This window comes from Adiantum capillus-veneris, chromosome 8 (assembly GCF_014529385.1).
Source record: "Adiantum capillus-veneris isolate H3 chromosome 8, ASM1452938v2, whole genome shotgun sequence".
NCBI classification, from domain to species: domain Eukaryota; kingdom Viridiplantae; phylum Streptophyta; class Polypodiopsida; order Polypodiales; family Pteridaceae; genus Adiantum; species Adiantum capillus-veneris.
In genome coordinates, this window is record NC_140938.1 from 124916247 (window position 1) to 124988335 (window position 72089).

Here is a 72089-nt window from a genome sequence, read left to right on the forward strand (position 1 = left end):
GGAAGGCAATTATGAGGGAGTAATAGAGGGGAGAAGGCATTGAGGCATCTACAAAAGTTTTAGAGGCATCAATTTCTTGTTATTTGTCTGCATTTGGCGATCCCTGTTTGGGCTGCAAGGCAAGGGTAAGTAAGGCGATTCTGCTTTCTTTGTACTAGCGAGAGAGGGTGCAAGAACACTCCACGTCATGGGTTTTCCTCTATCAATTAAACACACAATGTATTAAACACACCAATGTAGACATGCAATCAAAAAATCGGGTGAGCGCTCTTACACATCCGATATCAAAGTTGCATGCCTTTGAAATGATTCTTGATGATATGGAAATCCAACATAATCTTGTAACAACAAGGTCGGATTTCAGCAATTCAAAGAATCGGGGAACTGTCCCTGAATTGTAGCATTCACTATAATGGAAGATTAAGAGTGAGTCTAGGGATGTGTGCATTCTGAAATTTAGGGCCATGAATAGCATGAGAGATTGCGATTGTAGAGCAGATGGTATACGCTGTGGTTGCTTGGAAGCAAAGATAAAATCAGAACCTACAGTTTGCTGAAACTGAAGCTGCAGTATGCTAAATCTGAATATTCAGTTTGTTGAATATGAACTATGTAGTTTGACTTTGTGATAAAGGATATGTGGATTTGAGTCGGATTTCAACAAAATCCACCACCGAGACGTGCCATGTGTTCACTGCGATATTTGTTGAGTAAGATTATTTGCTGAGTAAGAACATTGCTGGGTCGGAATATTTGCTGAGTTGAATTATTTGCTAAGTTAGAACATTGCTGGGTCTGAATATTTTTTGAGTCGGATTTTGTTGAGTCAGAGTTTGGTGAGTCTGATATTTTAAAACCTTGTAAAAGGTCAAGTTAGGTCTATTTGGACAAGGCATATTTTCTTGGAAATAGAAGACGTTACAACTCTCTCTCTCTCTCTCTCTCTCTCTCTCTCTCTCTCTCTCTCTCTCTCTCTCTCTCTCTCTCTCTCTCTCTCTCTCTCTCTCTCTCTATGTCTGTGTGTGTGAGTGTGTGTTTCCCATAACAGCAAGGACTATCAATAATAGAGCTGCTTAGCAAATTTGAGCGTCGCTATGCTCAACTCACTAGGATAGAAAAGGCACACTAGATGCAGATAAGACAAATCCTTTCGTACAAGCTACAGGTAAAGAGTTTCAAGAAAATTTGGAGCTTCTTCTTGAAGATAAAGATGTTGAGCAAGGACTAAAGACCAAGTGTAATGAAGTTGAAGGTGATGTCTCACTGCTTGCCAAACAATAAAGAAGAAGGGACAAGACGGTAGTAAACACTACAAGTCCTTCCACCTCAACTTCTGACAAAATGGTAAGCCTACTTTTATAGCTCCTAAGTTTGATGAGTCCATGCTAGATGAGCTTGTGAAGGGAATGTGTGAATTGAAGGTGAATCTTGCAAAGCTTGAAGGAAAAATCCAACCATCAGGGTTACGTAATTCCTAGGCAAAGACAACAGCCCAAAGAAGGTTTTGTTAATAGATGTATTTGGTGTGATAGTACAGACCATATAAGAAGGGATTGTGATAGTCTTATAGATTCTTTGACAAAATATGTTTTCTTTTTTAAGGATGGAAAAATCCACTTAAGAGAGACAGGTCTACCCTTGAGAACTAACTTTGGAAAGGGGGGAATACAAACCTTATTGAAGATATGGCAACTAACCATGCCACCTCTTCAGTTGAGGCAGCTACTTACGGAGTAAAATTTGAGCATCTTAGTGATGACGAGGTGAGTGATCATCATGGTTGAATTTGGCCAAATGTCATGGAATTAGTTAAAAAGGGAAAGCTTACAAAAGAAATTCTACATGAAGTAGGTGATTGTATATGTCTAGAAACAGGGTGGAGTGATCCAGTGGAATCAATGTCTCTGCATGCCTACATTACAAATTGCCAAAGCCATGAAGCCATTGTAGAAGAAAAGCATAGGTGTAAAAATGGTAATGAAGGGCTTCAAAAAGAGCTACAAGAAGTGGAGGGAGGAATGATATAGAACCTTTGCAACAAGCACCACCAACACAGGAGGCACCTTCACCAGAAGTGACCATGGAGGAATCTACAACAAGGAAGAAAAAGGAGCCAACAAAAGGTAAGCAAAAAGGACCATCTTACGAACTACCATCTGAAATTAAGCTTGCTACAAAATTGAAGAAACTTCTAGAGAGGAGGATTTTAAACAGCAACATGGAAGAAAAAGGACCTAACAAAAGGTAAGCAAAAAGGACTAGCGTACAAACTACAATCTGACATTGAGCTTGCTACAGACTTGAAGAAAGTTCTAGAGGAGAGGATTTTGAATAGCAAGGTTGAGTTTACTTTGGGGAAGGTGCTTGGCATAGCCAAGCGTGAATTCCATTAAGAAATTATCGACATCATCAAGAGAAAAAATCAAGCACTTAGAGAGTCTATTCGCCCACAAGTTGAAGGCGATACTATGAAGACACAAGGAGTATAGATGCATGTTAAAGAAAATGATGAATTTATGGTGGAATGCTACCTGCCTTCTTGGAATATAAGGCAAGTGAAATTTGTTGATGATGGGGAAGAATCTCAAAGTATTCTTGGGAGCCTCTATTCTAGAAGCCATTGGGTACGGGCTACTACAGAGACAATATTGGTCAAGGTAGGTGATCTTGAAGAACCATTTTTTGCCTTAATTGACCCTCGTTCTAAAATAAATATAATGTCAAAAATTATTTACAACAAATGTAAATGGCCAATGGACATAGAACATGGTTGTATGGTCAGAGTGGCAAACAATTCAGCAATGCAACATGTCCAAGTGTAAAGGTGACAATAGGTGATGTAAACGTTTTACAAAACTTCTTTATACAGGACACATTTTCATATCATCTTATCCTTGGACAGTCCTACATTGTGGGAGTTCGAATGGAAACAAAGGTAATGGATGATGGTTTAGCCTATGCTAGGATACAAAGAAAAGATGGTAAAGATGTTGTTCAATTTCTCATAGTTTGTGTAAACCATGAAGGAGATCATGACAACCTCAGCGATCATCATCTACCAAAGGTGAGCAAAGAGTTTCATGATCATAGGGAAATGATGGGTTTTGGCCAAGTACAATTGTAAAGCGGGATTGAAGTGGTATAGAAAGAAAAAGGGTCTTGCCTGATCCCAAAATAGGTGAAACTTTCTTGATGGGATCCTTGGTAAGAAGGAATCAATATATTTTAAAAAACTTGAAGATTTGAAGACGTATGAGAGGCAAGATGTACATAATGTACAAATAGGCATGAAAGAGAGTGGGTTGCTAGAGCCTACTAAAATGTTTTGGGTTTGTGTGAGCAAGTTTCTTTTGTAGATACTATGGGTGAGCTTGATGCTATAATGGAATCTAGTCTGCATCTCAAAAATGAAGTTGTGGAAGTATGATCTATGGAAATGTATCAAGTCATAGAGGCCTTTAAAGAAAACCAATGTTTTAAGCAAATAGTTAGCCCAGAAGTCCATGTTGAAATTAAGTACAAGAGTGTAGCAAAGAAGGTGCAACCAGTAGCTTCACCCTTACCACCCAACAACAGGGAAAAGATTCAGTAGGCTTCTTTGCAACCAAGTTTGAGGAATCCTAAAAAGATTAGACACACCTTCACAAAGGAATCTTTTCAAGAGTTGCAGATTGGTTGGAAGGAGTTTCTAACATAGGAGGAGACAAAGTGCTTTATGTAAATGCTTTCAAAGCATTGTAAGGCTTTTGCACTTGAGCCACATGAGATAAGATGTGTTGATCCTTCTATTGTAGCTCCTATGATAATTTTTACAATACCTCATGTGCCTTGGAATCTGTGGCCTCTTCCGGTTCCAAAGGCTCATTTACCAAAGTTAGTAGAGCTTAAGAATGAAAAGATCAAAATGGGGTTTTTGAAGCCTTCTTGTTCTCCATACTCAAACAGGTGGTTCACACTTCCAAAGAAGAATTTTGCTCTATGCTTCATCCAAGATATGCAACTAGTGAACATGGTGACAATTAGAAATGTAGGTACATGTCCAATTGTGGATGAGTTTGCAGAGGCGTTTGCAGGGAGGGAAATCTACTCAATGGGGGATCTCTACTTAGGATATGATTAATTTCAGCTTGCAATAGAAAGCAGAGACTTGACAACCATGAGGACACCTTTAGGTTTGGTAAGAATTTGTACCTTGCCGTAGGGAACAACCAACTCTTTGCAAAATATGATGAATGGGATGAATAAGGTCTTACGTGACTTTATTCCTCAAATCACAATGCCTTTCATTGATGATTTGACTATCAAAGGATGTGAAGAAAGTGATAAATTAAAGAGGAAACTTTGGATCTCAGGGGATGTTGCAGGTTTGTGACAAATCACATAAATGATTGTGATAAAAATTTTCCTATGTTGGAAGAAGTGAATCTTACTTTGCTAGGGAAAAAGTCTATGTTTGGTGTTAATGAAATGCTCATTGTGGGGCACATGTGCAGGCCATATTGTAGGAAACCTTGTCCAACAAAGGTAGATGTCATCCAAAGAATGAAAGAAGCATGCAGTAGCATCACTAAGATTATAAGATTTTTGGGAGCATGTCTCTTTTATGTTAATTGAATTCCACATTATGCACATGTAGCTGATCCTCTTTATCAATTGTTTAGAAAGAATCAAAAGTTTAAATGGAAAGAAACATATGTAAAAGCCATGAAACGGCTAAAGGAGTTGCTCCAATCAGCACCAACTCTAAGAAAGGTAGACTATGAGTGTAAAATGCCAGTAATTGTGACAATAGACACCAGTCCTATAGGAATTGGATGGGCAATAGGGCAAGATAATGAAGAAGGAAACAGGTATGTGGTGAGATTTGGAGCAAAGGTACTGAGTGCTTGCTAAAGAAACTATCCACAAATAAAGAGATAATTATGGGGTATGGTTAGAGCCTTGAAAAATGGGAAAGAGTACCTAACTGATGCATATGTGATTGTAGAAATAGATTGTCTACCACTTCTTGGGATGATTACAAGATGCTCAATGTCAGACATTGCTATGTTGCGGTGAATTGCCTACATTAAGTCCTTAAATCCTGAGTTTAAGCACATTGCAAGTAAAGACAACACAATGGCGGATATGCGATCAAGGACAAGGTATGAAGATGAGTCACATATGATTGATGAGGGAGATGATGTGGGCACAAAATTCTATTCTATCTCTCATGTCAAAGGTAACAATGTTTGCATAAATAATCCACTTGAATTGTTCTTGAAAGATCTTTATGAAGGTGACTGATTTCTTAGTGGAAGCTACTTGAGTACGCTAACAAAATAGGATGATGGGTTTGAACAAGAATTCAAGAGGATACACAGGAAAGTATATGGGTATTTTTTGAGGGATAGCTACTTGTGGAAGCATCCTAACAGAAGGGTCTTACACCACAAAGGGTTATATGTAAAAAAAAAATTCAAGTAAAGCTCATGCAAGAGTTTCATGAGAGTCTATGGGCTTGACATAGGGGTGAGTGGGCAAGAAAAATACTGGTGGAAAAAGACATATCTAAGTTTGTAGAGTCATGTGTAACTTGTCAAATGTATTCAAATGTCTGACATCGTGATGGGTTGCAACCTACATATCCACTAGCCATGCACTATAAATGGGTTGTTGATCTAGTCAAAATGCCTTTAGTACTTTGGCAAATGAGATACTTAGTTTTTGCATGAGAGGACCTAACTAACCAGGTTCAAGGGTGAGCATTCAGAACAAAAACCACGGAAGCTGTATGAAAACTCCTTCTTGATGAGGTAATTTGCCATTATGGCTGTGTGGGAAAGATCATTGCAGATAGAGGTGAACTGGATGTCAAGGAAGCAAGCAATTTCTTTTCCAGATTAGGAATCAAGATTTATCTTACTATAGCTTACAATCCTGAAGGCAATGGAAAGAGTGAAAGAGGGCATCCTCCTATCAAAAAAACTTGCGAAGGGAGAGTTGGTGAGTGGTCAAAATTGTTGCCATATGCTTTATGGACTGACCGTACAACACATAGCTCAGCAACTGCTTACATGCATGTGGAACTGATGTATGGTAAAATAAACCAGTGGTTCCAATTGAAGATACAATTCCCACATGTAATGTAGTACCTTGGCAAGACGGGCTTAACATGTAATATCTCCTTGCATTGTGTATAAGGCAACTAGAGAGAAGACCTGGAGACATTGAGGCTGCAAAAGAGCGATTAAAAAATGCAAGGTTGAAAAACAAGGACTACTTTGATAAGTGACATCAGCTCAGGAGAAAATAAATTGACAAAGGTGACTGGATTTTAGTGTATGATAGTAGCCTTGATAACCATCACACAATCATGCGTAAGTTCTTAAAAAGATGGTTTAAACCGTATGTTGTAAAGCATGTGCATGAAAATGCTACTTACAACTTGTGTGAACTAGATGGTATAGAAGTAAATGTTCCCATTGCAGGGAAAAGGATTCAAAGTGTTTAAGAGAAGAGGAGACAGTGATCCAGAAGATGTTGAGGAGGAGAAAGAGCAAAACACAGATGAAGATCAAAGTGAAGATGAAGTGTTGAAAGCTATCAATGAAGATGAAATCATGGAGTATCTACAAGGAAATGGAAACTGCAAAACATCATATGTGGCACATATCAGAGGATATGCAGGTTTAGAGGGAATGGATGTCGTGTTGTGACACGTATATAGTGGGAACGAATGCTACAAGATCTATCTTGCAACTTTTTAGATACATAAGTATATTTCCTATAATGTGCATATGCATACCTAAGTACAATAATAAGAATTCTATCTCATCCTATTATTTATCTCAAGGGTAACATATTCTTACTTTTCCATTAGAAAGTACTATGGAAAAAAGCGTCAATAGCTTTGCCTCTTTAACTCGGGGAAAAAACTATTGATTCTTTCTTTCTACTATCTCATTATCATTCCACACCCTAGCTAGATCATATATCTAGGGTAACTTTCAATCTATATATATTCTATGTATTTTTCTTATATTTCTTTTTTATAGCTACCAGGAAGGAACCAAATCCTAGTGGGACACTAGCTTGCATGATTTTCAAAGATGCACCTATTTTGATGTATTATTGTAGGGATTCTTACAAAACTTTGTCAAAGAGAAATGTCATGCTTTAATATTGCATGAGGTGTCCATTGTAATCAAATGAAAGTTTAGGCTAAGGGGACCACAATAAGACTTTTGCTGCCAGAAATATACCCTATTTTGATGATTTTTTCACACAAGGTTCCAATCTGGATTGGAAAACATACATAAAATAGGGTATGTTGGTTTATTGGTGTTTTTCTTTTCATCTCTAGCCCAACCCTTACCTCTATCTCTATTTCCAAATCTATTCTCTAACCTAGCTAGTATCCACTTCTAATTATACACCTATCCTTATCTCTATCTCTATCTCCATCTCTCTTGTGTCCTAATTACTAAAGGCATTCAAGCTACAACATTCCGCCAAAGCTATGAACAACCTTCTTAGGTAGTTATGCTAATACACAAGGTGAATAACCATACCACTACACTCTCACAAATCTCTCTCACTCTTAGATTCTCGTTCTCTCTACAAACTCTAGGCTCTCCTTGCTATAGGTACATCTCTCCCCGCAATATCCTTATTGCCTACGAGCAAGAATAGGGTTGGGAAGGAAAACTTCTCTTCTCTTCACTTCTCTCATATCTACATTTTGCATATACTAGAGTTATCATAGATGAATAATATTCCACATGATGTTAATTTCTATCGCTTCCACTTTGTGCAATCTATTGCAATTAACGTATGGATTAGTCATAAAATACACTTCCAACAATGTATGGTGTTTCTCTTTGGCACAAAAAGGCTCAATGAAATACTTCTTTCACCGGATCCCATCATACTACCCCTTCTAGACTATAGCTTTTCTTTTGATATAAGTATAGACATCTTGCTATGAACCAATTAGATATGTACACACAATTAATCCCAATCACTGGAAAAAATATTTATATCATAGTAAGTACTAAACTAGAATAATTGGTATCTTGTTTGGTCGGCAAAGATTGAATACCATTAACTCATCTATTAACCCTTTCTTCTTACCCATGATAAGATATGACCAAAGCCTTGACGTTTTCATCTTTGTGTTGTTTTGATTTTCTCTTTTGTGGTATTTATTTGTGTGTATGAGTAAGAGAGAGAGAGAGAGAGAGAGAGAGAGAGAGAGAGAGAGAGAGAGAGAGAGAGAGAGAGAGAGAATGGTTCTTCTTTGATTGCACTCCCTACCAGAATCTAGACTTCATGGCATCTATGGTATAACTCCTTCAAATAGTTTTGGAGTTAGGTCACAAATTCTCACAGCAAGAAGCTTGGTGCTTTCCTGGCAACATTGCAAACTTCTTGGTCACATCGTACCGATGAAAATAAACTAGTTATGAAAAACCCGCCCGTCGATGTGTCCATTTATATGAGCGTTGGTACCATCAAGTTAGTATGCCTATCAATATAACACGCGTTGGTATACCAAAGGAGAGGGTAAAAGGGGAACACACCCAAAAAACAACAAAATGCCTTCCTATAGCCGAGGGTATACACATCGCCTCAATCCACTAGAGTTCACGTTCAAAACTCAAACAACTCACAAGCAATCTATTGTTTGCACATGACCACACGCATACATGCATTGCAACACACCAAAAAAGTCCAACCATCCGGCTCTGGTCAATCCACAGCCCACACACACATACACACATCCTCTCTCTATCTCTCTTTCCAGAACAGACCTTGGGGGAAGCCCCAGAAAACACACGCACACGAGACAGAAGAGAGGAGGGAAGGGGGAATCGACACAAGAGAAAGGGAATCAGCACTATATTGGAATACACAACCTACTTAAAACCAAATCATCACCAAAAACGATGAGCTATCACAAAACCAATAGCTCCTCAGCAACATACACTAGCCCCAAACCCAACCGGCCAAAAGCCCTTCTGAAGATCGCTTGGCCTAGATAACTGCATCAGCCATACACAACCATTTTCACTTATCTTCCCAGGACATTCCCACTTGATTTAGCCGTTCAGTCTACCCTTGCTAGCATACATACCTCCTGGTCAACAAACTTTGGTTGCATCATCATTGCCCAACTCCCTTGTTGATCATTCATGCTCAACCACAGAAGATCTTTACTCATCTACAAACTTCACACACCTGGCAAACACTGTGAGAAAACCAAAATATATATACAAGGTCTTATTCCTACCTACCACCAAACCTCAAGTGAGTTTCCCCACCCCCTTGTATAAGTTCACCACCTGGATCAAACACTTTGGCACTGACTTCTTCCATCCACATGTACCAACCTCCAATAGTGCTTTACCCAAGTACGTAGCCATCTATGCACACAATAGGCCCATATCACCTTTGCGTCTCTTCGAACCTTAGCTTGCCTACTCAACATACTTGGCGCTACCAGCACCATCTGGCAGATAACAAACTGCACTGCCACACCCACAAGTATACTTTTCAACCATGAATTGCATACCTCTTTTGAAATCTTGGACCCAACATGGGAATATCCTTTGTCTGCCATAGAGGGCACTTGTAGCATTGAAGTTACTTTCTCCTTCTTCTCTGAGCTTTCCTTGTCACCCGCAATGCACTCAATTCCAAAATCATCGAGTCCTTCTTCTTTAGTCAGCCCTTTAAGGTGGAACAAATCCACTTGCTTGTCAGCTCCAATTACCTACTCTTCAACCACCTCTTCTACCCGTGCATCATGTTCTGCCAACCTAGAGAGAAACTCTCCCCAAACCACATCCCCTTGGTCTTCATCCATAGGATTGGACTCCTCCGCTTGGTCTCCATCAAGCGTACCATCTTGCACTGCTCCCTACTCTTCAAACATGTCTACTACATCTCCATGCACAAGCAAAATATCAAACTCTTCATACCTTGAATGTGACGCGTAAATTCCTAACTTGTATCTACATCCGTAGAACTGCTATCATCTAATTCAACCTCATCCTCTGTCTCGAGCTCTGGAACCTCCTCAAGCATTATCGTTTCCACTTCATCTGCAAGCCATACCATCTGCCCTTTACCACACTTCATCTGCAAGCCATACCATCTGCCCTTTACCACACTTCAATGGAGCTTGAATAGCCATACCTTGACTTGGAACATCCTCTACCCAATCTGGAACCACCGGCATCTCTTCTACAGTTGGAGCCACTCTAATTGGCATTTTCAACATGGGAACTACCTCATCTCTTTGCAGCCACAAAACCCTCGGTTCTTCTCTCATAGGCACATTTTTTTGTGCCATCTTTGGCTCGACTTTCACCATTCAAACACGGCGTGCTATCTATTAGCGACCAAACCAAAAGCCGCTAACCCTAAGAACCTAGCCCTAAACGGCTAGCCCTAAGAAGACTAAAATGGCCAAACGATTCCCTAATCCAAACCTAAGTGGTTTACATGGCCTTGGGGGGCCACTTATTATGTGACTTATTTAGAGCGGCTAAACCTAAGCGGTTTTACATGGCCTCCGAGGGATCACTTATTAATAATTATGTGACTATCACATGAGTGCAACAGAAGGGGTTATTAAATTTGATTTTTTCTCACATTTTCACATACAAAAGGGTACTATAAAATGGACTTAGAAAAAAAAAACAGATTGAATAGGAAAAGGGTGTATTTTATTCAGCAAAAACTCATAGATAAGGAGTTTTAAAAACATTCCTTGAACGCATGTGATATACAAAATTTATACATAGTGACCCCCCCCCCCCCCCCCCCCCCCCCCGAGTACATTGCCTATCTTAACGCTCCAAATACAACGATCTATTAGCAGCCAAACCAAAAGTCACTAATCCTAGGCTGCTAAATCTAAGCCTCTAACCCTTAACGGCTAGCCCTAAGCAGGCTGGAATGGCCAAATGTTGCCCTAATCCGATTTAGAGAGGCTCAACCTAAGCGGATTTACACAGCGTATCCTAACCGTCTGAACACAATGCAACATCTATTAGTGGCAAAACCAAAAGCTACTAACCTAACCCTAAGCGGCTAGCCCTAATCAGACTAAAATGACCAAACGCTACACTAATTTGAGTTGGAGAGGCCAAACCTAAGCAGCTTTACACGGCGTATAATAGCGCTCCAAATACGGCCATCTATTAGCGGCCAATACCAAAAGTCGTTAACCCCAAGTCTCTAACTCTAAGCCGCTAATCCTTAGCGGCTAGCCCTAAGTAGATTGAAATGGCCAAACACTCCCATAATTCGATTTAGAGCGGCTTTGCACAATGTACCCTAATCGTTCAAATACGGCGTCCGCTAACCCTAAGTGGCTAGCCCTAAGCAGATCGAAATGGCCAAATGTTACACTAATCCAATTTTGAGTGGCCAAACCTAAGTGGATTTACACGAGGTACCCTTATGCTCCAAATATTTCCATCTATTAGCAGCCAAACCAAAAGTTGCTAACCCTAAGCCGCTAAACCTAAGAAGATTGAAATTGCCAAATGCTCCCTTGATCTGATTTAGAGCGGCTTTACAAAGCGTACCCTAGCTATCCGACCATGATGCCCATCTATTAGCGGCCAAACCAAAAGCCCTAACTCTAAGAGGCTGGTCCTAAGAAAACTTAAATGGCCAAACGCTACACTAATACAATTTTTAACACCCAAACCTAAGTGAATTTACACGGCCTACCTTAACACTCCAAATACAGTCATCTATGAGCGGTGAAACCAAGAGTCAATAACTATAAGCTGCTAATACTTATTGGCTAGCCCTAAGCAGATTGAAATCACCAAACACTTCACTAATTCGATTTAGAGTGGCTTAACCTAAGCATCTTTACACAGCGTACCCTAATTGTCTGAACACGACACAAATATATTATTGGCCAAACCAAAATCCGCTAACCCTAAGCGGCTAGCCCTAAGAAAATTGAAATGGCCAAACGCTACACTAATCCAATTTGGAGCGACCAAACCTAAGCGGCTTTACACGACCTACCCTAACGCTCCAAATATAACCATCTATTAGTGGCCAAACCAAAAGTCGCTAACCCTAAGTGGCTAGCCCTAAGTAGATTGAAATGGCTAAACACTCCCCTAATCCTATTTGGAGAGGCCTAACCTAAGCGACTTTACACAACCTACCTTAATTGTCTATACGATGCAATCTATTAGCGGCCGAACACTAAGTTGCTAACCCTAAACAGCTAGCCCGGACTGAAATGGCCAAACACTACGCTAGCCCAATTTAGAGCGGCCAAATGTACGCGACTTTACATGGCCTACCCTAATTGTCCAAACACGCCCATCTATTAGAGGCCAAATTAAAAGCCGCTGACCTCAAGCCACTAACTCTAAGCGGCTAGCCCTAAGCGGATTGAAATGACTAAACACTGCCCTAATCCTATTTAGAGCGGCGTAACCTAAGCGTCTTTACGCAGCCTACCCTAATCGTCCAAACACGGTCATCTATTAGCGGTTAAACCCTAAGCCGCTAAACCTAAGCAACTTTACGTGACCTACCCTAACCATCCAAACACTACCATATTACCAAAAGCTGCTGATCCTAAACGGCTAGCTCTAAGCGGAGTGAAACACCCCTAAACGGATTGAAACGGCCAAACGCTAAGTTTAAGCCGATTGAAACATGCAGCCAGCCAATCTTAAGCAGCAAGTTCTAAACTAATTAAAATGATAAAATCCTAACACTTTAACCTAAACATTTAGGTCTAAACTGATTAAAATGGTAAACAAACTAAGTTTTAATTTAAACATGAACAAAGTAGAAATTTTTTTTTGTTCAAGTATAAATTGATTTAAATCAAATCAAGATAACTCATAAACAATTCTCTCAATCTTATTCTTATTACCAAATTTTATTCCTTTTTATTTTGTACGATAATATTTAATAAAAATTTAATAGTCTTTTAAATGATCACTTTATCAAGTAGTGTCATAAATTGAAGGCAAAAGAGGCTAAGAAGAAAGAGGCTAGTTCCACCACTACAAGTGCAACTATTATAGAGTCTTCTGTGAAAGGAGATTGTGATGCTGATGTAGATGCAGAATGGGATTTTAGTGCAGATTTCACTTATGATCCTTTTGTCCATGATGCATGTATGTCCGTTGCTACAGATGCTCATGTCTGGTAATTTGACAGTGGCGCTATAAAGCATATTACCTCTCATCGTGACTTGTTTACCTCTCTTGAGGATGTCCCTCATGGGAATACAATCACTTGTGCTAACAATGCCTCTTATCCGATCAAGGGAGCTAGAAATATTGTGCTGATTGCCGTGAATGACATTTCTTTCACATTTGTTGATGCACTTTATGAGCCTAGGATAAAAAACAACCTTTTGTCTATATCTGCACTTGCTAGACTTGGTATTGTTGTGAAATTTGTGGATGACAAATGTACATTCCATAATCGCAGTTTTGGTGATAAATTTATTGCATTTGGAATTTTATGTCGTGGGCTGTATAAGCTCACATTGTATGATAAGTGTAGGTAGAATTTTGCAAATGCAGTTGTAGATTCAAAGGCTATTTCAGATGCAAAAACTTTGGGATTCACATTTTGGGCATCTGAATTTTGCGAGTTTGGCATCTAAATTTTACCAATTTACTATGTTTGCAAAAATCTGATATGGTTGTTTCTTTGTAGCCTCTTGAAGCACCTGTGAAGCACGTTTGTGAAGGCTGTATTTTGGGTAAGATGCAGCATTCAATGTTTCCAAAGGATGGTTCGGTAAGGGCTACATGCAGGTTGCAACTTGTGCTTAGTGATGTTTGTGGGTCCATGTGAACTTTTTCCTCGGGCAATTACGTTTACTTTGAGACTTTAATTGATGATTACTCCAGGCATGCATGGATGTATCTGCTTAAAATTAAGTCTAGACTATTTATATGCTTCAAGAAATTTCTGGCTATGGCTAAAAATGTCTCAAAATGTACTATGGACACCCTCTGTTCCGATCGAGGGGAGAGTATATATCTTATGAATTTAATGCATTCCTGCCTAGTCATGGGATAAAACACCAGAGTACATTGCCATATACACCTCAAAAAAATGGTGTTGCTTAAAGGAAAAACAGGTTGCTTAGGAAAATGGCACAATGTATGGTCAAAAGTCAAGCTTTTACACGTTCATTTTGGCTTGAGGCTATCATGTGTGCCACTTATTTAATAGGTGTCCTACAAGAGCTTTTCATTCTATGATTCCATATAAAGCATGGCATGATAGAAAGCCTTCTATTAATCACATGCACTTTTTTGGTTGTTTGGCTTATGCTTTAGTGTCACAAACATAGCACAAAAAACTGGATGAAAATGCAGTCAAATGCATTTTTATTGGTTATAGTGTTAAAAAGAAAAGGTTAGAGGTTGTACCATCAACAAACAAAGCGTATCTTGGTTTCACGAGATGTTATGTTTGTGGAATATCATGTTCACCCCTTGCTATCATGTACTAGAGACAATAATGTGAGCTCACATGAAATTTATGACAGTTTGTTACTTCTTTTTAGTGGCGGAAATTTGAATGTAATTTGAATGAGGCAAATGTACAGCCTATGGGGTTTTTTAAAAATGTTACAGATCATCCTATTACTGATACAAATGTACATGATCTACTTAATGTGGAAAGGGCTGAGAATGAGCAGGCTAGAGGTATGCCAAAATGGCTAGTGCATAGTTTGTGTGATAGTAAAATGGATGCACCTTTGACTAGTCGTACTCGTTTAGGTTCTCGCCATGCATCTTATGCATCAAATTTTTATGCTTTTTCTATTTTCTAGCTAATGTAATGTTGAGGATGCTCTGCCTTTTGATGAAGCACAAAATTCAAAAAATTGGATGACTACCATGCAATCAGAATATGATGCAATTTTAGAAAATAACACATGGACTTTACGTGATTTGCGTTCTTGCAAAAAGACCATTGGTACAAAGTGGGTTTACAAGTTAAAAAGCAAGTTGGATGGTGAGATTGATCACTATAAGACTCGACTTGTTGCAAAAGGTTATGCACAACAAAAAGGCATAAATTATGAAGAGACTTTTGCTCCAACTTTTTGTATGACTACTGTGTGTTTTCTATGTACATTGGCAGCTCATTTTGAATGGCATGTATATCAATCAGACATTGTTACTTCTTTCTTGACTGGTGACATAATTTGAGGAAGTTTATGTAACACAGCCTCGCGGTTTTGTCAAGAAAGGACAAGAGGATAAAGTGTGCAAATGTAAGAAAGCTTTGTATGGGTTGAAGCAGTCTCCTCGTGCTTGGTATGAGAAAGCTGACACTCATTCGGCCTTTTCTAAAAATACAACAGAAAGTACTTTGTATGTAAAGCATAATGGTGATATTCTCATGATGTACATCTCATTGTTGTTCTATATGTGGACAATTTTCTTATCACTGGTCCGAATGAGGCACGTATTGTTGAATTTAAGATTTGATTGCTACTTTCAAGATGAAAGATTAGGGATTATTGCATCATTACTTGGGCATATGATTTAAGAAGTGTGATGGTGGTATTCCCTCGTGTCAGACAAGTTACATAGAGACATTGCTATGTAAGTTTGGACTTCAGGATTGCAAACCTATTGCCACTCCCATGAAAACAAGTTTGAAATTGAGTATTCATGATGCTAGTGATCCTACCGATGTCACTCTTTACCAAACTATTTTTGGATGCCTTATTTATGTATGCAACAGAAGACCGTATATTCATTTTGCAGTCTCACAGGTCAGCAGATTTATGCCTTGGGGGATTCACTACGTGTAAAACTACCATATTACGTGCATTCAAGACATGTTTGTAAAACCTCTTATCTATGAGTGTTTTAAAGAATACGTAATGTACTCTTTTCGTTTAAAATATGTACCTTTTCTTAAAATTTGAAAAAATAGTATCCTTCTGTATATATATTTCTGTTCTCAAGAACTTTAAATGCCCTTCTATTGAAATCACTTGATAGGTTACATTTTTCTTAGGTGACCTCCCAAAACTTATGCATAGCCTAGGGTCTAAGCATTGGCAAGCTATCAAGCAAATCTTTTGCTACTTGAGTGGCACTTGACATCTTGGTTTGTTTTATCCCAAGGGGGGATCATTATCGCCAGATTTACATGCTTTTTTGGATTCATATTGGGTTAGTTGTTATGACACGCGAGTGTCCATGAGTGGTCTTTATTTGAGCAAGAATCAAGCTACTATGGCCACTTCCAATTGTGAGACTGAGTACAAGGTAGTCTTTATAGCTATAGTTGAGTGTGTATGGCTCAGACGCCTTATGGTTGATTTGGTTGTTGGACAGGGCATTGCCAACATCATCTACACTGACAGGTAGAGCGCATTGGTAGTTGCAAGAAACCCATTTTTTAAAGCTTACATAAAGAACATTGAGGTGCATTACCACTATGTCAGGGAGAGACTCTCAGTAAGAGAGATTATCTTGGCTCATGTGCCAATACATGACAACCTTGTAGATCTTTTCACAAAGGCATTGTCTCATGAGAAATTCGAAGCTTTTTGCAAAGCTTTGGGCTTACTCCCCTTTGTGGACTAATCATGTCCTCAGGGCATGGCACTTCTGTATACTCTATGTGCCAACTCTCGTTCACCAGATCACTCCTAGGGGGGATTTGCTACCATATACATGTGGTAGTGATGTGTGTGAACACACTTAGGACAACCGATGCATTTTTTTCCCGTGAATTGTATATATGCCCATTAGTCTAGGGCTATCTTTTCTTTCCATTGGACACTAAGTAATACTACTCTCTGATGCGTGCCTTGAGATTCCTTCGTCTTCTCCAAGCTATGTGTGTTTTCTTGCAACCCTATTTCCAACATATATGATGATTGATTGCCTTTATAGTTGTCTGTAAAATGGTGTATTTATTTCTCTTATTTCTCGTAGAACTTGAGAGAGAGAGAGAGAGAGAGAGAGAGAGAGAGAGAGAGAGAGATACATGTTGTCATAGTTGGAGGGTCTTGGCTATCAATAACAGAACTTGGTGCAAAACATATCTAAGGAGGAAACCACTGGGATAAAGGGTTGTGTTCATGCTACAGAACGGTTATGCAAAGGAAAACATTGGCCTACAATATATAAGATGCATTGTCAAACAAGGACATATGTAGATCGACATTAACCACCTAGGAATAAAGTAAATATGCACAGATTGCATCGAGTATTGTAGTACATAAGTCGAATTGTCCAACTACGAGAAAAGAAGTCGAGATTGAGCTTGTACTACTGAGGAAAACATGTAGCTAAACTAAACTTAAGGAAGCATTGACAAACTCAAAAAAAACAAAAAGCATCAACAAACTATAAAAGTTAAACTGCAATACTGACATGATAATCGTGTGCGGCTGTCGTTCAATTGTGCAAGTCGGAGTACAATGTTTGAGTCAAGCTAGTTCAACATTTTGTCTTGGAATGAAGCGTCATAGAGTGAAAATGTTAAAACTACAGTGCACGTCATGCAGAAGTGCCATACAAAAGTATGGTGGAGAGTTGGCACAACTGTGGTCTCTCCAAAAATTATAAGAAGCGGAAGCCGTGCCCTACCCCGTAGCATTTATGTGTTGCGTCAAGAAAACTCATAGGCATGGGAAATTGGATGCAGATAACAGATGTTGCATTGTTGTAGAGCTGGAGTCGTGCTTGTGCAGTCAAAACATCCTCTATGTAAGACATAAAACATGCGTCAAGACAAATACAAAAGATGCAAGAGATAGATTTAACTTAAAAAGAAGTAGAGGTAACATTATGTTCTACATCATAGACGGTGTAGGTTTATTGTAGTGATGAGTTCTCACTTCATAAGCTCCAGTGCTATCTCTATATTAGAATGGCTCAATCAATATTAACTTTGTATTAACTCTAAGGGAACCATCGAAGTCTCTCTCTGATGCATCCATGAAGTTCTCATCTGGGGGGACATGTGCCCAGGTACACACTTTTGTGCTTTTCTAAGGGCACCATTAAAGTTGATATGCATATGAAACAAAGAATTTCCAAGCACAACTTGTTATTCCAAGGGGCACCATCAAAGTCTCTCTCTCATGCATCTATGAAGTTCTCATCTAGGGGGACATTTGCCAAGGTACACACTTTTGTGCTTTTCTAAGGGCACCATTAAAGCTACATATCAAACAAAGAATTTCCAAGCACAACATGCTATTCCAAGGGCCCTAACGTATTGTTTCATTATCTTTGTTACAATATTAGCTTTTCATCGTGTCGATTTTTGCATTTACTTATGCTATCATATCTAACATCACCATTGCTTCTATGTTGTTCCTCGGAAAGCCCAAGGAAGAGTGAGTCTAAATGCTTACTTTTGTTAGCCTCATGCTCAAGCTCGTTTTGCAAATCTTTGGTTCTCCTTCAACTACTTTCCCAAAAGCTACAGGGGTTTGCTGCTGCCTCGTCTGTCTTTCACTCGATTGTGGACTAGGGATGAGGGAGTGATGGACCAGTTGCGAATTAGGGGGAGAGCTTGGGGAGAAACGAGTTGAAGAGGAGGGTGTGTGCTCGGGGGGTGCACTATGTAATCATGTTAATGTATAACGTGAGTTCAAAAGGAGGGGTTTTAAAATGCAAACATTTTAGGCAATTTAACAGAGATACATTAAAATAAGGGGTTTTCATATTCAATTTTGAAAACAAATCCTAAAATAAGGGGTCATTTTATTCATTCAGATAGGTGAAAAGAGGGGTTTTTTCAATACCCCATGAACGCAGGTTATATAGGGGGGTACTGAACGGTGAACCCCCCGAGGGTGTGTGGCAGATGGGAGTTGCCTTGCATGTGTGCACTATGTCTCTCCACTACCTTGCACCATATTGCATAGGGATTCATCGTCCACCATACCCGTTGGCGTCATCGCTATACGCAGGCTGTGAAAAGCGACCAACCATAAAAAGCATAGTTGGTTTTTATTATTATTATTAGTCTAAGGTGGTGATTGGTCCACATGGCTCATTGCATGGGCCTCGTTTGGGAAAACCTCATTAGGCTTACCAAGTAAAATAAAAAAGAAATGTTTCCCTCATGTTGACCTCAACTACAGATCATGTCTCTCCCCCCTCCGAGCTCCTATGCCCAGCGCTCTCATTGCTCGACCCTTCAAGCTGTAGTCTCCTCTTTTCTGTTCCTCTTTTTCCCGCCTCTGCAGCGTAATTACACCCTCAGATGCCGTCCTCCTTGCACCATCTTGGCTTCCAGGCTCCTCTACTGCTGCACGTAGTCCTTTCTCTACCAAATTCGCCAGCACCTAGCTACCTGATGATAGTGGCTTCGTGCAGGCTGTTGAACAAACTAGCGTTTCCCTGCTCGCCCCTCCCTCTCTGCATGTCGCTTCCCTTCTACGGCTTTTCCACCCACTACACCGATCCTCTTTCCCTCGCTCGCTTTTATCTCCCCCCTGCTCACCTTTTTTTTTTAAACCCCCTTGCTGCTCGCCAACTCTTGCATTTAGCGCTTCTGTCAACTGCTCTCTCTTCCAAATTCTCCCCATATGTCGCCAGTGTAGTCTTTTGCTTTCTTTGCAAGCCTTGAAGTATCTCCTACAGACACACGTCGCTTTTTCCTTTGCTTGCAGATGGCTTTGAGCTCTCCACGCTGCTCTCTATCCTCTGTTCTCGTCTGTCGGCCCTTGACAACGCTCTTGCTAATTGCTTGTCCATTTTGCTTGCTTTACCACCTCCACTTGCTCTAACAACCAACTCTTCCCTCTCGGCCTCAAAGTGCTGCTTGTTGGCCTTATCCCGCCCCCCCTCTCTATATGCAACACGTCCCTTTACTTTTGATAATGTAGCTTGCTAAGGTGGTGATTGGTCCACGTGACTCATTTTATGGTTCTCGTTGGGAAAACCTCCTTAGGCTGACCAAGTTAAGATGGACAACTTGCAAAGGGGAGGTCCCAAGTTCGAATCCGAGAGAGACAAGGCGACAGGGAGGGGGGATACGTCTGTTGTGCGCCTGTATCTACCAATTTTTCAAAATTTACAAAAAACGGATCGGATGATGCAAATCGTACCCCATCTCGAAAATTTGGAAATATACATGGACTGTTGATGCCCTCCTACCCATGTCCGTGTGAGATAGTATGTTGTGTGTGACTCTTGAGGACTGCAGCCGCACATCCGTCATCTAAAGAAGTAGGTGCCTCCAGGGCGAGCCTCCTCACTAACTCACACGGGCATGGACAGGAAGGGATCAATGGCCCACGCCCATTTCGGGGATTGGGTGCGATCTAAGCTGTCCAATGCGTGCTGTGTAAATTTGGGAAAATAGGTAAACACGGATGCAAAAAACTTGTAAATTTGGGTCGTCCTCCTCAACCCTCCTCCCTTGGATTCGAATTCAGGGCGTCGACGACCTTTGCAAGCCTATCACCTTAACCATCTCACATGCGCGTGCACGCAGGAAGAAGGGTCTCTTCTTCTACTGATGAACCTGTCGCTGTGTAAATTCAGGTCAATTTAGTAAACTCGAAAAAATTGGTAAATTCCGACGCAAGATGAACGGCCCCAATGACCGCGCTCCGCTCGAGAAATAGGAGTGAGCCATTGATCCCTTCCTACCCATGCCGTGTGAGATAGTGCTGAGGCACAGCGACGCGTTACTGATTTCTGTGTTAGGCCTAGAGGGTCTTCTTTTAATGAGGCAGCCGCAGCACTGTAAGCGGGGCAAAGAAGGCGTCGATCATAGTCAGGATCTACTCGGGGGAGTGCATGTAAGATCTCAAGCCGGAAGCCTAAGAGCATTTAGGAGCCAAGAAACGGTGCAACACACACACACACACACGCGCGCGCGCAGCGCACACACACAGAGTGTGAAGAGATGGCTAAGAACGGGAGACAGAATCAGTTACGTTTGCAGTATAGACTTATGTGAATATACATACCTTTATGTGTGTTTTTGTGCAGTTTCCTTTGCCCATTTGTGATGACATGGTTTATTTGTCACCCAACATCATCCACCTCCACCTGGAATGGTGCATGGGGGGGTTGAGCCCAATCTTTTGAGAAAGTGTTGTGATCTCTGCAAAAGAAAAGCAACCGTGGAAGCTCTCTTACTCTAGACCGCACACATGCATTGGCATTGTTCAGGTATCAATGTAATGTGTAATTTGAAAATCCGAATTTTGCAGAGGCAGCATTGACTCTATCATCAAGAGAGCCAAGATGTAGAGGACATAGGGGGATTCGAGGACGCTTGCACTCTTAATGAAGGCGCCCTGTTGATTTTTTCGGCATGTGTGCCATTCAGTGAACAAGATTCCGGCAGTACATTTTATGTCCCATTTTGTCCTTTCTTCTTCCTTGATGCTACAAGGCTTGAAACCTCCACTTACATACAGCATGTGTTGTAGAGGGATTATCGTCAAAAAGATTAATTGGTAAGGGGGCAGCCCAGCTATTTGAGAATAGATACAACTTCTGTCATTTGGCATAAGGGTTTTTCCTTTGCTTAGTTGGTGATGATGAACGGAGCGCAGTGCAAGGTTTTTTTGTTTGCCATACAACTGTGCGTGGAGAAGAATACACAATCAACCTCAAGCACTACCTGTGACTTGAGGGGGCAAAGGTTCAAAAAGGAGGAGTTGATCACAAACACAACAGAACTCTGACAAAAAGCTGTTAAGTAACACCTCCCGAGTAGCTAATGCAAGTTTTTGCTTATCTTATGTGAGTGATGAAACCCCGATGCTTTTATTCAAGGACTCAAAAGACAGGTATGCTGCTTAGAATATGATACAAGGTGCAATATACACTAGAAATGCTTCCAATTTGTACAGTTTTCCACAAGGCTGGATGCCCTCTTTGCATCAAAAAGACCCTTGCAAAAATAGACTCCAAACAACACCCTGGATTGTAAGAAATGATGTGTCTTTTGGATCACCAAATCAGCTGCAGAAAGAAAGCTGGCCCCCATGCCATAACGATCAGTTAGAAGAGTCGTTCCAATGGCCACTCATTGGAGTAATGTGAAGGTCTCGCTGATTGCTCTGACATGATTGTTGGCGACCAAGACTGAGCAGGATGGAGGCAATTGCTGGGCAGGGAGGATTTTCATCGATTGCAACTTTGCCCTCGAGGTACAGCACGACCTCACTCATATGAGGCCTGTTCGTGGGATGGTCTTGAATGCACCAGAGGGCCACAAATAAAGCTCTTCGAACATCCTGCCAGTCCTCCATGGTTTTGGAAACAGCAAGCTTCTCGTCGAGCGGCATGGTGATATCCAGTTTAACGTCAATAATAGACTGTATATCACCTTTGATTGCTGCATCAAAAGCCTCTCCAGGAAAACCGGAGCCATTCTCAAAATTACGGTGCCCACTTATCAGCTCCAATAACACCATGCCATAGCTATACACATCAAACTTCGTACTCATCTGGCCCTTGCCTGCCAGCCAAAATTCCGGTGCCATGTAGCCTGGCGTGCCTCTTGCCAAGGTTGCAACTGAAGACTCGTCTCTGGCCATTAGCTTTGCGAGCCCAAAGTCTGCAATCTTGGGACATAAATGCTCATCCAAAAGTATGTTTTGCGGTTTAATGTCACAATGTATGATCCGATACCTACACTCCTCATGTAAGTAGCCTAATCCCTTTGCAATGCCCAATGCAATATTGTACCGCTGGCGCCAGTGCAGAAACATTGCTGGATCATCTCTGTGATTGCAGAATAGCCATTTATCAAGAGAGCCATTCTTCACATATTCATAGACCAGTACCCTGTGCTGTTTTTTCACGCAAAAGCCGAGCAACCTTACAAGGTGTACATGATGAATTCTTCCTATAGTAGCCACCTCATTCAGAAAATGAGTCTTTGTGTGTTCTGAGGCCACCTCCATAACTTTGACAGCAATCTGCACACCAGCTATCAGCGATCCCCTGTATACGATGCCAAAGCCCCCTTGACCCAAAGTATTCATGAAGTTGCTTGTTGCAGATACGAGGGAGGAGTATGACATCTCAATTGGACGCTCTGTGAGGTTCTCAAGATCCGGCTCGGGCTTGGATGTGATAGCTTCTGGCTTCTTAAATAACTTTGCCTTGGCAATCCAGCAAAGGGTAAAAATGATCAACACAGCACTCCCTACTCCTATTCCCACTTCAATCCAAATTCTTCCAGCGTTGCACGAAAGCACACCCGAGCAACCTACATTCAGCAAACACACTTTGTATTTTAACTTTGTCGTGTTTGAAAAATCTGGAGTGGAGGAATCTCTTGTACTTGCTTGGTAATAGAAAGAGTGGCCCAAAATTGTGGGGATGACGTTGAGGATTCCAAAAGCCTCTAGCTCTCTATGTGTGGCTGCCATATTGCCATCCTTCTCTCGCTATCTACCCCACCCCGTGTACCAGGACCAGAAGCCTCTCTCCTTTTCTCTCTCCCCCCCTCTCTCTCTCTCTCTCTCTCTCTCTAACCCATGAGCCTGAGCCTGAGCCTGTGGCAGGGATGTGTGATGGGGCCTCTCTCTCTCTCTCTCTCTCTCTCTCTCTCAAAACAGGTCTTGAGTTCAACTCCTCGTCGGCTAGATCTTTACTAGTCTGTGACCCCGTTGCTGCGGTCAAAAAAACATGGCCATTAGGTCACACCAGTGCTCGGGAAAAGTGTGCCTCAGCTTAGCCTTGAGCCAGTTGCAAAATCAAAGTATTTAGTTGAGGGGAGGGCAAGAAGGAGAAAATTCCACTTAAAATACATGGAAAATAGTGTAATTTTGCAAAAATACTGGCTAGTATTAGAAACTTTTCGGTTCAAATTTGTCTTGGAGGGATTTTTGTATGTTTGTGAAAATGTTTTTTTCCAAACGCTGGGTCACACACATACACATATCTTTAGGTGTGTGTGCACAAGCGAGCAAGGTGTACTTTAGTCCCTATAATCACTCCAAGAAGATAGCAATTCCCTCTCTCTTTCTTATTAGGTCTTGAGATCAAGCTTTGTTGAGCATGTTTTTGATATCTGTTTGGGTTATTCTTATGCTAATAAAAATTCTCTTATTCTTCTTCCCTCCCTTCCCTCCCACCTCTCTCTCTCTCTCTCTCTCTCTCTCTCTCTCTCTCACACACACACACACACACACACACACACACACACAACGTTTTGAGTTCAATACTTATCGGGTCGATCTTTGGGATCTCTCTTAATGAAGAAGAAAACGAAACTATAGTACCCTTTGAGTGTGGTGGATTGGTTATCATAGTTCCCTCTTAAATACCAGGTCTTAAATTCAAAACTTGTCAGATAGAGCTTTGAGGTCTCTTGATGTGTTTCTATGCCATGAAAGCTTCTCTCTCTCTCTCTCTCTCTCTCTCTCTCTCTCTCTCTCTCTCTCTCACACACACACACACACACACACACACACATATTTAAACCCCCGGTTACCCTTTCTATCTCCATCCATTAATCTTTAATTTGCTATAGGCAAATGTAAGCTCGTAGGGAGCTATAATTATTTTTGTGTGTGTATGTGTGTGCATGAACGCATAAGCGAGGAGGGTGGATTTTAGTCCCTATAATCACTCCACAAAGATGATCTCTCTTCCTCTCTCTCTCCAAACTTTGAGATCAAGACTAGTCAAGTAGATCTTTTGTATCTATTCGAGTTGTTCTTATGACTTCTCTTATTTTTTCTCCTTTCCTCTCTCTATTTGTCTCTCTCCTCCTGTTTCTCTCTCTCTCTCTCTCTCTCCCTATATATATATATATATATATATATATATATATATATATATATACACATATACATATATATGTATGTGTGTGTGTGTGTGTATATATATATATACATCTATACATATATATGTATATATATATGTATATGTGTATATATATATATATATATATATATATATATATATATATATATATATATGTATATACATATATATGTATATGTGTGTGTGTGTGTGTGTATATACATATATACATATATACATATATACATAGATGTATATATGTGTGTACATATATACACACATATATACATAGATGTATATATATATATATATATATATATATATATAGTTTTAAGTCTTGGCCAAGTGGATCTTTGAAGTTTGTTGGAATTCTTTTTGTTGGTAGGTTGTAATTATCTCTCCCTCCGCCGCCCCCCCCCCCCCCCCCCCCCTCTCTCTCTCTCTCTCTCTCTCTCTCACACACACACACACACACATATCAGTGTTCCATGCGAGGGTGTAACAAATTTTCAATAAGTGTGTCCCTCCTCTCTTGGCATAGCGTGTAACTCTCTTCTTCTTCTTCTTCTTCTTCTTCTCTCCCTCTCTCTCTCTCTCTCTCTCTCTCTCACACACACACACACACACACACACACACACACACATCGGTGCCCCATGCGAGGGTGTAACAAATTTTCAATAAGTGTGTCCCTCCTCTCTTGGCATAGCGTATACTTGGAGTGGTGAGAGAGTGATTGTGGATGTACTGAGCATTTGGCTTTTCTACGTCCGTCATGTTCTTCCATTTTGGCGCTATTTAAGATTCCCAATGTTTACAATAAATCAAGATTTAGTGTATTTTTACCACTAAAATTGTTAAATTTCTAGCTACATTCCAAGCTTTCCTTAACGAAAGTCGACAAAAACTTTGCAAGTTTTAGTGCAAATATTATTAATTCTTTAAAATTTGACCTAAAATTCAAAAGAGTTATTTTGCATTTATTTATTTTAAAATTTCTTCGATTGAAAAATTTATTTTTGGTAAGCCATATTCGAGACCTACCTCTCTCTCTCTCTCTCTCTCTCTCTCTCTCTCGTATGCACGCGCGCGCGCACACACACACACACACACACACACACACATATACACACACACGTGTATAGCCTCAATACACTTATGTTGTCCCATATTAGGTGTAGGTAGCGCCAATTCGATTCCAAGACCATCCGACTATGGCCTTTTGTGCAAAGTTACGTGCAATGTGCAATATGCACATTCTTAGGGCCAAAAAGACAATAATACATAGAGGTGCTAAGTGTAAGATTCTAGCTCAACGTTGTATGATGCGTGAAAGCTTCAAATGTTCGTCATTTTTTGAAGCTCGAGTATAAATTTCAAAGCTAAGTGTGCATTTGTGTAGAAAAGAAAGAGGAGTTCTTTATGGCCTTCAAAATGCAAAGTAGAACTCCCACCCTTTAAATGGTTTTGTAAAACAAAAGTAGTCACTTTGAAATTTGAGATCTCAGTGATACTCCAAACCTTCTCAAAGTCTATAAATAATATAAATATAGATAGAGTATTTAGTTTTTTGACTTTTGTTTTAACAAAACTCAAAACTCAAGTCTTTTCATTTTCTATCCTTCACTTTTGCATTTCAAAATAAATGTTTCTTAAGTTCCTTATTAAAATGAACCAAGTGCGACACATGGATGTCCTCTCTTTCCGTGAAAAATTTAACTTAGTCTTTTCATTTTCTATCCTTCACTTTTGTATTTTAAAAAAAATGTTTCTTAACCTCTTTTTTGAAATGAACCAGAGTGTGACACATGGATGTCCTCTCTTTCCTTGAAAAGTTTAAGCTGCTTCATATATAACTAGTATGTGACCCACGCGTTGCTGCGGATAGAAAATGCATGTCTTCTATTTTTACAACTACAAAGGTGAAAAATTATATAGATTCCATTATTCTACATGTATACACTCTCTTTAATTCAAAAAAGAATGATTCACAACATCTCTCTATGGATTCTCAAATAAAAATATACATGCAAGAGACAATAAATATTCCTTTAATACCAAGCTTGGTAGGTTCTCACACATTACATAGGATTTTCTTGCCCTTATTCAATGGATCTAGGTTCTTTGTAGCTATTGAAGAGAACACACACACACACACACACACACACACACAAAGATTAATATTTCTATTCTCCTCCTCCTCCTCCCTTCTCTTTGTTTAATTGGATAGTTCTGTGGGTTGGTGGTAGTTGCTTAATTTTCTCTCTCTCCCCAGTGCCCAACAAAACTTTAAATACTAAATTCCTTCATATTTTTGAAGGTTTTCTTACCTTCTAATTTAAAATTTAGAGGTAACGTTTGAAAATTTGTAGGTGCCATTACACTTTTTTCTTGAGCTTTTTTCCCAATTCATGAAGTCTCCAACTTTTGGTGTGTCATACAATAGAAGTCGCTTCTTGTTAAGCAGCATGCTACACACACACACACACAAAGAGAGAGAGAGAGAGAGAGAGAGAGAGAGAGAGAGAGAGAGAGAGTATGATTGTCTAAGAAAAAAGAGAGCTACAAAGGGCCTGCTATCTCCATGATGACGGAGAATTTAACCTTAATTAGCTCAAAGGAGCTGCTGCACATTTTTCGTCAAGATGGAAGATGATCATACCTATGTGTACCACGTCTGAGAGATGCAGCTGGCCATTGAAGTAAAGAAGATGTGTAGTGTCATTACCATCCAATGAGCCCATCTTGTGAGGAGTACCATCACCACTTGATTGCACTCACATCGAGCTGGTATGCTAAAGATGGATAGTTCCAAGCCTTTAGAAGAGGTGAAAAGAAGCATAGCTCATGTTTGCTCATTGGATGACTTATACTCGAGTCCATTGGATTGGCCCCTAACTTGATGTAGAAAGAGATGAAGAATTGTTTATGGACATCGAAGCATGTTGCTGGGCCGCTAGCGTTCAATGGATCATCTCCATACACATCCCACATTCACGCAAACCAACACTTTAAGAAAGCATTAATGTGTTAGATATCTTGCAAGGTCTAGATGAGGGATAATCTCCCTCTCCCTCTTCACCATCATCATTAGCTGTTGGATCAATGACACCTTCAATAAATAATGCATAAGGCACTGAAACACCTTCCTCTCCCTACTAAAAATCTAAAAAGGGTTAGGTTTAGTGCAATCCCACCTAGAAATGTATTTGAGTGTACGCTTACTGTAATCATATGTAGGTTTTTCAAGTTTTTGGGAAAAATATTGTGTATTTAAGTGCTAAAAAGAAACCTAGGTTTAATGTGATCTAGCCTGCAAAATAAAACCTTCAAATATAGTAAATTTGACTCTAAAATTTCTTATACGTAGGTTTTCCAAGTTTTTGGGAGAAAGTATTGTGTATCTCAGTGCTGAAAAAAAACCTACATTCAGTGTAATCTAACCTACAAATATAGTAAATTTGCTTCTAAAAATTCTCATATGTAGGTTTTCCAAGTTTTTGGGAGAAAGTATTGTGTATCTCAATGCTAAAAAAAAACCTACATTCAGTCTAATCTAACCTACAAATTTTGAGATTTACCTCTAAATAATAGATTTGAAGGTAAGAACTCCTACAAAGTTTAGAAAAACTTAGTGTTAAAACCATCAAATACAATAAATTTGCCTCTAAAAATTCTCATAGGTAGTTTTTCTAGAATTTTGAAAAAAGCATTGCGTACCTGAGTGCTCGAAGAAAATCTAAGTTTAATGTAAATATAGTAAATTTGCCTCCTTGCAAAGTGACCCCAAAGAGCAAGAAGCCCTAAGAATGGGGGTGCCAAGGGCCACATAAGTGCATTCCAAGAGGCTACATTTAAATATGGTGTACATGTTGACCAAAACATTTTTCAAACAAAAAGGTTTTTTTAAAAAGAGCCCTTGAATAGCCATTTTAGTTTGCTCATGTCAAATACTTGCATGATGCCATATGCCTTTGAGATATAAGGATACACCATTGTATCCGTACACAAGCCCTCACCTTGCCTCATGTGAAAACTACTTAGAGCTTCCTTGCCCTCACCATTCTCCTTCCAGACATATGTGGCATTCTAAACTACAAACATTGATACATGGAGAAAAGCACTCTATATCTAAGTGCTCGAAGAAAAACCTAGATTAAGTGTAATCCCACCTACAAATTTTGAGGTTTACTTCTAAATTCTAGATTTGTAGTTGAAAAAACACACAAAGCTCATAGAAATTAGTAGGGATGATTTATATATAAAAGGGGAGGCATACAATCATCATACATGCAATTTGAGAAATTCAAATATAAAAACTTTTAAATATAGTAAATTTGTCTTTACAATTCTATCATATGTAGGTGTTTTTAAATTTCAATCTTTTGTGGAATTCTCTAAGAGCTCTTGATCGCAACCTCCAAATTTAGTAAGAACCTTCAAATTTAAAGGCAAATCCCCAGATTTCATAGGCAACTTTTAGGAAAATCATGTAAAGACCTTTAAATATAATTTTCTCACACGTAAGTTTTTCAAGTTTCTGAAACAGAGCAATATGTATCTGAGTACTCGAAAAAAGGCTAGGTCTAGTGTAATCCCACCTACAACTTTTAAATTATAGATTTGAAGGTGAGGAAACCCATGAAGTTTATCGAAGCTTAGTGTAAAAACACTCAAATAGACAAAATATCAAGACTCATCTATAGATTTTCTAAGCTTTTGGGAAAAAGCACTATGTATCGAAGTGCTAAAAAGACTTAGGTTTGGTGTAATTCCACCTATAGATTTGAGATTTATCTCTAAATTCTAATTTCAAGGTGAGAATGCTTAACAAAGGTTTAGTGTAATCCCACCCACAAATTTTGAGATTTACCTTAAAATTCTAATTTGAAATTGAGAACACCTACAAAGCTCAAAAAAAATTAGCACAATTTTACTGTGCCTTGTGTCGTTGTCAACTTGCAACTGCTCTCCACCCATCCTACATTTTTTCCATGTCCTAGATTCGTTATCTTGGGCTTACTCGATTTTGTTCGTCATTGGCTATGGGACCAATTGCATCCTCTCTCTCTCTCTCTCTCTCTCTCTCTCTGCCAAAGTACTCACTATTTTCTCTCTTGCCATTAAATCCCCACATATTCTGTCATTCTCTCTCACCACTGAGTAAGAGTCTCTCTCTCTCTCTCTCTCTCTCTCACACACACACACACACACACACACACACACACACACACACAGAGGATGCGGACAATTGTGATCTCACATTCTCTCTCTCTGTGTGTGTGTGTGTGTGTGTGTGTGTGTGTGTGTGTCCCCCCCCCCCCCCCCCCCCCCCCCCCCCCCCCCCCCACACACATAGAGTCTACGGACAATTGTGACCTCACATTCTCTCTCTCTCTCTCTCTCTCTCTCTCTCACACACACACACACACACACACACACACACACACACACACATACACGTACGTGGACAACGGGCAATTTTGATATCCTGTTCTCTCTCACACACACATTCACACACACAAAGAGTGAGCACTCTAGCTACTCTCTCTCTCTCTCTCTCTCTCTCTCTCACACACACACACACACACACACACACACACACACACACAAACTTGGGTGTGCGCATAGGCTCACTCAGCTAGATTGGACTCTCTCTCACACACACCACCAAGAATGCCCAGTCACACTGTAGGTTGAGATTCGAGTCTCATACGCACACATAGTCAACGGCCAATTGCGTTTCTGCTTCTTCTTCTTCTCTCTCTCTCTCTCTCTCTCTTACTTACACACACACACACACACACGCAGTAACACATGAACACCACATACACACATCATGGATGCGAATGCATGCACGAGCAGCTGTTTTGCAAGTGGAGATTGGACTGATAACTTCAAGCACTGAGGTCGTCAGACTGCAGGTTATTTCATGGAGTTCCCAACGTGGACATTTGTGCAAGCTCCAATGGATGACACGTGGAAGGCCTCTCCTTGCTTGGAAAATTTAAGCTTCATTATATATGTATAGATTTACTTTAAGATTATTTTGATCAAGAAAATTCTTTTGGCACTCTCTTTGAGACCTCTCTCTCTCTCTCTCTCTCTCTCTCTCTCTCACACACACACACACACACACACACACACACACACACACACACACACACACACACACATGCCCTTCCATTTTGGGGCCGAGACCTTCAAGCATTGAGATCGTTAGGCTGCACGTTATATCGTGGAGATATTTGTGCAAGCTGCAATGAATGACATGTGGAAGGCCTCTCCTTGCTTGGAAAATTTAAGCTCCAATATATATGTATAGGTTTACTTTAAAATTATTTCGATCAAGAAAAAAAATTAATACTCTTTGAGATCTCTCTCTCTCTCTCTCTCTTACACACACACACACACACACTTACATACACCCTTCCATTTTGAGGCTATTTGAGATCATAGTTAGTGTATTAATTGGGATTTAGTGTATTAATCAAAAAATCGTAGTTAGATTCCAAGTTCATCTTGAAATAAATTGACAAAAATTTTGCTAGTGTGCATACGAACAATTTCTTAAATTCTAAAATTTTATGGCCATTTACTTTCCAAAAGCAAAGTTGAGCCACCCTTCAATCGAGGAAAAGTAAAGTTGGAAAAGTACATTCAAAACTTTTTCTTGTACTTTGGAAGGTTAAAAATTGAAGGCCCCAAAAGTTTCACAAGTTCCAAGATTCTAGGTTTTAAAGAAATGGGACATTTTGTAAGGTTTCCTTTGAATTGAAGTAGTGAGTGACACTTGGAGGGGTTCTTTGAGCTTGAAAATTTCAAGCTGCATAATAGAAGTATAGATATAGACTAGTATAATCGACAGCTTCGTCGCCTCTGTGTGTGTGTGTGTGTGCATCATTGTGTTCCCGGACACTACAGGCAACACCCGCCGGATGAAGCAGCTTTTGACGCGTGGCAGGGAGGGAGTGGGAATTCCCTCCCGCTTTATCTATTAGTATAGAATATAGATATAGAAGGTCTCTTGGGATAGTTCCCTACAATGTTGAAACTCTCTTCTTCTTCTCTCTATCTTTAAGGTCTCTTGGGATAGTTTCCTAAGACTTTAAAATTCTCTTCTTCTCTTACCGTCCAAATGGCACACTAGTAAAGAAATTAAATTTCTTTACTGGATGTTGTGCCAATATTCTCTCCCCCAACCCCCTAATAAAAGATCCACAACAAATGCCCCTCTCCCCCCACGTCTCTCCTCAACCTTCTCTAGCTCACGCAACTCAATCGCCCTCCCTCGCACCCGATCGTGCTTGCCAGCTACACCCTTCTCTTCCTTGACCTCCCATCTGCGCCCTGCGACATAGGAAAAGGAAGGAGAGAGAGAGAGAGAGAGAGAGAGAGTCCTTGGGCTGCAGGACTGCAAGAACTCTTGCCTACAAAAAGAGAGCGATGAGAGACAAAGAGAGACCCCTTGGGCGTTCGACCACAGCCATGGTAGAGGCGGATTTTTTTCTAGCTTCAGCATTGCAACAATCATAGACAATGCCTCTCCTGCGTACTCTCCTCGCGTCTACCCAACAATCTCAGAAGTGTACCATAGAGCCAAAGAGGGAAATCTGTGGAGTGCAGCTGAGAGAGAGAGAGAGAGAGAGAGAGAGAGAGAGAGAGAGAGAGAGAGAGATGCCACCGCCTTTGCAAGCGTGAGAGAGTGATAGGAGACAACACGAAGCATCTCGACTCCTCAAGAGTCAGTAGCACACCGGGGGGGGGCATGCGGGATAACAATTGAGTAGGTGCTCTAATCATCGGTCATGCGGAAAGAATCTCATTGAGATTCTTACAAAGTTGATTTTTGGAAAAACAACCAGACATACTCTCTCTCTTTCTTTTCAGCCGGATGCTCATGTGCAAAGGGGGAAGGAGGGCCTCAACACTAAAGGGCACGACACATTAAATGAAGGTCCGGCCATGGGATCGACGGCGCGCGAGTGGAAACACAGACATCGAGAGATTGCGGACTGTCAGATCGCTGAAAATAAACTCGGACAAAAACTACATGGGGGGCGAGTTTATTTATCATGCTTAAGTTTCCCATTGTGGTCACAATGTGCGTGCGAGTGAGGTGGATAGGGCATAAGCCTCGCGTGTGGGAAATCGCGGGGGTGCATGGGGGGCTGTGCTTTTTTGCAAACCACACATCCGCCTCGAGATCCACGTGGGGATCAAAAGCCGTTGATCCCACCGCTTGGCCCCCTGCCCTTAGTGTTGAGGGAAGGCAGAGAGGAATATTCTCCGAAATCCCATTGAGTAATGGGATTTCTTTTAATATGAGCCAAATATGTACTAAATGCAAGCACGATTTCTAGAGTCATTTAAAATTGGAATCTTGGGAGATGGCTTCATTTTGGAAGGGAGGGAAAAAGTTGGACAACAATTGGCGAATGGTCCTTGTCAGCATATGGGACGGTGTGGCTTGAAGCACCTCAGGACTAAGTGGCACGGGCATGGGAGGGTGGGATCTACAGCCGAGGGATTGTGGGCCGTAGATCTGGAATGTGGGTACCCTAGATTACTTTTGTAAAAAGTAATCTAGGGTACCCGAGTTTTGAAAGTAATCTAGGGTACCCGTGACCTCACCCACGAAAGGCAGATACCCTAACCACTACGCCATACGCGCGTTGTGTCACTGCGCCTCTAAGTTGTCCTACGCCGAAGCAGTGTCAGGCACGGAACAACCCGACGATCTCAAGGCTATCGAGCCGACCGCCATCCTTCTGTAATTGAGCGCCGATGATAGCGGTCAAAGCTCCCTTACTAATCTAAGTAAGGAGGAACTGAAACAAAGAAAGACGCAGGTGGAAAAAGACCTAGCAGAAATCTTGTGTGCACTGTCATTGAACAAAAAGTCGCGTGAAGATTTGGCGTCGCAGGAGGATGCTGCTGAAGTGGCCAAAGGAGATAGAGCTTTCCAAGCACTTAAGAAGGCGCTCCCGCAGCATGTCGAGGTGGAAGATGCCGTTATGGTGGTTGTTCCCCTTGCCATAGTGAAAAAACAACTGGCGGAGGTAGAAAATTCCACTCTGGTTTTCGTGTTTATGGGGAGAGTTCCCAATAGAATTGAGCTCTATAATTGGCTTAGCAGTCCACTAGCGTTGAATCAACACGACTCGGTAATATTCACCCAATATATAGCAAAAGGATTCGTGTTAGTTCAGATCAATGACAGTGCAATGGTTGAGAAGGTTTTGGCGAAAAGCCCATTGCTCTTCAATCGTGCACTGGTGTGCGTGCTCCCTTGGGACCCTCTGTTTGAATCTAACGAGGCATTCAAGGATCTCTGCCCAGTATGGGTGAAGTTTGGCAACCTCCCAGTATGGCTTAGGAAGAACTTGAAGGACCTCGCAGCCTCGCTTGGTGATCCGTTGTTTGTCCCATCTGTCAGAGCCTCGAGGGTAGCAGCAAACAAGGTCTGTATCTGGTGGGATCTGAGGAATCCACAACCAAAGAACTTGGTGGTGAATTTTGGGGCAGGGCTAAAGATCATTCTTCTGAACTTTAACACCTTCTTTGGGGCCTGCTTCAAATGAAACAAATTCGGACATTATGCGAGGGCGTGTCCCGCTGAGGTGCTAAAGCCTACATAGGAGAGAAGCGAATCACAGGCTACCCCACAAGGTGGCACGAATAAAGTAGATCCAACAAAGAAGGCTACTGAAGATCTTGGAAAGGCAAAGGGAGGGCAAAATAAGTCAGCTCAAATAAAGATGTGGAGAAACAAGACCATGGCAATCGGGGTAAGGGCAAGACCACCCAAAGCTACCGTTTTCGTCCACCGCTCAGCAAAGAACGGCCACCCCAGTAATGCAAAAGATCGTGATGTCTCCAACTATTAGGTCAAAAGATGAGGGATGGCAACAAGTATCTCATATTTCATGTAAACGGTTCAAAGCAAAGGCTAGGGCCTTGGGACAAATCATTGGTCTCCCGCCAGATTTCCCAAAGTCTCATGTCCTGTATGACAATATATTCGAGATTTTTGGGAAGACGAATCAAGAGGAGCTTTTCACTTCCAAGCTAGATACCACGCAGGTTCCAGCAAAAAAGGAGCCAATGGAAGAGGACAACCTGAATGGGAACTTTGGTGAAGAGTTCCTGGAGACAGAAGAATTTGTCCCCCTTTCCCAATGATGGATACTCTATCTATTCAATCTTGGAATGTGAAGGGACTAAAAACACAAAACAAGGAGTCTATATCTTTTATCAATAAGCCACTATGGCTGGTTTGTAAACAGGATAGTGAAAATTCACCATAAGAGGGTTATGCAATAATTGATATGCTCCACTCATAACTAATTAAAGTAGACTAAGTGTAAAAGAGGAACCTCCAATTTTTGGCACCACCAAGTAATATCAAATATTAAATACTAAACTCTACAAGAGGGGCATGCCATGGAGTTCGGGGCTACAATCTTTAGGCCTTTCTTGTGTAGATGATCTTAATTTTTCCTTCTCTGTCTCTTATGCTATGCTGTGTTCTCTCTAATCAAGTCTACATCTTCTCTTCTAATCTCTTAAACTCTTTCATTATTAAGTTTATGTGTGTGTGTGTGTGTGTGTGTGATGTCATATTCTAGGGGGGGGGGGGGGGGGGGGTGTGTGTGTACTTGGAAATTTGGAGGGATGGCAAGAGGTTGACAGGGAAGTGTGCAAGAAAGATTGGAAATTGGAAGCAACCATTCTCCTCATCTCTTACCCAACAATGGTATCAGAGCGTCTGGTTCGAGGAGTCTTACCGTAACTCGAGCAAGATTTCTCGAGCAATGAGAAACCCGAGCGAGTAGCAAAGTTATTATATAAGTATGAAAACCATGTCATGATCCACAACAACAATCAAAATTGCAATTTTAATGCAAGATTTGTCGAGCAATGAGAAACCTAATCGAGTAGCAAAGTTATTTTACAAGTATGCAAACCATGTCATGATCCACAACAACAATCAACACTATATTTTAAATTTAAATTCTAATAATAAATCTTATGCAATTCAACAATGCTCATACATCTACAAAGTTTCTAAACTATATCAATAAACAATTTTCATTCCCTATATCCAGAAAAGAGAGATTTTTTAAAGAATTGTAAGATAAAAAGTGGGATATTGGTGCAAAATAGAGAGTAGCATGTTGTGCCTTTTCAACAACAACATTAAAAAATGTTTTAGTTTTCTCCAGTGTCCAGGACAGCGCTAGAGACAATGTTTTAGTTTTCTCCGGAGTCGAAACATTGTCTCTAGCGTTGGAAATGTTGTAGTTTTCCGCTGCAATGTTGTTGCATCTCCTTGGAGCTACGTCACATTAACCAACTCTTGCGGACACCGTATTCTGTGTTGAATCGGTCATGAGAGATGTTTCTGTTTATTTGCAGATTGTTCCGAAATGCTTGCCTATTCAAATTTTCAAATAGGTTATCAACAGAGCTGGACGAGGAGTGTGTCTGAAGCCAAAGGCTCATCAAACCATGACTTGCACTAGTGGCAATATTTCCCAATGCCTTTACCTCGACATTGAGCTGTCTTCTTGGAGGGATGGCTTTATCACATTGAACAATCTGGCTTGCAGGCAGCCCTTGGGTAAACATAATTGGGTGCAACCTCAGCTCGCAAGATGGAGATGTTAGCACTGGTCCCCAGTATATATAATAGAGTGTAGTGTAGAATATTATTGTGCTCCTAATCCAAAATGAAGTAGCTAGCCTATTGATTTGGGCGACCAAATATTGAAGCTAGAATTGCTCGCCGCTGAAGGTTTGGCCGAAGTGCCATCCGTGGGCGCCACGTCGTAGGAGGTCAGGGTGTAGCCGTCGCTGGTGGTGACCTGAAAGGAGAGGCTCTGGCCGTCCAACCGCACATTGATCTGCCAATTCTGGCCCCAATTTTTGGTCATGGCTTCCGTGCGCGAGCCCTTCACGGAGACAGAGTGCACATCACCGGCTCCTCCCACATTTGTACTGAGCACCAGATTGAAGTAGGCGTGACCATTCATGGTGAAGTGGATGCTACCCTTCTTGGCTAGCAGTACTCAACAGGCACGATCCTGTACACTCCAATCTTCTCAAACGCTGGCTGCACCATGTCAAAGTGCTCGAGAGGTGGGTTGCACCAGCCGCCCGCATTGTTGGGCAGGGCATTGTTGGGAGCACACAGATTGGTGGCTGTGACCGTCACCGATTCTTTAGCAATGCACCACTACGGTTTGGACGATGCATCGCACCGGATCTCGAAGCAAGTATCACAGTTGCACCATCACAAGATTTTTTACCCTCATGTCCACTTTGACATTTATTTATTTGCCCTTTGTTGTCTGCATCGCCAACAACCTGCTACCTAATAGCATCATGGCGGTTTTCTCAGTACCACTTGGGACCTCTCTCTCTCTCTCTCTCTCTCTCTCTCTCTCTCTCTCTCTCTCTCTCTCTCTCTCTCTCTCTCTCTCTCTCTCGACTCCCGAGTCTCTGTCTTAGTCAAAAACAGGGCTAGAAAAATGCAGTTTTCCTAACCAAAGAAAATAAGGACAAACTTGAAATTCTCCTTGTTTTTAGGTCAAAATTTGAAGCTTTTGCAGGTAATTACACTAAAACGTGAAATTCCAAGTTTTCTTCAAGGCAAACTCAAAATCTCAGCCGGTTAAAATACACTGGACCTCCGTTTTTTTCTAGCATTGTTAAAAAAGAAACTCTCTGAAAGAGCGCGCGCCGGCGCGCACTCTTTCAGAGAGTTTCTTTTTGAAGAGAGAGAGAGAGAGGGAGGAGACGGAGGGCCGCTTGTGGACAGGGGATGCTTCCAACGCTGCATCAGCTGCTCTCTGCATTATCCTGTTATGCTTTTTCCGGAAAAGCAAGAAGAGCGGTGGAGGCCGTTCTCCCTCATGGCTGCCGCTTCCTTCTCATGGAGGCAACTCACACTCTATTGTAAGCAAGATTTCGACAACTTCTCGAAAGAGTGGCATGGGCAGCTATGTCTCATTTGTTCCATCCAACAACTGCAGATACTTCACCTTCTCTGAGATCTTGGAGATGACGAGCAATTTTGATGAAGGAGGGCGTGTCGTCGGAGTAGGAGGTTTTGGGAAGGTTTACAAGGGGGTATTGGAGGATGGGACCAATGTTGCAGTGAAGAGAGGGAACCCTACCTCAGAGCAAGGTGTAACTGAGTTTCAAACAGAGATCGAGCTTTTGTCGAAGCTTTGACATAGACATTTGGTCTCTCTCATTGGGTTTTGTGAAGATCATTAAGAGATGATCTTGGTTTCATGAGAGTGGGCACTGATCAAGGAGCGTGATGAGTCATGACCTAGTTGTTGTCGACCTGGCTGAGCAGTTCCATCAGTAGTATAGCCCACGATGTTGTTAGAGAAAGGGAGCTGGCTAAGGACTTAGGCGAAACTACAGGCTTGATGACTTCCACTCTCTCCTGATTGCTTGATGTCGACCTTGCTGAGGGCGTAGGTGGAAGTGCGGGCTTTATCACACACACACACACACACACACACACACACTTTTTAGTAGTCAGGCTCAGGGCCATTGCTAACTTGACAAGCAATCAATAGACTTGGCAAGCGGCCATTGCTAACTTGACGCACCTGTCATCGACTGCCAATCCATGGCACTGAGCTGAGCGGCTCAGATAATGGCCATGGCTGCAATGTGATTGTTGGCCCGCTTTTTGTAGTGCTGGCCATATTCATCATGGACGTCTTGGGCGTCGTGGCAGGCTTTATCGGTCGCATCTAAGAAAAAAGCAACATGGAGAAAGTTGTGTTAGGTTGCATTCCTTATAACTTGAGTGGCTTGAGCGTTTGCAAGCCATGGGCTGGAGCATCAATCGCTTGAGGAGATCCTGAAGGGAGCAAAGGGAGTTGGAGGAATTTGAAGCATCCGAGCTCGCTGTAGGGGTTCGCTCTTGACTACCATGTGCATGCCCGTAATTTAAGAAAGATTACCTCAAGAAAGCTTTCCAATGTACGCCAATGCCCAAGTGGCAAGCCATTGTGAGTGTTGAGGTGGTGGTCTTCTTGCCCACGGTGTGACGCGATCGCTGCCCAAGCACTGCTCATTGAATTCCACATTGGCTGCTCACTCAATTCCACCTCTGTGGCTGTCGAGAGCTGGGTGCACCTCTTGGAGGGAGTTGCTGCCACATCGCAACATATCCTCTCATTTTAACATAGATATATAAGATGTGCCTTTTCTATTTATTTTGTGTAGCTTTGCTATTTACTATCCTTGAGTCCCACGTGTATAGGGAGGCCATTTTAGACCTTCACTATTGGCCTTGTTATCAAATTGCACTTAGCTTGTTTGTTGTTTAGGAAATGTAACTCCTTCACATTAGAGGTAGACAAGACTTGGCAACAACTGCCATGGGTCACAAATGTTTTTGGTCATATGAACATCACCCCCAAGGGATCCGATTTGATGAAATCATTGTGGGGTGCTTGGAATAAGTTCAGATCGTAGATTTGTCCAAAATGGGACAACCATTAGGGTCACCAAATCCTCCATTATGACACCATCTTGTTTCCCCTGAAACCTTGCCCCCCTATTCAAGCTATCAGGGAGCAAAAAATTGCCAGGAGGGAAGAGCGCTTGGCATAGGGACTGAGGCCACCAAGACGTCCAAGCAGCGAGCGGCATAACAAGATTTAGCCAAGAGCTGTGACTCGATGGTACTTAAATAGAAACCTTGGACCTTTGAGCTCGTGTAATGAGATAAGTTTTTGCTTTACTCTTGAAAGCATGACTATTGCAAGCATACAAGGGTTTGCATTTTGCAATTTTCCCCCATCTCCTTCTTTGAATATTGGTTATTGTTGCCGATATTGTTACTATGTCTTTCATGTTGTTTCCAAAGGGAAAAAGAAGAAGAAGAAGAGAGTTTTGACATCGTAAAAAACTATCCCAAGGGACCTTAAAGATCTAGCAGACGAGGAGAGAGAGAAGTGTGATTTAGTAGTTGCACCTCTCCTGAGGTCTCCTTTTGCTGCATCTACCCGTCCACGCTAGCGGGAGCTCTTTCAAAGACTTTTTTTAAAGACATTGAGGGAGAGTGAGGACAAAATTTTCATAACAAAGTTTTTCTTCGAGCACTGGTCCCTGCCCGTATGTGAAAGAGTTTGCATCTCTTTCAAAGAGATTTTTTGAAGGGTTTTGTTTATACCTTCTTGCCTCATCTATTTTGAGTTTCCTATTCCTTCAAAACCAAATTTGTCAATGATTAGGGACCTTGAGATTTACCTTTCCTAGCCAATACAGTTGTCTCAATGTGGAACAATGTTGTTTATTGTAGCACAAAAAACCTCCCAGCTACCCTTATGGGGTGCTAAGGACTGATGCTTGGGCCCTCCGATAGAAGGCTACCTATGATGGTGTGATCCAAACTTTAATATATACCATGACGTGGATTTTCTCAAAAGAATAGCCTCATTGCAATAATAGAATTCTTTTCAAGTTTCCACCGTTTTCTCTAGAGTAACTTAAAATGCATAGTATGTTATCGTGCATCAACCCACAATAACTTGAGGTAGAGCAAGAGAGAGGAGAAGAAGGAGAAGGAAAAGTGAAGAGAAGCTCAAGCTCCCAGACTCTCCTTATTCATGAGATTTGTTCGAGTGGCAACAACCTTACTCTTTTAGTGTAAGTCTCGTGGTCCCACATGTAGGGAGGTAGGAATAGGAGAGTTATATCCACAAGAGGAATATCAACATGCCATTGTATGGGTTCCAATTGTTCTAGCCCATCAAAGAAAACATTCTACCAAACCCTTGTTTAAGGGGCCTTTTTTGTCAAAATTTTGTGATCGTTTTACCATTAAAATTAGGTGTAATCTTGTTTTTTTTTCTTTTTGGTGCTTGAAGTCACCTAAAAAATCTTATTTGGTTTTTGTTTTGTATAGTGATCCTTGGCCACTCTTGCTCGTTTTAGGGATTGCTCGGAAAATCTCGCTCGAGATTTGAGATTCCTCTGGTTCGAGTAAATCGGCAATTGATTTTCAATTTTTACAAAGGATTTTTGAATCTTCAACATCAAATTTGTAAAACAAAGCTCAATGTACAATAAAAATGGCACTTAGTCGGCAATTTATTCAACAATTTTTGCTTATCGACTACCAAAAATATGTTTGTGCAACACTTGATTCAAAGAAATCTCTTTAAAAAAATAGTGGTTTGTGAAGGTGGAAGTGCAGTGTTTGAAAAGACATAAAATTGGAGAGTTCTTAAAATCGATGATTTGGGCTCGACATTGGAAAGCTTTGAAGGAGTTTAGAAGGGTTGTGCTAGGCATCATTAAAGAAAAGAAGAAGAAGTGGTGATGATGAATTCGGCTATTGATTCATTGGAAATATGAACCGAGGATGAAGTAAAGAATGGCTTTGAGAGCTTTCAAGGCTTATAAGAGATACGAGGTCAAGCACAAGAGTCATTAGGCAAAATTTGGACTCGCAAAGGGCCCTTTAAGGAGTTTGACTTTACCTCTCATTACCAAAACAGGCGCATGGATAAATTTTTGCAAACAAACTCCAAAGTTGGCGGAGGTTTGACAATTAGAATGTCCTCTTCAAGCTCTATCTACTGATATATAGCACGCCATGAGATTCCTCATATTTTAGAAGATTCTTTTGTTGATTCACTTAGATTCTGACAGAGTTGTCACATCATGAAATTTATGAAAGTGTAAACTAAACTATCACACATTTACAAGAACTATATACCAAGCATGCTAACAAGCACCACAAAGCCCATGCATTTAAAGAAGGAGATTATGTTATGCTTCGAATTGAAAAGAGCAGAATTAAAAGTGTTGATACAAATGTTTTTGTTAAGCTTGCTCCTCCTTTTTATGGTCCATTCAAAAATTATGATGTGATCATTGATGATTCATTTCGTTTAGAATTACCTTCACACTGGCACATTCACAATGCATTTCACATTAGTTTATTACGACCCTTTCGAGGACCCTTACCTACACATCATATATATGAAGAAGCATCCATACTTGTAGATCAAGAAGAGTAATTCATCCCTGACCAAATAGTTGATCAAGAGACCACCACTACACGCACTGGCATGATTTATAATCGATATCTTTTGAATTTTAAAGGGCACCCTAGAAAAGATGCTAAATGGATGTCTGGAACATTTTTCTGAAACTTCCTAGCTCTTCTCCACAATACATTTCATCACTCAAGGTCCAATTGATTCTCTATTGAGCAAGGACAGTTGCTATTCCCGGAGGGAGGGATGTTATGAGATTAGGTACCCTCCTATTGTATGTGGTTGACTACAATTGGGATAGCTAGAGCGTAATGCTTAATTACTCTATCGTCTTTCTATTTTTATTAAAGGTGAGTTGATGATTTGTAGATTGGAATTCTGGGAGTTAAGGAGAAGACATCGGCAATAAATAATTCCTTAGCCATTTAATAATTTCATAGTGCTCTGGATCTATGGCTACTTTGTAAATAGGACAGTGAGAACTCACCATAAGAGGGTCATGCATAATTAATATGCTCCACTCATAACTAAAGTGGACTAAGTGTAAAAGAGGAGCCTCCAATTTTTCGCACCAACAAGTAATATCAAATATTAAATACCAAATTCCACAAGAGGTGCAGTGTAGTTTCTAGCTACAATATTTAAGTGGAGTTTTGGGCTACAATCTTTAAGCCTTTCTTGTGTAGATGCTCTCAATTTTCCCTTCTCTCTCTCTTATGCTATTCTGTGTACATGTTATGTTGTTTTGTACTCTCTAATCAAGTCTACATCTTCTCTTTTACTCTCTTACACTAGCTCTTTATTATCAAGCTTATCTGTGTTGTCATATTCTAGGTGTGTGTATACTTGAAAATTGGGATAGATGGTGAGAAATTGACAGGGAAGTATGCAAGCAAGATTGGAAATTGGAAGCAACCATTCTCCCCATATCCTATCGAACATAATCAACCCATTGTTGGCAAGTAAGATTCGATGCACTTTTAAGGGTAATCAATAACGATTGCATGCACATGAGTACTGTGCAACCCAGGTATGCTTTGTTCCTATAATATTATTGTACAGGCAATTTTATGCTTCTAATACCGTATTCTACTCAACAAGGTCAAGGATTGGTGGGATTAGTTTTTTTTAACACTAGTTTGATACCAAAAAGGATTTTTTCACAAATTTAAATAAAATGGTCCACAAAATCTTGAAAACAGCTCTATATTTTTTTTTGCAAACTTATAATGTTGTCCAAAGTACTCATAAAAATTATAATCGATCACTTTTGTACACAATCTCAATAGAAACTACACTCATGAAAAGCACCTGTGCAAAACAGTAGTTGATATTTTATTAAAACTCGTACTCTAGTCTAAGAAAAAAATGAGCAGGGTGTATGCAATAATCTATGGTAACTACATACTTATTTATGTGCTTAACATTTTTCAATTGTCATGTGAATTTGTTTTTCTTTGTGACTAGAATTAAATATACAAAGTCGTGTGGGTCAAATATGCAATGTTTTCAATTTCAATGAATGACCACATAAAACATTTAGCATCTAAATTTATAATGTCTTATGATGCATATATACTAGATCTACAAGTCCGTTGCTTAAGGTGATACTATTTGATGGTTATGCAAGACACATTTGGTGATTTATGTGATATCCCAAAAACTGCACATGTTGTAATTCTTATTTTTTATTTATCAAAGATTAGCTTTAAAATAAAGTCCACTTTGGATTTTTTTATTTATCTCCGTTATTTGTATACAAATACCTCATATAGACACAATTAGGGAATTTATGCACGCACTTTCATTAGTTTTTTATAACAACATTTCTTGTCAGAAATTATGCATTATAATTTTTTAAAATGAGCTTAAATTTCCAAGAAATTCTCTCAATTGCCTGAGTTCAACTTCTCCCTAAAAGCTCAACTAAATTCTAAATGGAATGTCCAATGGAGCTGCAAACAATGGATCTATAGGTTCAAATGCATATGGGCTTTTCCCATCTCCATTAAGCACTCCTTTTGTGCTGGCAAATTTTGCATCAACGAATCTTCATAGGTATGAGGGCTCTTCTAGCTAAAATTGGCAGAGGTCAATGTCCATGGTGTAAACAACAAGAAGACATTTTTCATATGTTCCTTCGATGCCCTAAAGCTAAGAAAGTTCTCTGCTGTTTCCAAAAAGCTTGTTCTTCCTTGCACCCTCATACCTTTTCCTTCAAGGAAATTTTACTGGGGGAATGTAGATTCATGGCTATTCCTTTGTGTAAGCTATGGAGGTCATCCTATCTATGGCACTACTAGTCTCAGAGAATTCAAGCTGTATAAATCTTTATTCACTCTCAAAATTTCTCACTTGTCTCTCAGGAGCCTTTGTACAAGATCCAAAGATCTATCCCTTGGCAAAAAAGGTCCTATGTACTGTTCGCCTTCTATTCTAAAGAGAGACTTATGATGAGAACTGATCGTGTAAAGATGTAATTTTTATGAGGATGGGATAGCCTCTTTCCTTCCTTTGACGCCTTTTTCGTATACTTTTTAGAAAAATCATTTTTGTTTTTTTCACAAAAAAAGAGCTAGGGTATTTATCATCTTAATCACCACCATCATATCCATTAAGGTGGAAAATTTTTCAAATTTTGACCTAAAAATAGGGAGGTTTTCAAGGCTTGGTTAGAATATAGATTTTGGCTAACTACAGATTGATTCAAACTTTCCTATTCCTAGCAAACAATCTGCCTTGCAGAGTTGAAAGACACATCAAAACGGCCTATAGATTGTCATCCCTTAATAGAGCGGCTAATACTCGGTAAAGCCTATACATGGATAATTTTGAGGGGTAAGTAGACCATATCTTCAATTCTTTTAACTTGAATCATATCTTCGATTATATTAACTCGAATCTATGCGGATCCCTTCAATATTCCTCACAATGTCCATAATCTGGAGTAAAACTTCCATCCAGGAGATGGATTCAAATTGGCAACACCCTGCGGATTGGTTACTCTATGATAACCATCACACTCCAGGTTTCTCGGTGTTCGACGATTGATGCCTCTAATATTAAGAAAAAAGGGGCCCATGTTCTCCTCGCCCAACGCCTTCTCACTCCTCGCATCGACCTTGTACTCGATCATTGCTCTTGACACCATCACACATCCCCTTCCCCGCCACTTGGCAGGTATCCTTCCCCCTCGCACGGGCACATGGCCCTTGTGCCCGCTCGCCTTGACAACCAAGAATGCATCCACCCTTTGACACTTCTCTCCCCCCTTCCCCCTTCATGTCCACTGCCTCCCTTTGGCCCCTTAAAGCACAGGAGCATCTGGTGAGATTTCGGCTAAACAAATCCTTCCAAATTGAATCGTGTCTGTGTAATCTTTTTTTGAGCTATATTAAGGGGTATCACGGGAGATGCTCTTCCCTCGAGAAGTGAGATCAAAGGAGAAAGGAAGCATGGAGTCGTGGGACTCGGGAGACTGGGGAAGCGTACGTGCAAGCAAGATATGTTGCACAGGTGACACAGACAAGTGTCAGAAGTCAAATGGGCGGCATAAGAAGCGAGGGGGGCCCTCAACACTAAAGGGCACGGGAGCAAAGAGATGGGACGGTGCGCACACGAATCTCACGGAGATTTGAGGACTCAAAAAAATGGGGTGTGGGGTGCTTCATGCGGGATTTGAACCCTGGTGGGTGTTGGGCAAGGCGCATGGCTTATCCAACCCCTTGTGCACATATGTTGACCATGGTGGGCAACAAACTCATCATAAGTAAATGTGGACAGGGTGTGCCCATGTCCAAGTTTACTTTTCGGCATCCTAGTTTATTTCTGGTGCATTTTACGGCCCTGCGTGCCTCTGCTTTTGTGCCTAGGCTTCTCAGCCGTAAATCCCACCTCTTGGGCTTCATTTAATGCTACGTGCCCTTTAGTGCTGAGGGAGAGGGGCTGTGAAGGTGCCGAGTCACTGCCGACACAAGTCTCTCTCTCTTAGCACGAGCACAACCAGAGCAGCCGGCCAGCCAAAGAGAATCTTGCAGGGGCGAGTGCATACGTGTCGAGTGCTCTTTTTGGCCGGCAAGTGGCTGGCTGGCCGCTGTAGCCCACGCCTCACCTCCCCCGGCAACGTCTCCAACCTCCTGCCATCCAATCAAAAGTCTGCAACCCTCTTCCACTCGCTGGCCGAGCTGCTGCCGGAGAGGTTGTGCTCAATATCGCCAGCCAGCAAGGGAAGATTCCCCAGCATCAACTGTTGGCTGCCCAGCTGCCGTCCGGCTCGTTGTGCTAGAGCTATCTCTCTTTGCGTTTTCATTGGTATCTCTCGCCATTGCAGACGTGCAGATACCTCTTTCTCTCTCTCTCTCTCTCTCTCAGACTATCGATCGTGCAGGTGAGTAGGCACCAAGGCCTTTCTATGACGAGAAGCATAGGGAGGTAGCATGGCGATGAGCACGCAATGCGTAGAGGAAGTGGGAAAGAGGGTTGCAGATGGAGGCAGGGAAGCAGAAGCGAAGGTGGTCCCTTTGTCTTTCAACACTTGTAAGATGAGAGAGAGAGCGGTGGCCATGCGAACTAGAAGTATGGCGGTGATGTTGTGGTGGGGATGCGCAGGCCATGCCGCCTCTCTTTCACGCTCCATTATTCGTCTGCATGCACGTGATATTGCTAATGATGTGTTGTCCGAGAGTAGGGCCTGCTATAGGTCGTGGTGGTAAGGTGAGGAAGGCGATGGCAGAGAGTATGCTTGTGTGCTGGAAGGGAAGACAGCCAGATAGCTTGCTTGTAAGGCAATTAGCAAATACAATTAACCATGGACAGGGTGGTGGCAAGTCAAGCCAAAGCGTGGAGACGAGGCAGGGCATGCCTGAACGAAGGTGTAGGGTCTTCTGCTTTTAAATTTGATAGCTCTGTTGGAATCTTCAAAACAAATTAATGCAATTCTTTGGAAGTTGCCCCAGTAAGTGGTGCCACTAACCGATTATGCATACTTATTTACCAGTGGTGCTGTGGCCACTCAATAAGTCTTGCTGAGACCACGCCAAACACGCATGTCCATGGATGTGCACGCACACACATATGCCTTCTCTACATATACACATGCATACATACCCTACATTCTTACATACAGACAGCTGCAGAGAGAGAGAGAGAGAGAACCTTGCGGAGCAGCCGGAGAAGTAGGAGATCCTGCAGGCAATGCCGTGATTTGTGGATTCTCAGAAGAGCAAATTGTGGCACAGGAACATGTAAAGTTGCCAAGGCGGTCGTAGCCGCATGATCCATTCCTTGATGTACACTTGACACAATCTTGGAAAGTCGAAGCAAGCCAATTTGTGCCTGTGGGATTCCAAATCAGCAGAAGAATGCCCGGTTTCCATGTCGAGAGAACAATTAGAGAAGGGTCTACTGCAACGAAGAACATCGTTTGCTTGCAACCTGAGGCATTCATGACTTGGAGAAGATTTAGCTCCTTGTTTGGAATCATATACTGGTAGCAATTATAGCCCTCATCTTTGTTTTGGTTGCACTCTTTTCCATAAGCCATGCATGCAATGCTACTCATTTGCAAATTAGAAGTGGTATTTGCCTTTGTAGCGTTGCATCTGAAAAGGAGTATGATGGTGGAGTTGTGGAAGTTGAATGCGGAGTGTGCGAAGTCCCGTAGGTTTATGGATTGAGGTATGTCTTGTGAGATCTGCTCATAGGAGGCGAGAGTGCCGCATGCATTCCGGCCAAGCAGACTTGGATTCCATGTGAGAGCGATGTAGCCATATCCGGTGTCGAATGGGAGGTCAGATGGGTAGCTTAAGTTACCTGGTAATGGAAGAGGGGAATACATATTGACCACACTGGCGTGGAGGGGACTGGCTGCTTTGGTGGCATCCTTGCTAAAACCAGGCCAATTAGGGTAGGCATTCGATATATCGCAATTGGTTATGATGAAGCTTGATTCAATGTCATGGCATTCATCTGATGTGAGGAATGGGAAAGAGACATCTACTGTGCCGGAGGAACATATGGAGCCCTGATTGGTCGATGCAAAGCATGACTGCGCTAAGGCGGCATGGGCAGGCAGATCATGAAGCAAGACTACTGAAAAGCTGATGATGAGAGAGGAGGGGATGAAGAGGAGCGAGGTGTGATGCTCCTGCTTCTGCTTTCTCATGGCTTGGGGATGCTGAAGAGCATATAAAGAGGGTAGTAATAACAAGGAGAGGCGAGGCAGCTGGGTTTTTGGGAGGGAGAAGAGAGTCTTCTCCACTTTACTTTTGGAATTTGGTCTGCACTCATAAATTGTATGTAGTACAGTCAAAAGTCTCTGCGTTGCATTTAGGGTAGAGAAGAGATGGGATCAAAGCCTAAATATTCCCACCAATTAGGGCCCGGACATAAAGCGGGCACCGTACATCTTGCCACAAAAGTAAACTCGAGCATTTTTGTAAAACTCAGATACAAAAATACTTTCTATCACCCCCGACAAAAAACCCGAGTTTACTTTCTATCGCCTCCCGGTACATCAAAACTCAACAAAAACATCTACATTTCACAAACGTCGATGGGGTTAAGGCATCTGGCTCTCATCCCTTGGGTTGTGGGTTTTATTGTCCAAAGAGGGGGGAGGACCCAAGTTTACCTTGCCCATGTTTGCATGAGGTCTATGGTGCTCAATCATCCCATTGTAGATCCCATCTCCTCCCATGTCCATGTGAGATATAGGCGAGCCTTCTCTCTCCTTTCAAATTTAGAGTCAAAATTTTGGAATATATTTGGAATCTTGCTTATGTGCCAACTTGTGATTTATTGAAAACTGTCCAACTACTGGTCCCTAGGGTCTATGACCCCTAATACGCCTCAGATATCGAAGTCCCTCAAATCGATAGTCCAAATTCAATCTAAAAAATATCAATCTTGGTATTACCTAGCTCGTATGTTCATGAGGAATCTCTTATCCCATCGAATTTTCAAATTTCAAATTTGACCAAATTGCAAAATCCCTCCCAATATTATGCCTTTTTTTTTAGTGTCTCTAGATTGGCTCCTCTACTCCTATGCCAACGTCTCCTCTCTCTCACCAAGTGAAAATAATGAACTTATTATTTGCTTTAAGACTTAACTAGTGTGTGACCAGCGCGTTGCTCCGGTAGGAAAACAAGGTGAAGACTTCACGATGGCCTAAAAAATGCAACATTTTTTGCTGTAATAAATTGAGTGATTATTAGAATACATTTGACATGTTAATGGTCTGTGTTCGGGAAAAATGAGTCTCGGCTTAATATTGTGCCGTTTTCATTTTCAAAAATGTCAGTTGAAAGCAAGGAAAAAAGGAGAAGTTCCGTCCCAAAATAGAGAAAAATAGTGTAAAAACTTAAAAAATAAATCTAATTTTTAAAAATTTCCTCTTGACAAATTCAAGAAAAGGAATTTTGTATGTTTAGAAAAATGATTTTTTTCCCAAACACGCTAATGGAGAGAGATTAGAGAGAGAGAGAGAGAGAGAGTGATACGCATGCACGCGCGCACACACACATTTTCATAATGAAAATGTCCAAAATTCAAATAAGTACAGTAGGCTTGGAATGACTTGAAAATTGAAATGTGACCAATAAAAGCTAATGTGATGGTGACCATTGGATGGTGAGAGGTGCAAAGAAGAATTGCACTTTTTCTCTACCAGTCTCCTACAGCCTCATTTTTGAAGGGTGACCCTAATCATTCATTTGAAGGGTATATTTTAAACTATCCTTCATTAAGCTATATTTAGACAAAATTAGAAGGGCTACTCAAAGATTTTTCAAGATTCTATCCTTCTTTCATTTTTGAAGAGTGATCCTAATCATTCATTTGAAGGGTATATTTTTAACTATCCTTCATTAAGCTATATTGAGACAAAATTAGAAGGGCTACTCAAAGATTTTTCAAGATTCTAGCCTTCTTTCGAAGGGTAAAAATATTTTTGCCCTTCACTGAAACTGAAAGATAAAAGTGCCTCCGAAGGGCGTCGAAGTCTTCAAAAATTAGGCCTGATCCCCTACGGCCTTCTTGGCCAAAAAACATGGCCTTTATTCTTATGAAACTAACTCTTATTCCACAACACAAAAAGATCAATGTTGGATTTATGTTCGTGTCATGTAATATCAATTATACAATGGATGCTCCATTAATGTATAAAGTTTTATTTATATATAGCAATACATTTTTTTATCTACTTAATGACGATAACACCAGCACGACAAAGGAATTAAGGTGGACTTATGCACCATTGCATGCACTCAAGTACGCTATATGGTCACCTTTGATGAAGATCATAGAAGACTCTCTCTCTCTCTCTCTCTCTCTCTCTCTCTCTCTCTCTCTCTCTCTCCACACACACACATACACATCTTGAGTTAAAGAAGACTTGTTGGATAGATCTTTGAGGTCACTTGTAACAACTCTTAATTTCAACACTCATCAGATAATACATGTAACATTTAATGGCCTAGTAACTTGTGTGTAGCGCAAAATAGCATAAACATAGTGAGGATTTCATTAGAATTGATTCCTAATGAGCATAGCAAGAGTGCTTGGATGGGGAAAGCAACAAAAATCATAACACCTAGTTAGTGAAAAATACTTCAAAAGAGAGAGAAATTAAGATATTGGCAACAATTGACGACCAGATTTACATGGAGCCGGACCCCCCTCCAAAGGCTTTGTATTATAACTTTTCCCATGAAGGGAGACATTTTACAATACAATACTTTGTGTTCCTTCAATAACTTGCTAGTGCAATGAAGATGGAAGCTTCAAGCATCTAGCTCACTCTTATAAAACACAACATTAGTTCCGTCACGGTCTCAGACCCAAGACCTCACACACCTTTGAAGATGGTGAGAGCTAGCGGGGTATGAGAGTCGATTGAGAGGAAGGAGTATTCTTACGAGAAAGCAGTATATGTCCTCTCATAATCACTCAAAATAGATTAGTATAGCTTAGTAATTAGCATGGTAGAGGAGATGAGCATGCATTGGAGCTTGGCTCTTGGTTGGATTTGCATCACAAAGCCAAGAGTTGTTGGTGTAGGACTCCCTTATCACTAGCTTGGTAGATGATGAGCTTTCCATTAAAGCTTAAGAAGGAGAGAGAGTCTTCTTTACTTCACACATGAGATTGTGTGAGTGTGTGTGTGTGTGTGATAATGCCATTCCAAATCAGCCCCCTCTCTCTCTCTTGCCTCTTGCATTTTACTCATGCTGAATCCCATTGGACCTTGCAAAGGTTAGCCAATGATAATTGTAACATTTAATGGCCTAGTAACTTGCGTGTAGCGGGAAATAACATAAACATAGTGAGCATTTCATTAGAATAGATTCCTAATGAGCATAACAAGAGTGCTTGGGTGGAGAGAGCAACACAAATCATAACACCTAGTTGGATAGGCATGAACAATACTTCAAAAGAGAGAGAAACTAAGCTATTGACAACAGTTGAGGACCGGATTTACATGGAGCCCATCCCCCCTCCAAAAGGATTTCTATTATAGGTTTTCGCCATCAAAAGAGACATTTTACAATACAATGCTTTGTGTTCCTTTAATAACTAGCTAGTGCAATGAAGATGGAAGCTTCAGGCACTAAGCAAAACAATTATAAAACACAACATCGATTCCCTCACAGTCTCAGACCCAAGAAGTCACACACGTTCGAAGATGGTGAGAGCTACGGGGTATGAGAGTAGTTTATGAGGAAGAAGGAGCAGTCTTACGAGAAAGATGTACATCTCCTCACATAACCACTTATATTAGCATAGCATAGCTTAGTAATTAGCATGGTAGAGGAGATGAGCATGCATTGACGCTTGGCTCTTGGTTGGATTTGCATCACAATGCCAAGAGTTGTTGGTGTAGGCCTCCCTTTCTCACAAGCTTGTAATAGGTGATAAGCTTTCCATTAAAGCTTGAGAAAGAGAGAGAGAGAGAGAGTTTTCTTGCTTCACACATGAGCTAGTGTGAGTGCGTAAGTGAATAATGCCTTCACAAGCAGCCCCCTCTCTCATCTTGGTCAACCCCTCCTGCTAATTCCTCCTAGTGGCTTCCCATTGGACCTTTTCAAGCTTAGCCAATAGGAATTAAGAGGCATAAGAAATAGCCTTGTGACATGTGTCCCCCTTTCCCCTTTTGTGAGAGCTTTAGGTAATTATATAATGCAACTAAACTCTCACTATACCCCTTTGTCTTCTGGCCAATAGGAATCAGGCAAGCCATTGGGCTATTGAATGCTCATTGGACCCTTGGGAGACTGTCCAATAGTCTTCTAAAGAGCTTAATTCTTATTGGTTCTTTTATGAAGTGTTTTTAAATGAATTAAACTAGAAGTACTCTAGCCTAATTCTCATTGGTCCACCTCTATGGCTATCCAATAGGATTTGAGTGCACCTTGGGGGAAACTGGGCTAGGGAGCTGACATGTGTCTCTTATTCCCTTTGTGTAAAGGAAGCTTGTGAATGCGTGTGTGTGTGTTTCTCTCTCATCCCCTACTTACAGGGCTCGCCCCCTCCTATGTAGGACTCATGAAGATTTTTTTGTACACACACAAAGCATCCAATTTTCCTAAGCTTGACCATTGGACACAACCTTTGTTTTTTGGAACCTTAGCATTTTGAAAGTCTTAATGGGCTGAACCTTAGGGTATTTAAAGCCCATTGTTGCACATTTCTCTTTTGCAGATGCCCCCCCCCTTCGGATCCCTATTTTCCCTCCTTTGGATCCCCATTGTGGCCGGTTTGCCAGCTTAACCAATATTCTAGCTTTTTCTCCCCTGGCACTTTCCCATATTAAATGATCAGTTTAACATGAGAAAATCATTTAGGAGAATGAGATATTCATTATTATGAAATTAAATCTCTCTTGAAATCATAGTCATCCTCGAATATGGGGTAGAGAAGATAAATCCTATTCATTAGTCCTTTTTTCTGGCCGGTAGAGGATCCCTATCTTATCCTACGACATCGTTCCAGAATGGATGACTAATCCATTTTGGCGCTTGAGAGCCTAAGTTTCCGCAAGCATGTCTACACATTAGTCCTATCATTATTCCATAGTAGAGTGACAAGCTCTACTTGGTGTTTGGGAGACGTCGTCTCCTCAAACTTGATCCTAAGCATGCACACTATTTCACATTTGTACACAATAAAGAAAAAGAGAGTCTTATAAGACAAAAAATTTGTTCATTTTAGACATTTGTACATTTGCTGGTCCTTGAGGTGGCTCTCCTTTGTAAGGATTTAGTAGGATCACATGAAAAGAATTGTGTATGAGCCAATGGCTGGGCAACTTGAGTTGGTAGGCCATCTCGTTGATTAGTATAAGAATCTGGAAGGGACCATAGTACCTTTTTTTCTAACTTAGCATAGTACTTTTGGTGTCTCGTAGGATTCTTGCCCGTCGTGTGCCTTAATCGAGCCTTGGGAAATTTAAGTAAGGCCCATTCATTTTCTTTAAAGGATTGGGCTCTTCTGTGCTTATCAGCTGCAGCCTTTTGCCTTTGCTGTGAGATAAAGATAGCATCCTTAATCTTTTGAAAAGATTCTTGTAGGTCTCGGCTATACTCATCTGCAGCGAAGATCTTCTCGTGTACCTTAAGTAGCATGGGACTTTTTGATCTTCCCTCAATTACCTCGAAGGGTGCTTTTCCTGTGGAAGTATGTACATTGTTATTGTAGGCATACTGCACTAAGGGTAAGTACTTCTCCCATTGGGACCTTTGATCTACTGCCGTTACATAAGCTTTTAGTAGATCAAGAATGTTAGGCTAGCTATTTCACTTTGGCCATCCGTTTGCGGGTGATAGGCTGAAGAGAAGTTTAGCCTTGTCCCTAAATCCTCAAAGAGAGCCTTCCAAAAATTACTTGTCATTCTATGTTCTCTATGAGACACTATGGACATTGGCAAGCCATGGTACTTGAAGATTTGTGAAATGAAGAGGGTTGCCATTTGATGGTCTTTGATAGTCATTTTGACAGGTATAAAATGAGTTTGTTTACTAAACTTGTCTGCTATCGTCCATTTTCCCGTATTCCCATGGATAGACGTAGGCAATCCAAACATAAAATCCATGGATATTCTCTCCCATGGTGAATTAGGGATTGGCAAAGTTTGAAGCAATCCAGGTTGCTTCCCTCTATCAAACTTAATCTTTTGGCATACTACACATTTAGAAACATACTCTTGTATGTTTGCTTTCATGGTAGGCCAATAGAATTATGTTTCAATCCCTTTTAGGGTAGATCGAATCCCTCTATGCCCCGCATAAGGAGGAGCATGAGATTCATACATTACTTTCTCATTTAGTGAGTTAGTAACACATAGCCTATTTCCATAGAGAAGATAACCATATTTTAAAGTAAATGGTTCCTCTTTCTTCCCTAGTGTAAGGGCTGAAATCACATCTCTAAAATTGGGATCAATAGCATGCTCATCTATCATAGAAGATAGATCATTGTGAGTTGCTATGGAAACCACATTCACTCTCAGTCGTCTTGAGAGTGCATCGACTACTTGATTATGCTTGTCAACAATGTGAGCAATGAAATTGCAAAAGAAAATTTTCCCACCTCATTTGTTTGTCGAAGAGCTTGTTCTACGTCATGAAGTACTTAAGGATTTGGTGATCCATCCGTAGAATGAAAGGAATCCCCAATAAATAGTGCTTCCATGAGTCTAAGGCATGTAGAACTGCGGGGAGTTCCTTTTCATATATGCCTAGAGCTTGCTCAACAGGGTCGAGCCTTCAACTTTTATAGGCTATGGCGTGCCTTTCTTGGAGCAAAACAGCTCCAAGGCAATCACCACAAGCGTCACATTGGACCTCAAATGGCTTTGAGAGATCCGATAGTGTAAGCACATATTGAGAGATAAGATTTTTGAAAGCATTGTTCTCCTTGGAAGACCATGTATACCTAGCATTTTTCTTTGTTAGGTCATGTAATGGTACTGCTATTAGTGAGAACTTTTCTATGAAGCATCTATAGTATGCACACATACCTATAAAGCTTCTTAGTTCATGAAGATTCCTTGGTTTAGGCCATCCTTTTATTACCTCTAACTTTGATGGATCCATTTGGATGCCATCTTGAGAGATAATGTGACCTGAATACTGAATCTCTTGTAAGAAAAACTCACTTTTCTTTTGATTAACACAAAGTTTATTCTCTCTTAAGACTTGAAATATTACCTGAAGGTGTTGCTTGTGTTCATCTAGTGAATTAGAGTAGATGATAATATCATCAAAGAACACTCCAGTAAAGGTTCGGTGAGGCATGAATAGCTTCTCCCTCAAGCAGTTGAATGTGGCTGGTGCATTGGTCAAGCCAAAAGGCAAGACAATGTATTCGTAAATACCAAATGTAGTGCAAAATGCGGTCTTTACAGTATCTTGATCAACTATCCTTACTTGATGGTAGCCACTTTTTAGGTCAATCCTACTGAAGTAGGTGGACCCTTGTAGCTTATCAAATAGGTCTTCTACCCGTGGAACGGGAAACCTATTTTTGATAGCGATCCTATTTAGTGCTCTATAGTTGACACACATATGATATGTGCCGTCTTTATTTTTCACTAGTAACACGGGTGAGAAAAATGGAGATGAGCTAGGCCTAACCATGCCCTTCTCAACTAACACATGCACTTGCTGCATAATCTCCTCTTGTTGAGCTTGAGAAACTCTATAAGGAGGTTTATTAGACGGTGAACTTCTTGGAAGGAGTTCAATTGCATAGTCATCATTGCCTCGTTTAGGAGGTAGTTCACAAGAATTGCTGTCAATAAAGACATCTTGAAACCCCTTGAGAAAATTGGATAACAATCAATTCCTTGTGGTTGTTCATACCTTCTTTTGTAAAGCATTAGGTTCATTTTGAGAATCTTTAACAAAAATCATGTACACAGAAATAGAGCTTTTTATTGACTTATTGAAAGCTTGCATATGTACAATGGGCATGGTGCTACCCATTTCCTTAGCATCTATGTACATATCTTTTTCTATGAACCTAAAGTAGATTCTCTTTTCAGGGAGTGTAACATTGGCAACCATGCGATCAAACCATGGTGCCCTTAGGATTACATCCTCGTGCTTGAGAGAAGAGATAAAGAATTCCTCTTTGTCCACATAGCTTTGGACATAGAGCCTCAATTTCCCAATTAAGGGAGTGATTGAAGCTTCTTGCCCCTTGAAAGCGCCATTTGCGGGTACGACATCTCCCATCTCATAGGCTTGGATGCCTAGCTTGGTAGCCAACTCTATGGATATGAAATTGTGAGTAGAACTAGGGTCAAAGAGAATAAAAGCATCATGTTCTCTTACCTTTCCCCAAGCATGGCATAGAGGATATCATTGTGGTGAGCTTACTCTTCTTGGATTTCAACCAAGGTAGCTATATGAGGCTCATGGCGGGTGTTCTTTTGGGGACAAGCGCGGTACGCATGTCCTTGCTCGCCGCACTTGAAACAACAGTTATCCTTGCGATAACGCTCAAGCTCTTCAGGAGAGAGTTTGTTTTTGCCTTTGTAAACTCCCTTCTCCTTAGCTTTGTTGTTATTGGAATTGCCCTTAGGAGACTTTTGGACATTGTCCTTCCCCTTAGGCTTATTGGAACCCTTGTTGTCCGTGCCCCTATTTGGAAATTGATTTGAGAAGCCACCATAGTACGGTATATAACCACAGATATGGTGCGTGACCTTTGGGAGTTGGCATACTCCACCATTTCTTCAGTTAAGCGTGCACAAAATTGTTGCTTTTGCCCTCCAAAATCTATCTTTTTGAAGATAGTGTCTTTGAGATGTAAGTCCCAAAACTTGTCTAAATATTTGTGAATGGATTCGTAGGGGGAAAGCTTCAAGCTTCTCCATTTGGTGACTACTTTGTCTTTGGCATCGGTGGCCAAAAACTGCTTCATAATGGAAGCTCTTAAAGCTTTCCATGTTCGTGGAGATTCACCGTTTTCCCGTAGGCTAGACCACCATTGCCTGGCGGATTTTGAAAGTGCATGGCTACATGGCATAGCTTAGAGGACTCCGTGAAGCCCTCATCTCCAAACGCCGCATCAAATTTTTGGATAAAGGCCAAGACTTTGTCTGGAGCACCAAATGTGCCATCGTAGGTAAGGAGATTCTCTTTCCTCCCTCTTTGAACTTATTGAGCTTGGAAGACCTCTTCCTATGTACTCTTCTTTTTGATGGTTCAAAAGCTGCACCATCGCTTTCTTCAGAAGATGAAGAATTTGAGGAAGATGGAGAAGAGGGTGACCTCTTTCTCGCCTTTTTATTGCATTGATCCTCCTTATCTGTCATCAAATATCTAATATCTAACCAACCCAAATGATTTTCTCATATTAAACTGATCATTTAATATGGGATAATAAACGGAAACAAGGGTTAGAATATAGACATGTGCTTACGGATCTATCTCAACATGGGGACAATGGTAAAGGGGCCCAAATGAGAGATGGTCTGCATAAGAGCAAGGTTAACTAATGAAGCTTAAAAGACCTTAGGGTTAGCTTCATTAAAGACCTCCAATGGTTAGTGTTAAAAGTTCTTTTGACCTTAAGCAAGCTAGGGTTGTGCTGGAGGTGAGAACCTTAGTCAAGCTAGGGCTGTGCTTGAGGTGGGAACCCGATCTAAACTTAGGAAAGCTAGGAATGTGCTTGAGGTGGGAACCTAACCTAAACTTAGGCAAGCTAGGGCTGTGCTTGAGGTGGGAACTCCACCTAAGGTGCTTGTCATGCTTGATGACTAAGGTACTTGAGGTACTTGTCACATTTAATGAGGAAGTTTCTTGAGAAGATTCCTATGCATGGGGGGTAAGATGCTTGAGTAAAAAAGAGAACCTACTCACTTTATGACGAAGTTTCTTGAGAAACTTCCTATGCATGAAAATCTCAAAGTTAGGGAATTATAAAAGAGCAAATGGACACATGTCAGACTCTCACTAAGCGTAACCACATGGGTGCTTGAATGCTATTGGTTGGGCTAAAGAGGGGTCCAATGAGCTTTTACTTCCACCTAACAAATATCTAGATATTTTCAAGCTCTCTCTCTCTAAGGGGTAAGGAGGGCACTTGTCAAAAGACTACCCATATGCTTGACTGCATGCTGGATGTGATTGGCTAAGGGGAGAGGGGTCCAATGAGCGTGTAGCAAGTAGAATTTTTTCCCAAAGCAAGAAAGGGGGGTGCTAGGGGGATATACAGCATCACACACACTCATTGGAGACACCATTCTCACTTGGTGAAAGTTGAGGAACACCACCTCCTTCTCCAAGCTTGTGAGAGTGAAAGCCTACACCAACACTCTTGGCGATGAAATGCAAATCCAACCAAGAGTCATGCTTCAATTCTTAAGCTTTCCATCTTCTCCATCTCCATTACTATGCTATTATGTATGCTAGCAAGAAGAGTAATGATAAGTGATGAACTACTTCTCTTTCCTATGGAATGTTTCTTCTTCCTCTTCCCTATCCTCATTCCCCGCTATCTCTCTCCACCTTCGAAGGTGTTTGAGGCCTTGGGACTAAGGCTTGGGATAGTTAATTCTTTCTTCAAGTTTATGTTATGTTATGTTTGTGATGCATGAAGCTTTCCATCTTCATTGCATCACCAAGGTCACAAGGAACACAAAGATTGTATTGTACCAAAACTCTCTTGATGGGAGAAACTATAATACAATGCCTTTTGGAGGGGCAACCGGCTCCATATGATCCGGTCCTCAACTATTGTCATGTTCTCTAAACTCTCTCTCTTGCAAAAGTATTGTTCATGCCAAGTTAACTAAGTACATGTTTATATTGCCACCATCAATTAAGTTCACCCACTATGCTCACAAAGTAATCTTTTAAAAGTACTTCACCTACTTTCCTAATTCCGCTACTCTCAAAGTTCATAGGCCATTTTCATTACATTGGTATCAGAGCATTTGGTTTCTCTTTTCTTGCTTAAGAAGAGAGGTCCTTAAGTATCCTATTAATGGTTGATTCTGTTAATTATATTAGGGTAAGTGGGATTGGGATCTATTATCGGTTTTGTTGAAACCACTATGTGGGATATGGTGCACACTTTGGGAGCTTTGGACTTAATAATGGAGTCTATTTAGATTTGCCTATGGCTTTACCATTATTGAGCCATAAGAAGTCCGAAAGGAGCTCTCCCTCGACAACTTCGCTATGTTAGACTCACTCAACTACTCTCTATAATTAACCAATTCGAGCCGTGGGTGTAGATACTTATGTGCCTATTTTCATAGGCTAAGAGGAGTAGCAACTAAGGTTTTGAATTGTCAAAGCATACACTAAGTAAACACGTAAGTTTAATTAGCATGGCTGACAATAATCAAGAGAGGAGAATGAACATTGATAACTTTGATTTTGCACATGAAGGTGCCAATGATGATGCTCCCATGTTTGTTAATTATCTTGTCAGTAGGTTGCAACAAGCTATGGGTAACCCCACTTTGCAAGCCAAAGTTACTCAATAGCTTTGTGCTTATGGGATTTCCTTTCCTCTCCAAGAGGAGAGAGAGCTTACGAGGCCTCTTGCAGAGACCCCCAAAAGAAGACTCTCTCCCATATGAGAGGAGGAATCCAAAGATCAAGAAAACAATGAGCACCTATATTCCTCCGAAGATGTGGCTCCACAAAGAAGGAGGACTAAACGACCGCCAACTCCTCCCAAGAGGAAACAGTTAACCCATAGTCCTTCTCCTCGTCACTCCAAAAGGGAAGAGAGGAAACCAAGGAAGAAAAGGGCAAGAAAGAGGCTACCCTCTTCTCCTTCGTCTTCACCTTCCTCCTCTACCGATGAAAGCTATGGCTATTCTCCTAGAGTATATAAGAGGGGAGGACATCGCAAATCTTACCCTGCATGGCGAAGGTCACAAAAGCTAAAGAAGTTCAAAGAGGGAGGAAAGAGTATCTCTTTTCTCACCTATGATGGAACCTTTGGTGCTACCGACAAAGTATTGGCCTTCATCTAACAATTTGATGCGGACTTTGGAGACAAGGGCTTCACGGATTCCTCCAAGCTACACCATGTAGCTATGCACTTCCAAAAATCGTCTCTTTAATGGTGGGCTAGTCTTCGAGGCAATGGCGAAGCACCAAAGACATGGAAAACTCTACGAGTTTCCATCATGAAGAAATTCCTTGCAAGTGATGCAAAGGACAAAGTGCTCATCGAATGGCGGAGTTTAAGGCTTTTCTCTCATGAGTCTATCCACAAATATGTGGACAAGTTTTGGGATTTACATCTCAAGGCTACTGTCTTTCAAAAGAAAGACTTTGCTGAGCAAAAACAACAATTCTGTGCAGGATTACATGAGGAGATGGCCGAGTATGTCAACTCTCAATGGCCTGACTCTATCAGCAAAGTAATCCACCATACCATGGTTGCTTCACCCATCAATGTCCAACAAGGGGTTAGACAGAATGTCCAACCCATGGAAAATAAAGACAAAAGTGATGCAAAGGGAAAAATTAATGCCCAAAAGTTTTCCCACGGCCATTCCAACAACAACAACAACAATCGTTCCAAGGAGAAAGGATTTCACAAAGGTAAAAATAAACTCTCTCCTGAAGAGCTTGAAACTTTTCGCAAGGATCACAAATGGGGAGCAAGGACATGGCTATCGTTCTTGCCCAAAAAGAAATGCTCGTAATGAGACTCCTAGAGCTTCCACTATTGAAGCTTCAAAAGAGGATACTCATTGCAAAGGATCACCTCTCTCCTATGCTTGGGGAAAGATAAGGGAGCATGATGCTTTCATCCTGTTTGACCCTGGTTCTGGTAAACTTCATATCGATGAAGTTGGCCATTTGAGATGGGAGATGCTGTAATGGCCGATGCCGCTTTCAAAAGATAACAAGTCTCCGTTACTCCCTTGATTGGGAAGTTGAGGCTTCATGTCCAAAGCTATGTCAACAAAGAAGACTTCTTCATCTCTCCTCTCCAACATGAGGATGTTATCCTAGGGATACCATGGTTCAACTGCATGGCTACCAACATGAAGTTTCCTAAAAGGAGAGTCTACTTCACCTACAGAGGAAAGACTATGTATATAGATGATAATGAGTCTAGTCGTACCATACCACTTGTAAATCCTCTCGCCCTTTATAAATCAATGAAAATCTCAGTTTTTGTGGACATGATTTTTGTCAAAGAATCCCAAAAAGATCCTAATGTTTCATCAAAGGTGAATGGTAGGAATCAAGAAGAGTTGGACTTGTCTAACTTTCTAAAAGGATTCCAAGATTTGTTCATTGATGATATCCTTATGGACTTACCTCCAAAACGAGGGGATGATGACCATCAAATTGAGCTCCTATCAGGAAGCTCACTGCCTAACAAACCTCCCTATCGAGTTTCACAAGCTCAACAGAGAGGAGATCATGAGGCAAGAGAATTGGTAGACAAAGGAATGGTGAGGCCTAGATCCTCTCCCTTTTGCTCTCCAATCCTTTTAGTGCAAAATAAAGATGGTACATACTGCATGTGTGTGGACTATCGCACACTAAATCAAATCACTATCAAAAACAAATTTCCCGTACCCGAGGTAAAAGATCTGTTTGATAAGCTACAACGCTCTACCTACTTCAGTAGGATTGACCTTAAAAGTGGCTACCATCAAATAAGGATAGTGAATGAAGATATCCTAAAGACTACGTTTTGTACAACGTTTGGCCTTTATGAATATCTAGTCATGCCTTTTGGCTTGACTAATGCACCAGCTACATTCAATCAATTAATGGAGAAAATTTTTAAACCCTACCGTAAACGCACTAGAGTCTTCTTTGATGATATCATCATCTACTCCAATTCCTTGGAGGAACACAAGCAACATCTCCAAGTAATTTTCAAGCATTAAGGGAGAATAAGATTTTTCTCAATCAAAAGAAAAGTGAAATTTTCCTTCAAGAGATTCAATACTTAGTCACATTATCTCTTGAGATGGTATCCGTATGGATCCATCAAAGTTGGAGGTAATAAAAGCATGGCCTAATCCAAGGAATCTACATGAGCTAAGAAGCTTTATTGGTATGTGTGCACACTATAGATGCTTCATAACAAAATTCTCTCAAATAGCAGGACCATTACATGACTTAACAAAGAAAAAAGTTAAGTATTCATGGACTGCTAAGGAGCGAAGTGCTTTTGACAAGCTCAAAGAGAAGCTTATCTCCCGACCAGTCCTTATGATTTCGGATCTCTCAAAGCCATTTGAGGTCCAATGTGATGCTTGTGGTGATTGCCTTGGAGCAGTCTTGCTTCAAGAAGTGCTTGCCATAGCCTATGAGAGCCGAAGGCTCAACACGGATGAACGGGTCTTAGGCATTTATGAGAAAGAGCTGTTAGCTGTTCTACATGCCCTAGACACATGGAAGCACTGTCTATTGGGGACTCCATTCATCTTACAAACAGACCATCAAAGTCTCAAGTGCTTCATGACGCAAACAAAGCTTTTCGACAAACAAATGAGGTGGGCAAATTTTCTTTCACAATTTAGTTTTCACATTGCTCACATTGCTGGTAAGCACAATCAAGTGGCTGATGCACTTTCACGACGACCAAAAGTTAATGCTGTGTCAATAGCAACTCACAATGATCTATCTTCTATGATAGATGAGTATGCTACTGAACCAGATTTTAAAGCATAATGTCAGCCCTTTCTTTATGGAAGAAAGAGGAACCATTCACCTTGTAGGATGGTTATCTTCTCCATGGCAATAGGCTATGTGTTACCCACTCCCTTCGTGAGAAAGTCATGTATGAATCCCACGCTCCTCCCTATGCGGGGCATAGAGGCATTCAAACTACTCTTCAAGGAGTAGAAACATACTTTTATTGGCCTACCATGAAAGTGGACATACAAGAGTATGTTTCAAAATGTGTAGTATGCCAAAAGACCAATTATGATAGAGGGAAGCAACCCGGATTACTCCAGCCATTGCCATGGGAGAGTATATCCATGGATTTTATCTTTGGATTACCAAAATCTATCCATGGGAATACGGGAATATGGACAATAGTCGACAGGTTTAGCAAGCAAGCACACTTTATCCCTGTCAAGAAGATTATTAAGGCACACCAAATGGCAACTCTCTTCATATCACATATTTTCAAACACCATGGATTGCCAACGTCCACCATGTCAGATAGAGATCCTAGAATGACCAGTAATTTCTGGAAAGGTCTCTTTGAAATTCTAGGTACAGATTGAATTTCTCTTTGGAGGCATATCACCAAAAAACGGATGGCCAAAGTGAGATAGCCAATCTTACGATTCTTGATCTACTAAAGACCTATGTCAGAGATCTACTAAAGACCTATGTCACAGATCTACTAAAGACCTATGTCACAGAAGTAGATCAACACTCACAATGGGAAAAGTACTTACCTCTTGTAGAGTATGCGTATAATAATACTATCCACACTTCTACGGGAAAAGAACCTTTTGAAATCATAGAAGGAAGACCTAAAAGTCCCTTGCTACTCAAAGTACATGGGAAGATCTTCGCTGCCAATGAGTATAGCCGTGACCTGCAAACATCTTTTCAAAAGATTAAGGAGGCTATATCCATCTCCCAAATAAGGCAAAAAGCTGCTGTTGACAAGCACAGAAGGGCCTTAACATTCAAAGAAAATGATTGGGTCTTACTTAAGTTTCCTAAGGCTCGATTAAGGCAAACGATGGGCAAAAACCCTACGGGCCATCAAAAGTATTATGCTAAACTAGCAAAAAGATACTATGGTCCTTTTCAAATTTTGAAGCCAATCAATGAGGTAGCTTATCAACTCAAGTTACCTAGCCATTGGCTCATACACAATGCTTTTCATGTGGGCCTACTCAAGCCCTACAAAGGAGAACCTCCAAATGAACCAATTATTGAAGACCCTTCCCATATCGAAGATCAAGAAGAGGTACTACAACCCAAAGCTATTCTTCGGCATGAAAAGAAGGTACTACGACATGGTAAGATTATCCGAAGGTATCTTATTAAGTTCAAAAATTATCCTTTTGAAGATGCTAGATGGATGCAAGGAATCCAACTTAAGGATAGTATGAACCTTGTCAACGCTTACAATGTTACATTAGAGTAACCAAATGTACATGTTTCTTTCAAATGATTAACGTTTTTGTCTTATAAGACTAATTCTCTCTTTATTGTGCACAGATTTAAGTAGTATGCATACTAAGAATCATGTTTGGGATGACGACGTCTCTCAAACACCATGTAGAATTTGTCACTCTACTTGGGAGGATGAAATGCACTAAAGAGCAGACATGCTTGTGGCAGCTATGTCTCCCAAGCACCAAATGGATTAGTTATCCATCTTGGAATGATTTCGTAGGGTAAAAAGGGATCCTCTACCCGCTAACACAAATTGACTAATAGCTATGACTTTATCTCTTTTACCTCATAGTCGAGGACGACTATGATTTCAAGAGAGAGGTAATGTCATCAAATGTAACCAACCCAAATGATTTTCTCATATTAAACTGATCATTTACTATGGGATAATAAATGGGAACAAGGGTTAGAATATAGACATGTGCTTACGGATCTATCTCAACACGGTGCCAATGGTAAAGCAGCCCAAATGAGAGATGGTCTGCCAAAGATCAAGGTTAGCTAATGAAGCTTAAAAGAACTTAGGGTTAGCTTCATTAAAGGCCTCCAATGGTTAGTGTTGAAAGTTCTTTTGACCTTAAGCAAGCTAGGGCTCTGCTTGAGGTGGGAACCCGACCTAAACTTAGGCCAGCTAGGGCTGTGCTTGAGGTGAGAACCCGACCTAGACTTAGGCAAGCTACAGCTGTGCTTGAGGTGGGAACTCCACCTAAGGTGCTTGTCATGCTTGATGACTAAGGTACTTGATGTACTTGTCACATTTAATGAGGAAGTTGCTTGAGAAGCTTCCCATGCATGGGGGGTAAGATGCTTGAGTCAAAAAGAGAACCTACTCACTTAATGAGGAAGTTGCTTGAGAAACTTCCTAACATAAAAATCTCAAATTTAGGGGAATTCTAAAAGAGCACATGGGACACATGTCAGACTCTCACTAAGCTTAACCACATGGGTGCTTGAATGCTATTGGTTGGGCTAAAGAGGGGTCCAATGAGCTCTTACTTCCACCTAGCAAATATCTAGATAATTTCAAGCTCTCTCTCCCTAAGGGGTAAGGAGGGCACTTGTCAAAAGACTACCCATATGCTTGACTGCATGCTGGATGTGATTGGCTAAGAGGAGAGGGGTCCAATGAGCTTGTAGCAAGTAGAATTTTTTCCCAAAGCAAGAAAGGGAGGTGCTAGGGGGATATACACCATCACACACACTCATTGGAGACACCATTCTCACTTGGTGAAAGTTGAGGAACACCACCTCCTTCTCCAAGCTTGTGAGAGTGAACGCCTACACCAACACTCTTGGCTATGGAATGAAAATCCAACCAAGAGTCATGCTTCAATGCTTAAGCTTGCCATCTTCTCCATCTCCATTACTATGCTATTATGTATGCTAGCAAGAAGAGTAATGATAAGTGAGAAACTAATTCTTTCTCCTATGGAATGTTTCTTCTTCCTCTTCCTGATCCTCATTCCCCGCTAGCTCTCTCCACCTTCGAAGGTGTTTGAGGCATTGGGAATGAGGCTTGGGATAGTTAATGCTTTCTTCAAGTTTATGTTATGTTATGTTTGTGATGCATGAAGCTTTCCATCTTCATTGCATCACCAAGGTCACAAGGAACACAAAGATTGTATTGTACCAAGTCTCTTTTGATGGAAGAAACTATAATACAAATGCCTATTGGAGGGGGGACTGGCTCCATATGAATCCGGTCCTCAACTATTGTCATGTTCTCTAAACTCTCTCTCTTGCAAAAGTATTCATGCCAAGTTATACTAAGTACCATGTTTATGTTGCTACCATCAATGAAGTTCACCCGCTATGCTCACAAAGTAATCTCTTAAAAGTGTTGCACCTACTTTCCTCATTCCGCTACTCTCAAAGTTCATAGGCCATTTCCATTACATTGTCTGCACCATCACTTTCTTCATAAGAGGAAGAGAATGAAGAAGATGGAGAAGAGGGTGACCTCTTTTTCGCCTTTTTCTTCTCTCGCTTTTTGTCATCCCTGTTTGAATTATGGTGTGGAGAAGTGTGCAATGTTTTTCTCCGATTAGGAGGTGATGGAGAGCATTTTGCCCGCCGTCTTCGTGGAGCCATCTCCGCCGAGGTGGCAGGAGACACATTTCTTTCTCGTTCCTTTGGTAGGGGCTCTTGAGTTCTCCTTTGGAAAGGAGATGCATCATCAAGAAGAAAATTTTTGAGCCCTTCGTATGGATCCTCTTCTTCTTCCGAGATCACAGAGAGTATTAGGTAAAGGCGGTGTGCCTCACCGTGCTTTACCTGTGTCCGCCGACCAGGGTCCGGCCGCCCACATTTATCTCCTTATTCTTTATACATACAAAGAATAAGGAGCTCTCACTCACATTCTCACATGGTACTCATATAGTGAGATTTGGGAGCTCCACTCACATCCTGTGTCCTGCTCTCTGTCTCCCTCTCTCTCCTTCTCACTCTCCGCACACGCACCGCATTCGCGCACTCACAATTGGTATCAGAGCTATGGTGACCGTGGAGAGCACGACGGCTTTGAGAGCTTCGAGGTGATAGCTCGCTCGCTCTCGGTGGTGGAGAGATGAAGAAAGCTTGGAAGCTTTGTGAGAATGCAATGGGAGCTTGTGAGCTCAGTTGAGAGTGATGTATGCTGTTGTGGAAGCTCAGAAAGGAGTGTGGAAGATTGTGTGTAAGTGAAGGTGCTACCCTAAAAACTATGTGCGCAGCAACACTATTTTATGATTCGTTTTTCTCCTTGTAAAATGCAGATCTGAGAATTCTGGTTCACGTGCCCATCCGTTTCGACGTGGTCTACAACTTTGCAGAAGAAATGTTTTGCAAATTCCTCACCGTTTTGCTGATATTCAGCTCAGACTGACTGTATACAGAAATTCCAGATTTTCTGTTGTCGCATTGTGTGCGAGTTTGATGCACTTTTGGAAGCACGGGAGATGCTTGAAGTTGAGTGCATAAATTCTGAGCTGAAGATGCAATTGCAGCTTGTGTTAAGCTTGTGGTTTGAGGATGTTTTGGTAGACTTGGGCAACGAAGTACAGAGGCATTTACAGACCAACAAAGCGGTCTCTTGAGAGACGCATTTTTTTTTTTTGAGTACACAGGTGGAGCTTCTTTCACTCGTTTTCATAGGATACTTTGGCAGTGATTTTGTGCTTGGATTCATGGTCTTTGCGGATGGTTTGCATATGGTTATGGCGCATGGTTGATGCCCATTATACATGCATTTTGGCGAGCACTTTCAAGTGCCAGTGAGCTCTCTTGGGAGCATTGTTTTCGCATTGATCAAGTTTCCGGATTGCAAATCTTTTGGCACTTGCTTATGCACGGTCACTCCGTTGATGTACGTTGAGTGCGGATTGCCATTTCATGTGAAAATGTGGAGCCATTTTGGCATTTCTACTCATTGGCATTGAGTAGTGTTATGGTTTATGGTAGAGATTGTACTTGAGTTTTTGCTCAGTTTTCAGGGGAAACTTTGTCGGATTTTTCCCAGATTCTCGCCATAGTTTTTGATCGAGTGTTTACTCTCACTTTGACAGGTTTTGTCAGTTTGGACACACTTTTGTGTTTTTGTATCCACTCTCGCAAGAGTGAGGAGTTGTGTATCCTTCTTTGCTTGAGACAGTGTTTTGCTCTCGGGTGGGAGAGTCTTGTGATCTCAAGCATTGTTTGCCATAGTTTTGGCATGGAGACGCTTCAGATTAGAGGCGGTTCTCGTTCACTATTGCGACTGACATGTTGGCACTGCGGCCATAAGGGGCATATTAGGCGCCGTTGCTTCAGGCGTATGAGGCAACGAAAGAGGCAAATGCATGGTGCTACTATGAGGATAGATGCTAGAGAGTATGCGTGTGACGGGCATGTCTCTTTTGAGTCTAGCTTACCTTCAGACTACTTTGTGTCTTGGGATAGCACATTGTCTATGCGTTTTCTACTAGACGAGCATGCAATTTTTCACGTGACGCCACGTCGTGATTTGTTTTTCTCTTTCTCTAGTGGGAGACTTGGTTGTGTGCAGTTTCCTGATGGTTCAGCATATGACATAGAGGGTGCTGGAGATGTATGCATGTCCTTGCCTAGCGGTGCATTGCTTACGCTACGAGATGTACGTTATGTACTAGGACTTAGTCAGAATCTCATTTCAGTGCGTGAGTTGCAGAGTAGTGGACATTGTGTACTACTTGGAGAGTGGTCATTTCAGATGCATAGGGGATCACCGGTGATAGCCAGAGGTGCTAGGAGTGGTTTGGTATACCCTTTGAATATTTCTGACACACGAGGAGGTGTAGTCTCTGTGTATTTGCAGCCATGTTTAGAGTGAGAGACGAGGCGTGTCTCTTTTGCGGATGTGCTGCATGGAGAACAAGTTGTGCATTTGTCTTGTGGTGACGTTCACACAGACAATGGTATCTCTGGGAATGCACAACTTTGTCAGTCATCAGTTGAGGTGACTTCAGTTGAGCCAGAGACCGATGCATTGTTCTATGATGCGTCTAATACGTTTGAGGGCGACAATGTCCTTCAAACAGCTGTGTGTGATTACAGTGGTGCTGCTTTTTTGGTTTTGCAGTCATTCTCAGAGAACATGCCTTTGCCAGATGATGCTGACATGGTGATGTATAGTCAGGTGGTTCCTGATGAGGATACATGTGGCACTGAGGTTGCTGACAGGGATAGATTGGCACACATAGTGCATGTTTCGTCGGCTTTCGGGTCTCTCATGTTTGACCTTTTGGTTTCGAGACCTGATCTTGCTTATGCGGTTGGTGCATTTGCAGTGGGAGTTGTCAATCGTGCGATGACTGACACTGGCATTGTGCATTGTGGATCCATGCAGGTCGTCACTCGATACTTGCATCAGGAGTGTCATCGTAGCTCTAGCCGTAGTGGTATGCATGTTGCATCTACACTAGAGCGGTTACAGAGTGAGCCAGTGGGCATAGGTTGAGAGCCTTCTTCTCTCACCTCTTGTATATACTAGTTGTAGGCTAGTCTTCTCGCCACTTATCAGCACACAGCCTTTAGTGGGAGAATGTTAGGTAAAGGCGGTGTGCCTCACCGTGCTTTACCTTTGTCCGCCGACCAGTGTCCGGCCGCCCACATTTATCTCCTTATTCTTTATACATACAAAGAATAAGGAGCTCTCACTCACATTCTCACATGGTACTCATACAGTGAGATTTGGGAGCTCCACCCACATCCTGTGTCCTGATCTCTGTCTCCCTCTCTCTCCTTCTCACTCTCCGCACACACACCGCATCCGCGCGCTCACAGAGAGGCCTCTTTTGGGAGTCTTGCAAGGAGGCTTCCTAGGTACTCTCTCATCATGGTGGGGAGCTTGGAGAATCCCATGAGCAGGAAGCTGCCGTTGCACTTCACTTTGGAGGGATGGATAGTCCGTGGCCTTTGAAGCCTAGAAATAAGATAGTTAACAAGTATAGGTACATCATTAGTAGCCTACTCATTAGCAAAATCAAAGCTATCAACATTAATTTCACTCTCTTTACTATTGTTAGCCATTCTAACAAGTTCTAGGTGTGAAATTGTTTAGGTGTACTTTGGCACTTCAAGCCCTAGTTGCTACTCCTCTTTACCCCTTTAGAAAAGCACTCAAGCTACTGTACCCATGGCTCAAATACCACTAATTTCAAGGAATAGAAGAGAGGGTCTTTCAACACCAAAACAACACCAGCTCTTGTCAAGCTTCTAAATAGCTCACTAGTGGTTAAGCCATAGGCAAAAGCCCTGTAGGACTCCTCTCGACGGTGATGCCCCGTTATTTGCACAAAGACATGTGCACTGCAAGACTGAAAAATCCCTATTCTACTTACTCAGTTGCAATTAATAATACCAACCATTTATAGCTAGCTTGAGGACCTCCCTTCTTGAGCAAGAAAATAGAAACCTTGTGCTCTATTACCAATGTAACATTTAATGGCCTAGTAACTTGTGTGTAGCGCAAAATAATATGAACAAAGATTCCTAATGAGCATAACAAGAGTGCTTGGGTGGAGAGAGAAACAAAAAGCATAACACCTAGTTAGATAGGAATGAACAATACTTCAAAAGAGAGAGAAATTCAGCTATTGACAAGAGTTGAGGATCGGATTTACATGGAGCCCGCAGTGCAGCCAAAGTTGGTTCGAGCTACAAAGTGGTCTATGCCAAGCAAAGGTTGCAGGCAAGTGCAGTGCAAAAGGCTAGGGTAGGTACCAAAGTCTTGGGCAGCTAAATGATAGCGGGAATGTATGTCTAAAGTGGTTTTTTAGGCCAAAAGAGCTAAGGGATGGTCCAGATGGGATAGCACGTGAAGATGCCCGAAGTGCCAAGTAGTGTTTTGGAATGCAGTGTTCGATGTGCTCTAGAAGGCGATCCAAACGACTCGTCAAACGGAGCCCGGAAGCTCAAGATACTGAAGTTCAAAGATAGAAGGTGTTGCAGATCCCCGTCGGATAGGACAGTTGGGGACAGGTGGCCCAGGCTGATGTTAGTGGATGCATGTGTAGAGCTCAAATTATGGAGCATGCCTGTCTTCCCAGATTGCGGATCGGAGCTCTGGTTAGCAAGTTATGGTCAATCGAGACTTTTCAAGGGATCGGGTTTGAGCCCACTTGCCCCCATTGAAGAATGTGTCATCTGGCATCTTTATGGCCTCACCAAGGTTCTCGATGATAGTACGCTTCATGTGGAGGTGGCAGGAAGAGATTGCACGTCAATCGAATACTTGGTCAGCAAGATACAACAAGATGAGGTTGGGAGCATTTGGCGGTGGTGAGCTTGCAAATGATTTTGGTTGGTTTTGACGACCTCGGTTTGCAACCTCGGAAGGCTCAAGAGGTGGTGAAGGTTGGGTGGGTCGAGGTCCACAACGGCAATTTTCAGTGGGTTTTGCCGATTCGGGCATGCCGTCATTGAGCCAAAGGGAGCAATGCTCTGAAGAAGGGGGAAATTTTTCATTCTTGAAGTGTTTTTTGAAGGTTTTTTTCTAGGAAAATTGAAGGCCTTTGGAGGTAGTCCTTTGTAATGCCGCCACATGGATTGGGAGTGATCTCCTATGCATTAGCAAGGCCTGAGGGCATATGGTATAAAGGCATCAATGTGAGCCCATAGTAGAGCATAGAGTAGAGTGGGAGCTCTTGTATTGTATGGATATGGCGGCCCCTAGGGGCACTGTGTAGTGGTGGCGCAAGGGAGCCTGGCGACGGTTTTTCCCGGTCGTTGGCGCATGGGGTGGTCCTACCCGGCGACGCTTTCACTGTGGTGGTATCGCAAAGATGACGTGGCAATCCTCAGGCGACCAGTCCCACAAGCCCAAGGCTGCCAAGTATTTTGGAGGCAAGGAACCCCCCCCCCCCCCCCCCCCCCCACAAAAAAAAAAAAAAGCGATATCGCTATTGCTCACTAAGGGGAAGACTCCCGCGGTTAGTGAGATAGAGAGAGGGAGGAAGAAATCCCTAGGGGGGCGCTTAGTGAAAGGTGCAAGCGGGACATTCCAAGCCCACAAGCAAGGGAAAGCCAAGGCAAAAGGCAAGGTGGGAGCCGGACCAAAAGAGAAGGAGGAGAGAGAAATAGAGAGAGAGAGAAGGCAGGTGTGAGCCAGACATAGGTGGTCAAAGAGAGAAATCAAAGGGTGCATTGCAAAGCTAAGCTCCCAAAGGGTAAAAAATGAAGGAAAACGAAAAAATAAGAAAGTGTCTAGGGGCAATAGCGACGTCGCTAATGCCCCCCCTCAAGTGCAAAAGAGAGAGAAATTGAGCACATGAAGCCAGAGGCGGCTACCTCACCCAAACTTACCAAATGTGGATGCAAAGTGGACCAATCAAAGCCCAAATGCCCAAATTGAAAGGGGCACCCCTATATAATCCATTTTTGAGTCATTTTTTACGCTTTTTTCCAGAGAAGGCTTCTTGCCAGGGCCTTGAACCGGTGAGCCTACAGAGAGCCAAGATAGGAAGTGTGTGTGAGTTCTTGGGTTGGCTTTTTTTGTGCCGTTTGAAGCCTGCAAAGTGGAGTTCTCTGACAAACCTATCCCTTTGTATTTTTTTCTTGAAAATTGCCATGGTGATGGTAGTGCAAGCATGTGTACATGCCTTTTGAAGTGCAATCAAGC

The 72089-nt window shown here is 41.5% G+C and overlaps 1 protein-coding gene and 1 pseudogene across 1 annotated transcript; one reads left to right on the forward strand and one right to left on the reverse strand.

The window, feature by feature from the left end:
* Window positions 1–21763: 21763 nt before the first annotated feature.
* LOC147452902 (LEAF RUST 10 DISEASE-RESISTANCE LOCUS RECEPTOR-LIKE PROTEIN KINASE-like 2.1) lies at window positions 21764–48032 on the reverse strand. Its single transcript, XM_086518468.1, has 2 exons — window positions 46977–48032; window positions 21764–23235 (listed from the first exon to the last, which is right to left on the reverse strand). Exons 1-2 carry the CDS (start codon window positions 47983–47985, stop codon window positions 22016–22018), a joined length of 2229 nt encoding a protein of 742 aa, XP_086374594.1. The 5' UTR covers window positions 47986–48032; the 3' UTR covers window positions 21764–22015.
* LOC147452903 (receptor-like protein kinase FERONIA pseudogene) lies at window positions 37594–45928 on the forward strand (annotated as a pseudogene).
* Window positions 48033–72089: the final 24057 nt, after the last annotated feature.

Coding starts and splice junctions, on each gene's coding strand:
- LOC147452902 (XM_086518468.1), bottom strand. CDS start 47,985: ATGAGAAAGCAGAAGCAGGAGCATCACACCTCGCTCCTCTTCATCCCC. Junction 23,236..46,976: donor TTCTCCGGCTGCTCCGCAAG/GTTCTCTCTCTC, acceptor TGCTGAATGTAG/GTTGCTCGGGTGTGCTTTCG.